Below are 72089 nucleotides of genomic sequence, written 5' to 3'. Positions count from 1 at the left end.
AATCCGACGGTTATTAAGTTTCCGTCGATATCGAATCTGTTTAGATCTAATAGTCGTAACGTAGACACTGATTCAAATCCTAGGGTTTCGGTTTCGGTTTCCGTTTCAACTTCAACCGGTGCCACGTCATCGCCGTCGTGGATGTCGAACGTTCGTCGGAGCAATAACACAACCGCCTCCGCCGGCGTTGTACGGAACCGTGGAATGTCGCCGGTGCAAACCTCCGACGACGATGAGGATGTCAGCGGCGGATCAAACGGTAAATATACGCCGGCGGTACGGTGCGGCGGCGTGGATGGAGGATATTCCGGCGATGTTAGGGTTCCGGCGGCGGCGGTGGTGCCACATCTGTCGTATGCTAAGTCGTTTTCCGGCAATAGGTCACGGAAGCTTGCCGACTTTGGGAGGTCTGATCCAAACCGTTTATTTTGACTTTGAGCATTGACTTGGTGCAATGTACGATTTTACCCTTGGTATTAGGTGTGTGTGTATATTTTTTCCAAATTAATAAACGAAGGCAAGATAAAAATGAATTCAAGTATAGTTTTTTCGTCATATTTTAATAAATCAGAAAGTTTTTTCAGCTAACTGTCGAATGTACTCACATGCCGATCATGATTTTTACACTACAATACTGTTTAAAAAGATATTTTTTACATGGGATGGTTGATCTCGTACCACAAGGGTAGGTATGTCCCTATATTTTAATCAAACTTGCTAGAGGTGTTAATCCGAATACGACTCGTTTAGTTACACGTCAACACTCATGTATTTTATTATTATGTCGTGTAAGATTTCAACACCCAAAATTATTGATTGATAATTAATACTTTTCCTATTTTAAATACGAGAAATTATGCCTGTCATGATTACAACCGTGTTGTTGACGATATTGAAATCCATATGTTATTAAATAATTATGAGTCACATCCCTTTTATGGAATGTTCCGAGTATTTTTTTCGAAAAAACAAATTCCTAGTTAAAGAAAAATAAAATAAAAGAAAGAATTTTGGTTGGCCGGCTTTTATTCAATTCAATAATTTACATATTGATTGTAAATTTGTAACGATAAATCTTCTAGGCACTTGTAGCATACTTTTTGCTAACTAACACAAAAAGGATCCAGATACAATCAATTAATAGACAAATTGGGGAAACGAATCTTAACATAATACACTGAATTGCAACAAAAATGTGGCCATGTGCTAGCCGATTGAATCGTATGTGAACTTGTAATGGAGGAATCGTGACCTAAGTTAAAGATTGAAAGAAATGGAATAAAGAGAAAGCTTATACAAATGCCGGAAATGAAGACACGTAAGTAAAACTTGGCAAAATAAATACGCAATAGAAGGAAGTACGTTTTGAGGTGGGATGAAAATGGAAGAACCTCAAGAGCCATGTAGCAGAGAAAGCATCGTAAAATGTGTAGGATGATAATATTCAACATTTATTATATTATACATGTTCTCAGCTAATCTATTTGTTACAAAATATGATATATTTTTTTTTCATCTGACTGAGCCGTCATGAGAGGAGATGTCAACTATTCACACTAATATAAAATAAAAGAGTTTAATTCTAAAAATTTAACTGACTTTTTATTTTTATTTTTTTATTAATATGATACTAATATAAAGAAGAGTTTAATTAAAAATCATAAATATATAAAAAAATTCCAAGAATTAACCTGTGCTTGGAAGGGGGTATCAACTCGTGGCACACATGTAAACGTTTTAAAACATAAGAATACTAGCTTTTAAACCCGTGTATTACACGGGATTTGTCAAATGACAAAAATAAATAAGTTTTGTTATTTAAAAAAAATAAACAAATTGAAAGGTAAAAATAAATTAAATAAATCATGTATGATATTTAATTATGATTCTTAATATACTTCTCATGATTGAAATTAAGTGTAGCTTAGTATACCATATAATAAATCTAAAAGATTCATTGATGATGATAAATAAGTTGCTTTAAATGCAAGGTCTTACACAAGCCTTTGAGGCTATATTAGTTTTTATTGAAGTTGTTTGGAAATGAACCAAAGTCACCATTTTTTAAAATGACTCATACGTATTTGATTATTGACTCATGTCAAATCAAAACGAAACATGTGAAACAATTGTAGTCTGAAATGCGACAAACACAATTTGGTAATAGGATTGCATGTCCGAAAGGTGTCTTCATATTAAACGCAACACATGATACAAATTTTGTATACAAAGAAGTATTTTCGAATTTGTAATCACTTTAAGGTCTCATTTACCATGTAATTAATGTATTAGACAAAGTAAACGATTTATGAATTATAAAATTTTCACACTTCATGACTTATAAAATGTATCTTCTTCATGTTTCACTACGTGTACTACACATGGTGGATAATATGAACTTAATGTAATTTTTTGTGTAACAATGTTTAAAAGATGATGATCAATGTGCATATAGACAATTATCTTGAGTATAATGTCATCAGATTACATAGATAATATGAACTTAATGTAATTTTTTGTGTAACAATGTTTAAAAGATGATGATCAATGTACATATAGACAATTATCTTGAGTATAATGTCATCAGATTACATATATGCACACCTAAATATATACTTTATGCGATGTTGAAAAACCACAACCAACTCAATAATTGATTATATTTAGCATTAATTCTTCTTGAATGGTAATTATAAATGTGACTTTTATACACATTTAAATAGTTAATAAAATCCATCTAACTATGTTATAACTCAAGTGATAAAATGGTTTTGACTATGGATAATTGGGATAAATGAGATGAGATATTAGAAATTATGATGAAAAATTAGGCTATGAGTGAATGTAGGATTGACACCTAAGCATCAACACTTTTTTTTTATCAGTAGAGTAACATAAGATTTGTTTTGTTGAAATTGATTATGTAGTAAATGTTTATTTAATATTCTAAACGAAATTTTACAGTTTCCAAAAACAAAGAATTTTGTTTTATAACTTTTTAGAAAAAATCCAAATTACAATTACAGGACTCCAAATTTCTTTATGTATAACTGATCATTGTTTCAATGCTTTAAATTTTTTTTAGTATGACTACGTTTAGAATATTAAATTAAAGATACAAAATTAATAATCACATTAATTGGAAATTTAAATTAAATAGAATAATTAAAAATTTATTTATATGAAGAGAGAAGTCTCGCATAATACAAACTGAATTCACGAGTCCTTATTGTTAAAACATGTGTTGACATTTTTAACAAAAAGTAATGTATACATTGAGCAAAATTATATTTTAAGTTTTATATTATTGTAAATAGTTATTAATGTATGCATTATATCTTGAGATGTAACTCATGGGTCAAACCATTTTCACTAATGATCGATGGATAACATGTATCAAGAAGAAGAGAGATTAGAATATTAGTATAGAATTTTAATCTAGGAATAAATGTGGTTAGGACACCTAGGCATCATTATTTTTATTTATTAGTATTGTAAGATTCTGAAAACCGAGTTATAAACGATTTTATATAACTTTTTAAATGATAGATCTTCTCGAACACCGATTTTCATAACAAACAACCTTATTATGTCGTCAATAAACACGATCGAGGAAGTCACAAATGATTTTGGTCCATTAAAGTCACATGCATGCACATCAAGTTTTACTTTGAATCTTGGTCAACAAGAACATGCAAAAGATCGATTAAGACCCCAAATAACTCTTTTAGCCACTGGTTGAGGGACCAAACTCCCAAACACATCCACTCGTTGTGTGACTTATTTACAATACAAACAAAAATGTATTTTCTGAAGTTTTAGTATTAAGTTATAAATTATTTTTTATAACGAAAATCTATACTTTTTTAGTACGTATTGTAATTCAGTAATTTGAACTTCCGAATCCTACTAATTCAGTAATTTGAACTTCCGAATCCTACTAAACGGCTAAACAAGTACACGTACATCAATAAATCTTAAGAAAATCTTGAGAATAATGCTTTATGAATACATGTAGACGTATCTATTTCATATCCACGTATTATTTATAAATGTAGTTAAATTGATAATGTGGTAATTAAAAGCTATAGTTAAAATTTTACAAATATAACTTTTGACTATTTTCTTGATACATCAAAACATAAAACAAAGAAAGAAAGAAAGACATAATAATACAAACTGGCATAAAAACTATACGGTTTTAACAACTCGTAGCACATAACTCTTATCATAAACGCTATTTTTGTCCTCTTGTATTCTAGTTCTAGTTAAGGGTACAAATACAACTATTGATGAAATTAATGCGTATGATCTAATCTACAAAGTTTGTAAAGAGGAATAACTTAATCATTTAGAGGCCTAAAACTAAAGGTATTCATCGGATCAGATAACGGATTATTCGGTTTATTTGGTTCGGGTTATTCGGATTTGAAAATTTTGGACCCTATTCAAAATCCGATCCGATCCTAATTAGGAATATTCATATCCTATCCGAATAATCCGAAATAAACCAAAAAATTTTCCTAATTTTTTGTTCATAACATTTAATAGTTTAGAATCACAATAAACATACAAACCGAAAAATACGAATTACTCTTAACACAAATTTAAAGTTCAAACTTCAAATAGTCTATAAATATACTAAACTGGAAAATACCACTAAAAATATGTTTTTTATTCAGATTAAACGGATATCCGAATAATCCGAACAATCTGATTTTTTTAAAATTCCATATCCGAATCCGATTCAAATACAAATTAGTTATTCGGATTGATCCGATCCGAATATCCGAACAAGAATTCGGATATATTATTTGGGTTTCGGTTTCGGTTCGGATTTCGGTTTTCAGCTTTCTTGAACACTCCTACCTAAAATGAAGTTAAACATGAAGGACCCTATTTTGAAATGCGTCAGGTCAAATAAAAAACGGTTACAGTAAAAAAAACAAATTTTAAAAATAGTTAAAAATAAGGGTTAAATTATTCTATTAAGGGAAACAAAAATGAGAAAATGAGAAAGATATGTAGCAACACAACAAAAAAACCTCTAAAAAGTTATAAAAATTTAATAAAACACTCATAATTCAAATTTAAATAAAAAAACAAAAAAATTAAAAACATAAAAATGTTTCCACCGTCTATCTCGTTCAAAAAAAAAACACACTGGTGAGTGAAAAAATCATTATGTCTTTTTATTTATTATTGTGTTTTTTGTTTAATTTCGTCATTAATTGTGTCTTTTTTTCTTGATATTGTGTTATATTACTTAAATTGTGTTATATTTTGTGATCTATTATATCTTTTTTTAGTTATAGTTGTGTCTTTGTTCATTTTCGTCATTGTTTCTTTGATCTCGACATTGTGTCTTTTCGTCAATTTTTTTAACAGGAATGACAGAGGAAACATTTTAGTTTTTTAAATTTTTTGTTTTTTATTTATATATTAAGTTACGACTTTTTTATATGATTACAAATCCTTCTCATTTTTGTCTCTCTTTATATTTTAAGTTTTGAAAATAATCAAGATAATATTGATATTTACAATTCTACATGACTACATTCTTTTTTTGGTACATAAATGTATCATGTGACAATTATGTATTCAAACTTCACTTTTATACTGGGCCCAATACATGGTTGTCCAATATATAACAAAGAAAAAAACAGAGAAAAAAGAAAATAGCATAAAAGGATGAAAACGATGGCTGCATGGATTCGAAAAGGGATCTCCAAAAAATATTGAAACAATTTTTTTAGACTGTCCGTTGTGGCCCGTCACCACCGCCGCAAGCGGGCTAGAGTGAGCCACGTTGGCCACGAAAACCACTAACCCACCGCCGTGACCACCTTGCGAGAGTGTGCTAAAGTAACAGTAAGTAACTGCTTCACTTGGTTACATATTGGGCCGACCCTAGTTGTAAAGAACTCGAGCCCGATCTGTATAGCTATAAAGAACATGAAGTTGTGCATAGGAACCGGTTTTTTTATACCCGGGTTTTTAATACCCCGAACCTGTATCGACCCTACTTATAGGGTACGGATAGGGTATGCATTTCGGTACTAAAAGCTGAACCCGAACCGGACCCGATCTGTACCCGGTAATACCCGAAAACCCGAACCGGTTCCATACCCGGAACCAGGTTTTTTCAATACCCGAAACCGGGTTTTTCTAATACCCGAAAAATACCTTAAAATACCCAAAAAATACCCCTAAAAGTGCAACCTTTTAAAAAATCCAATCTACACCCGAAAAATATCTGGAAAAAAGCCCAAAAAAACCCGAAAATTGAGTTTTTTCAATACCCGAAAATAGGGTATTCAAATACCCGGTTTTAGAATACCCTGTTATATACACGACCCGAACCCGATGTATAGGGTATGGTTTTTAGAGACAATACCCGGACCCGAGTATTACCATACCCGATTTTCCAATACCCGGTCATACCCGAACCCGGGTATTTGAAAAACCCGATTTGTGCATCTCTAGTTGTGCATAATCCATTGAGATTCTATATTTCTATGCATAATCTATTATGTAACTCTGTAAGTTGTATTTTTGTGTTTTAAGTAAACCAAGATATTGTTGCCTTGTTGGGAGTGTTTGTTTGGATGCTCATGTAAGATGGAACTCTATGTTCTTGATTTTGGAATTGATTTTGAATTTTAATTATGCTGACATTTTTACGAATGAAAGAGGATTCACGATATCTTGAATGCTTAATAAGCGATTCAAGGTTTGAACATGAAGAAGATATTCAACGTAACGGACCAACATATAGTCGAGACTCGAGACATTGACATGAGTACAAACTTATGATGTTTTTGAAGTTATTTTACAGGGTGACGAATAGTTTTTGGGACCGCTATATGTTACTTCAAATTTTATATTTCCATGATCTTTAACTACTCTCATTCAAAACTTTAGCCTTATCATTTATGGCTTTGGATATAGGTGATCAAATCGGGTTGGTCAAAGGAACCGGAACCGGTTCAGAACCGGTTCCATTAGTCAACATCACTGTTTAAACCGATTCCATGTTCGAACCGGTTAGGGAACCGAACCGGTTCCCCAACCCTCGGACCCGGAACCGGTGGAACCGGTTCTGACCGGTTCCTAAACCGGTTCTTACACTGTAACCGGTTCCAACCGGTTACAGTGTAAAAAATAATTTTTTTTTTCGTTTTTCGTTTCCGCTGCTCGTATTTGTATAACATGTTAAATAAAAAAAACAATTAACATAAAATTCATTTTATTTACTTTAAGAAGTTCAAAAAAAAAAGGTTACATGTTTTAAAATATTCAAAAACAAACTAACAAAACATTAAACTTATAAATATAAAGTTGTGACATATTATTTCTATAAAAGCCTTCTTGTTCGTCGTAATTATTGAGTGGCGACTTATTCATCAGAATTACTTGTAGAAACGCCTTCTTGTTCGTCGTGCACTCGAACATCAAGTGGTGTTTCGTCTTCCAGAGTGGTTACGTGTTGAACACGATCGATTGAGTCCAAGTGATCCTTCAAGCAAATGCACATCTCCACCGACTCCGAATTCAGTCTTGTTCTTCTCACCGATATTACCCTGCCACTAAGAGAAAAAGCAGATTCCGAAGCTACCGTAGAAGCTTGGGCGGTTAGTAAATCACGGGCCATGGTGGCAAGAATCGGAAACTCGGTTTCCTTTACCTTCCACCAAGCCAAAACATCAAAAGTGCCATATTCCTCTTCGGATAAACCGGTAGAGAAATCATATGCACTATACCTTCCTAGTTCGCTTGAAGGGGTGTTACCCCTTTGTTTTTTAGCCGTTACGTTGCGAACGGTGTTCATAAGGCTAATCATGGGGTCTCGTACTCTAGGAGCACTTGAACTTGATGAAGACCCCCCCGGCGTAGGCATGTGTATGTTTGACCCATATTTATTTATATAAAAGTCATACATAAATTTAAAATTCAAGTTAAAATCATTTTGTGCCTCTGTTGAAAAGTTTGGGTCAACTTCATGCATATCTAAGGCTGAAAAAATTTCGTCTATCACACATTCAACCCCCGTAACATTTAACATTGGGTTTAAAGCGGCGGCGCAAGTAAAAATCGGTGGCAATTCAAGAAAGTATTTTTTTAATTTAAACTTCATTGGTAATATGATGTTTGAAAACATTGGACTTTTATTTTCAAATTCTTTAAGATTGTTAACGATTAAAAATAACTCCGAAAGAACCAAGGGACTTGTCGGATAATACGTTCCCGATAGTTTCGTAGTTGATGTTTTAAAAACTTCAAGAAAAGTCGATAAGTCATTGATAATTTCCCATTTCTCATTTGAAAAGGGGATTGCCAAATCATTCTCGGCAAGACTAGAATGAAACATTTGTAAAGTGTCTCTTTGTTTCAAAGCACTTTGAAACATTATGCAAGTGGAATTCCATCGATGAGGTACATCCCAATTAGCTCCCAAAGCTTTTCTTCCCGTATCTTTACAAAATTTTCTATAATCCATTTGTCTTTTTTTACTTTTCTTAAAAACTTCATGTAGCATTACTCTAAAATCGTTTATAACCGATGTAACCTCATCCGAAGCAAGTCCGTCTTGCACGATTAAATTAATGATATGTGCAACACACCTTGAGTGAAAAAATACACCATTGCAAATCGGCGTATATTTTAATTTTAATTTATCAACCGCCGATGTATTATTCGACGCGTTATCAAATGCAATTGAAAATATTTTATTTTCTAGTTTATAAGTTTTTATAACATAATCTAAAATTTCAAACAAATTATCTCCCGTATGTGGATACTCAAAGAGTTCGAAAGCAATGGTGCGTTTCATCATTTCCCACGATGACGGGTCTACCCAATGAGCGGTGACACAAAGATAAGATTCGGGTAGACCATGTGGAGCCGACCAAACATCAGTAGTTAAGTTTATTCCCGTATTTATATTTTCAAAATATGCAATTAGTACCTCTTTGGCCTTCTTCCACAATTTTAAACAATAACGTTTAAGAGTATGACGACTTACGTGAGTGTATTGTGGTTGAAGCGTATCTCGAATCATGGCGGTTAAGCGAGGGTTGTCGAAGTGGCTAAACGGCAAAGCTTCTTGAATCACAAACTTCGCCATACGATCTTGAACTCGATCAATTTGGTATGTAAATATTCCGCCTTCACTATCCATTTGCGTTTGTTGCGACTCGACGTTCTGTTTCAACGCCCTGCAATACGGTCTTTCGATGTGTTTCTTCAAATTTGAATTCGAAAGTGGGTTTAAATAAATCCCACAAAACTTGCACCGAGCCTTCAATGAATGGTCACTCAATTCAACCAAATCCCAATTGCACCAAATCTCTTGATTACGATTATGAGGTACAATACGAACGAAACTTGGTCCGGCGGTGGAACCTTGACCAACCGATGATTGTGAGGCAGCCATAACAACAAATATGAATATAGAAGAAGAGAAAACAAGAGATTAGAGAACTCAGAACGTTGTAATAGCGTTTTTTTGTATTTTTTTGCGTTCGGGTTTGCGTTTTGAGTGTTGTGATGAACCCATTACACCAAATACCTATTTATACTAGTAGTGGGGTGTTTGGGGAGCCAAAAAACGGCCATTTTTGACCCCAACGGTCAAAAAACGGCCATAAAACCGTTTCCCAACGGCTAGAACCACTCCAACGGCTATAACCGGTTCCGAACCGGTTCCGGTCGAACCGGTTCCAGAACCGGTTCCGGTTCGGTTCCGGTTCCTACCCGGTCCACCTCCAAACATGTCAAACCGGTTCCGGATCGTCGGGTTGAAACGGAACCGAACCGGTTCCTACGAAAAACGGGTAGGAACCGGTTCGGTTCCGGTTCGGTTCCGTCGAACCGGTTCCAGGAACCGGTTTTGTTGTCCACCTCTAGCTTTGGATATGAAAGAAGAAATTGAAAAAAATGAGATTTGAAAGATAGTTAATAATTATTTGATCATTGTCGTGGTTCTGTACCCTCATTACAACCAAACATATGTTGATTGGAAATGCACCGTAGAAAGAAGCTCTTAAGTATATGAGTAATAACTAGTTTGAAAATTGTCTTGTCTCTTAATCACGAGTTAGTTTTTAAACAAGACAACTTGAAATTCTCTATTTAAACCATTAAATCGAAACCATCTTTTACCAGTTTGGTTGTTTAACCGATCCAATCACATGTGGCCTGTGGGTATGCCATGAAACGGAAAAGCCGACCATTAACTGAAAAAAAAAAACTGAATCGTAACAAAAACCTACGGGTTGGTTTTATGTTTTTGTGAACACCAAACTCATAATTCGGTTTTAGTTTTGCATGTAATATAAACCAAACCGAACCAATTTTTCTAGATTTTCACCTTTTAAAGTAATTCAATAAACTCGAGCCGGGGGTCTCACCGGAAGCAATATTTCTATTCCTAAAGGGTAGATGTAATGCTGTCTACATCTTACCCTTCTCAGTCCCTACCATAGCTTTGCTATTGGTGGGATATACAGAGTACGATGATGATGAAAGTAATTCACTAAACAAATTGATTTAGTTATAAATCAACAAATTGATTTAGGCCTAAATGAATTGCTTTGGGTCAACTTTTTTTTTCCGGCTTAACATTCTCAAGCTCAGTTATCAAAACCAAAAAAACCGAAACCTAATGATACACGTTCCTAGTTATAGGTAGAGGTGAAAAAAAAACCCATACCCGGAACCGGTTTTTTTTATACCTAGGTATTCTATACCCGAAACCGGAACCGACCTACCCGTAGGGTATGGATAGGGTATGCATTTTGAGGTCAATACCTGTACCCGGAACCGTACCCGATTTACACCCGTAATTACCGGGACCTGGTCATACCCTATACCCATACCCGGTTATACCCAATACCCGATACCAATTTTCTAATACCCGAAATAATACATGAGTTTTTATAATATATTTTTATGTTTACTTTATAACTTTTATGTTTAAGTTTTTGTAAAATGTATATTACTAAGTAAATAATTTGTAATTAAGTGGATTTATAGTTTTTGTAATATAGTTTAATTATTTTTTTAAATTACAAAGCAAATTTAATTTTTAAGCAACATAAAAAATGTATAAAAAATTACAAATTCAAAACCGGGTATTAATACCCGGACACATACCCGGTTCCAATACCCGAACCCGATCATACCCTACCAGGGTACATAGGGTTGAGTTTTTCTCCTCAATACCCTACCCGAACCCTACCCGATTTCTCTCAATACCCGATTTTCCAATACACGATCATACCCGAAACCGGTTCATACCCGAACCCGGGTATTAGAAAAAACCCGATTTGTGCACCTCTAGTTAGAGGTGCTCAAACCGGGTATTTTGAGGAACCGGGTAGGAACCGGTTCCGGGTATGGTCAACAAAAGTTAAAACTGGGTTGGGTAGGAACTGGTTCCAGGTATAGTCGGGTATTTAATCGTGTTTTCTGGGTTTCGGGTAGCGTAGGGTCGGGTTTTGACTGAGTAACGGGGCATTGGTGAAACCGGTTCCAGCGGGTACAAGACGGTTCCGGTTTCAGATACAGTTCCGTGGAGAGATCAAAGGCCCGTTCGTACCCATGGATAGAACAAGGCCGGGTCCGATTCCGAGTGCCTCTATCCCTTGTTTTGATTTACCTTTATGTAAAACCACCCAACCAAAAATCCCAAAAAAAAAACCGATCAGTAATTTTATTACTTTTTTTTTTTGAAAATTGACTTTCATTAAAAACAAACATAACCAACGACTATCACCAAGACGGAGAAAGACGCTGAAATCCAAAAACCAAAACCAACAATCACGTTACATCAAATAAACACCAACTTTTCCAATCCACTACCCCTATCTTAGATCTATTTTTGTACCAAAGAAAACCCAAAGATTTTATATCCGCAACCATTTCTGCCACCTTAGTGTTCTTGCCCGAAAAAATCTTTTCATTCCTAGCCCGCCAAATCCTCCAACAAGTAATGATGACAATTCCATGAATAATCAATCTCTTATTCCCCGACGCACCACAAACCTTATGCACTTCCACCAAATCATTGACATGAAAAAAAAAAGATCTAGGGATGTTGCACCATGAACCAATCGCATTCCAAACGGCCATAGAAATGAAACACCCGGTTAACAAGTGCTCGAGCGATTCCTCATTACTCTCACATAAAGCGCAACTATGATCATCACAATGCAAATGACGTCTAGCTAAAGCCTGCTTGGTTGGAAGACTATCCAGAACGGCCCTCCACATAAAAATATTACATTTTTTCGGGACCCAATCGCTCCATTGGAAACTGGAACTCCCAGCATCCACCACGGACCGCACCATCCATCTTTTAATCGCCGAAACCTCGAACTCTTTGCAGCTACCAACCGCCCAAGACCATGAATCTTCACGGTCAACCATCACCACCCCTTGATGGAGATCTTCCAACTCCTGCTTCTCGATCACCTCCTGTTGGGAGCAAGGAGCTCTAAGCCAATCCCACACAATGCGACGAGAAGATCCAGTGACCACCAACCGATCTGCTAACAAGACATTTTTATGTTTTTCTACCGCATATAAGGACGGATACTTGTCCATAATCGGCGCCGAACCCAACCACAAATCCGTCCAAAACCGAACTTGGCGACCATTCCCAACTGTGGCCCGGATCACTCTATTAAAACCCACACCATCAACCTTAAATTTGTTCCAAAACATAACACAATTCCTCCAAACCCCGGGAACTCCATTATTAACCGGAGCAAGCCCCCAACAGCGCGAGGACCCGTGAATAGACAACACTACTCTTCTCCACATCGCGTGATGATCATTTAGAAATCTCCCAAGCCATTTAGTAATCAGCGCTTGATTATTAACCTCTAAACGAGCGATACCTAAACCCCCTTCTTTTATAGGTTTGGTGACTACCTCCCAAGCCACCCATGACATCTTCCTCACTTCATCCGAACCACCCCATAAGAACCTTCTCATCAAAGCTTCTAAATCATTGGTAACCTTCTTGGGAGCCTTAAAAAGCGAAAAATAATAAGTGGGAAGACTATCCAGCACCGATTTAATAAGGGTTACCCGACCGGCAATAGATAACGAATTAACTTTCCATTTAGATAGCCTCTTCTTGAACTTGGACACAACCGGTTCCCAATTAACCACCCTATTCATGTTAGCGCCAACCATAATCCCTAGATAAGAAAACGGGATTCTACCCGGCTTACAACCCATGAAACCAGCTTGGATATCGATCTCACCATCTTCTACCCCTACTCCAAATAACACTGATTTATGGAGATTAATCTTTAGCCCCGAACACAAGTAAAATATGCGAAGAATACGTTTCAAGTTATCAAAATTAAAAGAAGACCACTCTCCCATAATCATAGCATCATCCGCATAAAAAAGATGGGATAAAGTAGGACCTTCATTAGGAAGAGTAATACCATGAAACGCACCTATATCACAGGCTTGTTTCAACATACCTGAAAAAGCCTCCATCAGAATAATAAAAAGAAAAGGCGATAGCGGGTCACCTTGACGAATGCCTTTATGACATCCAAATTCGAATGTAGGAGATCCATTAACAAGAACAGACGATCTGCTCGCCAACAAGATACCACTAATCCAATCGCACCAGACCGAAGGAAAACCCATCTGAGAAAGAACCGACAACAAGAACTCCCAATTCACATTATCAAAGGCTTTATCGAAGTCAATCTTGAACATAAAAATTCTTCTCTCCCTCTTCTTAGCCCAAACAATAACCTCATTAGCCACCAAAGGGCCATCAAGAATATATCTCCCGGATAAGAAGGCCGACTGATGCTCTGAGACAATCTTATTCATAACCGTTTTGAGTCGATTCACTAACACCTTCGACACAGTCTTTAAAATACAACCAATGAGACTTATTGGTCTAAAATCCCCCAAAGAAGACGGATTGTTTACCTTAGGAATTAAGGTGATAAAAGACGAACCAACCCCCGAGCAAAAACTTTTAACCTTATGAAAATGATCAAGAATATCCACAAAATCCTTCTCGAACAACTCCCAATAAAACCGAATGAACCTAAAATTAAAACCATCCGGCCCAGGAGCTTTGTCACCACAGCAATCAAAAACCGCCTTCTTGATCTCATGCACAGAAAAATCACTGATCAAAAAAACCGCCTCCACCGAAGACAAGACCGAAAACCCATATCCAATCAACCGAGGCCGATGTGTAATAGATTCTTTAAACTTACCAGCAAAGAATCGCAAAACTTCCTTTTTAATGAGAACCGGGTTTGTTTCCCACGCCCCATTCACTTCCAAACTCGGAAAATAATTTGAAGCTTTACGTTTATTAATAAAACCGTGAAAAAATCGAGAATTTTCGTCTCCATGAATCGCCCAATTACACCGAGCCTTTTGCTTCAAATCCCGGTAATAATGATTATCCAACTCGCCTAGCCGTCTTTTAATTTCGCTTAAAGACCATGTCTCTTCTTCAAACAAATCTCGGACCTCCAAGGTTTGGTCCAAGTCACGCAACTCTTGCTCCAATAAAACCCTCTCCTCCTTTTCTTTGGCTTTACAATCGATCGCCCATCTAGTGATGGCATCACGCAAAGCTTTAAATTTATACAACAATCTCGCGTCCGGAGAACCATGAAACGAGCTATCAACAAGCGTCTTCTTAACCAACGTCCCAAAATCCTCTCTACCAAGCCATGAATTGAAAAACCTAAACGGTTTGGGACCATAGTTCTTGGAAGAACCAATTTTCAAAACCAACGGACTATGATCCGGCTTATTCCTTTCGAGAGCAATATACTCCGCACACGGCCATTCCATAAAGAAATCCCAATTAACGAAGATTCTGTCAATACGGCTTAATTTATTTCCTGCAACAAAAGTAAAACGCCTCCCTTTCAAGGAGTACTCGTGAAGATTCGAATCATCAATGAAATCGTTAAACTCATTGGCCTCACCCACATTAAACAAAGAATTCCGCCTATCCTCAGCACACCGAACCGAGTTAAAATCTCTTGCCACAATCCACCTCCCATTACCCTCCTCGATCAAATCACGAATTTCCCCCCAAAGAGCTCGTTTAGTAACTAGATTTTGAGGAGAATAAACATTGAGAATATGATACGAGCTACTCTTTCCTTTCACAGTGCCCGAAACTAGAAGCCAATTATTATTCTTGACCACCCTTTCCATACGAAAGACTTGCGAATCCCAGATCGATAATAACCCACCCGACCTTCCAGACGAAGGAACCCAATCAAAAGAATACTCACCATAACCCCAAAACCGTCCCACATCCACAGAATCCAAGGAAACAAATTGCGACTCTTGTAAAACAATAAAACTAACCTCATGATGGACTCGAAGACCTCGAATCCAATCGGCTTTGCTAGAACTCCCTAACCCACGAATGTTCAGAGAAAAAACATTCATTGAACACCTTCTTGATAGCCTTCGGAAACAAGAACCTCTTTAACATTAGAAACAAAATCTTGCAAATTCTCAACACCTAACGCCTTACTCAACTCAATGGTCTTCTCCAACTCCACCTCAATCGGACCTTGGTGTTGCACCGGATCTATACCTCTACCAATCATCGAGGGCTCCGCAGTCTCTCTCTCGATGTCTCGAACCACCTCCGTATTAGTAGACATCCCTTTGTTAAGATCCGGTGTTAAGAACACTCCTTCAACACCTGTCTCGATACCCCTAGTAACATCCGAAGGCACGTGCATAATACCGATGAACCTATCAAGATCAAACATATCTTTATCCTCCCTTGGTCTCTTCTTAGGACGCTCCCTAGAATCACTACTTAATAAATAATTTTAACTCAAACATATCTTTATCCTCCCTTGGTCTCTTCTTATTACTTAATAAATAATTTTAACTCAAACAAATAGTGTTGTCTTGACTTGACTTGACTTGACTTGACTTCAGTTATACTTAGGCTGAGGGGTGTGGGGGGCGCGAGAGGGGGCGCGAGTGGGGGCTCCAGCCAATAATATTGTGACGTGTGGCAGAGAGAGAAACTTGATAAGATGGGTGTTGGTTGTGGTGCTCGCGCCCCGGGCTCTGGTGTGGAGGGGCGCGAGAGGGGGCGCGAGCGGTTTTTTTTTTATTTTTTTATAAATGTATTAAAAAAACGTATTATTAAAAAAACTCATAAATTATTTAAAAAAACACACATTAATTAAAAAAACACATTAATATCTAAAAAAAAAAATAAAGTACTAAAAAAAACATTATTCTTATTCTCCGGCTTGGTCTTCTTCGATCAACCTCTTCCGGATACGTTCCTTTTGTTTTTCCATCAGCATTTGGTCGACCGGATTTAGGTTACTGAAGTCTCTTGTAAGGAAGTCCAAATCTCTCATTCTTTTTTTTTCTTTTTGTCATTAGAGACCACCTCCATGGTTTTGTTGAATTTATTGAGGGATTCAACAAGATCGGTGATGTTTACGGCTTCCCCCTCAGCCGGTTTTTTCCCCCTGGCGTCCCTTCCCAATGGCCGCCTCCTCGGCGGTGAAGACGTTTCCTCCCCCGCAACGTTTAGGTCGAATCCAACCCGGCAATCCGACCCGGCGGAAGTGCTATACGCTCCAGACGAACTAGTTTTAGTCCGTTTCGGCCCTACTTCCGCATCAAGGTCCGGCGCCACCAGCTCAACCCACTTAGAACACCTTCTCAACCTCTCCCACACCTTTACATCGTCCCACGTCTTCACCGTCCCATACCTCCGCAGGCACTCCTGCTTCCACTCTTCGACAGTGAAATTATAAACCGCCAAATCGTCACTGCCACTTGGTCTCATACGACCGGCGTTCCTGTTGAACAGATTAGTAAACAAGCCGACAAATTTTCTGATTTCGGTCCACCGACCCGAAATCATATCGGCGTTCCGCTCTGTACTCCCAACGAGCGAATAGAACGTCTCCCTAACCTTTGTCCAAAAGACCTTGCTCTTTTGGTAGTCCGCTGCAAAATGCATATATAAATTTATAAGTCATTTAACTTTTTTATTTAACTTTTTTATTAAAAATCATTTTTAAAAACGTTAAAACAATTACCGCAACGCCGATCCTCAGAAATGACTATCCAAGCCCGACACAGGGCTTCCTTCTCATCCGATGACCACGGAGTGGTTTTCCGTTTCGTCTTTCCAGTCGAAGCCGAACCCGACCCGTCCGTTGCAACTTGTTTTTTCCGGTGGACGCGTCTTCTTTGTCCCGCAGCTTCACCTTCTGGTTCTTGTGTCTCCGGAACAACAAAGTTAGGAGACGGTTGTATGTTGGATGGTTGAAAGCCGGATGATTGTTGCGACCCCGAATAAAACATCGGTTGGTCCGGTGCCGACCATAAATCGTCGTAACTGTAATCTGAATCTAGGTTTGGGTACCAATTTCCAGCCATGTTTTTAAAAAAAGGTTTGGAAGATGGGGTGATTTTGGGTTTTTTTGAGGTTGTGGTAAGTATTTTATGTGATTTTGGGTGTGGTATGTGATATTGGGTTGATATTGGTTTATATAGAGAAATTTTTTTTTTTTTTTAATAAACTTAAAGAGCCAACGGCTCTATTTCTAAGCCCCAACGGTCATGCACGCATTCCCAAGCCCACTTTACGCCCATTTTCAGCCGTGACTGGCCTTGCGCCCGCCTTGGTCTGCGTGCTCGCGCCCCTTTCGCGCCCCTCTCGCGCCTCGGTGGTGTGGTGCTCGCGCCCCGGGGCGCGAGCGGATGGGCTCACGCGCCCCCTCTCGCGCTCCACACCCCTCAGCCTTATATCATCCCCTTTGGTGGTTGTGAAAGACCCAAAGGGTGTATCATCGATTAACTGTAACTTCTGGTGTATCAGATCAATCGCTGGTGTATCAGATAGATCAATAAATATCTGGTCTCTTCCACAGATCCAAAACCCACCCTAAATTCAATCACTTATTTATTTATTTTAGGGTTTTGATGGGTAATGTATTTGTAAAGAAGCCCAAGATCACTGAAGTTGATCGAGCCATTCTTTCTCTCAAAACCCAGAGGCGTAAGCTTGCTCAATATCAGCAACAGGTATCTATTAATCAATTACACTTTCACTAAACTCAATTATTATAATTGTTTATGATGGTTAGGGTTAGGTTACGAGTGTTCATTATCGAATTAGCTTTGATACCAAGTATCACTTTTAGGCGGAAAAATTTATGTGTATCACACGAGACTAAGTCGTAATCATTTTTATACATTAATAAGACAATTACTAAATGTCTGGATATAGCCTTACAATTAGGGACACGCATTAGGGAATTGGCACCTGCAACTGACGAGAACTACACCTGCTATTCTACTGCCTACTAGTTGCATGGAGATAAAGACGAAACAAAATAAATGTAAGTAGAAAATGTATGACATGGAGTACGCGTGTTTGGATGTCATGTATCTGTCTGTGGTGCCCTGTTGAAACGTCCCTACTCATGTACAAGGATGTTTCAATAGGGCAACACTGACGCGTGCCCTCAAAACGCGCCGTGGTTTATGGCTTGCATTTCTTTTGTTTTCTCTTTTTTTCCATGTTATTAGTAGGTTGTGGATTAGTGGGATTAGTTTCCTTTAGTTGCAGTAGCTAATTCTCTTATGCTTATTTCTAATTGTGAAGTTATATCCAGTCATAAAGTAATTGTCTTTTTCTTGTATGAATATAATTTAGTTTTAATCTCTCTTGTGATCGTCCTAACGTTTTCAGCCTAAATTTGGTACTCATTAAATTTGTTGTTTCTGCAGCTATAATTTGCCAAAACCTAATTAAGGTGAAATTCTAGAGCTCTTGTATCATGCAATAATTTTCTAGTAGTATATTATATTAGTGAACTATCTTTGCCCCATGATGTTGGATATGAATAAAATGTGTGTGGATAAAAATATAAGATACCATATGCATATATTGACATCTTTACTTAAGCGAGTACATGTGAGGTTGGTGCCAAAGGAGCTTAATGAAACTTTTATAAATTTAATAACTTTGGAAAGGTTTTGGGTCAAACATTGGCCCTTTCGAGTGTATCGAGTTTCACTTTCTTTCTCTAGAATTCTAGGATACTGAAAAAAGCTAAAGGCACTTACGGTCCTTATGGAGTATAGTGAGTGGGTAATTGGTAATAGGTAATAGTGAACAATAAGAAGCGGTTTTATAGGATTATTACCATGCTAACTTGTACATCTAGCTTCTAGTTGGCGTGCTCGAGGTAAAGATGATTTAACGTGGACACATTCTTGAAAAAATTGTTGCTTTGCAATTGTACATGTTACTTTTGGTGTTTTGTATACGTGTTGAGTGACCGTTAATTACCATTTTAACCTTATTCCTAGACCCTCAAATCAACTACGTAAAATTTAAGCTTGTATTTGTAGCTTGAAAAAGTAATTGAAGCTGAAAAGGAAGCTGCAAAAGAGTTGCTACGTGAAAAGAAGAAAGAAAGGGCGTTATTGGCACTAAAGAAGAAGAAAGTGCAAGAAGATTTGTTGAAACAAGTTGATGCATGGCTTGTTAATGTTGAGCAACAAGTAAGGTTTTTTTTATATTCTTAAGTTTTATATTCAAATATAAAATAGAAGTAACTAACAGTGTTGTGTGTTTAGTTGGCAGATATTGAATTAGCAAGCAAGCAGAAAGCCGTGTTTGAGAGTTTGAAAGCGGGAAATAATGCAATGAAGGCGATCCAAGGTGAAATTAACTTGGATGATGTTCAAAAACTGATGGATGATACAGCCGAAGCCAAAGCATACCAAGATGTGAGTTGTTTTTCTGTTTTTATATTAGACTTAACTTTTAGGGGCAACTTTATATAATCGTGAAAAGTTGCATTATGTTGTATTTACCCAACTAAATAATTAAACATCAAACATAATGTGAGTTGTTTTTCTGTTTTTATATTACACTTCAAATTTTGTGTTTTGCCTATTTCATTAAATACGACTTATGATATGACCATTATACCCTTCTCTTTCTTCTTACACGCCAAACTCAAGTTCTGATGCATGTTTTGAGATAAAAGGGTATAGATGTCGTAAATTTGAAAATAGGTATAGTCAAATCTGCAACAAATATATATGTTAAAATTGGTTTCTCGTCATCATTGTTTGTAAATTCTACCATATGGTTGATATTATGTTTGCTGTTTTTGGTAAATAACCTTTTTATTATAAAACTAAGGGCTTGAGTCCAAATTTTGAGATGCTTGTTTTTGGTTAGGAAATCAATGCAATCTTGGGAGAGAAGTTATCAGCCGAAGACGAAGAGGATATTTTAGCAGAATTTGAAAACCTTGAAGCTCAGGTATGTTTTAGTTCGTTGTATTAAATCCAAACTTTATCTAATTATTGCTCCTGTATGAAAAAGCAATTTGTCAAATGTATTGAAAGCTGCCTTAGAAGTGCCAAAAACACAAATGTTGCGACTATCATAGGACACTGTATAATGGAAGTTTTCAGTTTTTATTGGATGATTAGAGTATTGTTGATTGTTTTTTAATATAATATGGAATATTATTTGTAATTTAGACCGTTATTGCGTTGAACCTGAACACTAGCCATATATTTTTACGTGTCAAAGACACAACCATAACCTGAACATACTTAAAACAGTGTAATGACTGTAATCCGAACACAATTTTAACCCATTTTTCTAAACGAGTCAAATGGGCCGCAAATGTGTTAACTGGGTCATAAACGCTTCTTCTTTGATTAATATTAAAACCAGTTGACACGGTGATAGGCTTAAGTAAACGGTTGACATGTTGACAGGTTTCAATTAAAATTAAACAGGTTGACATGTTAACTGGTTTAATTGAACGGGTTAAACACTTGAGCACAACCCATTAAACTGAACAGGTTGGAAGGTTAACCCGAACATGACTTGTTTGATAAACGAGCTAGAGATGTCAACCCAAAACCTGATTACATTCGTGTCATGTCAGGAATTTCCATCCCGATAAAAAATGTTGCTTTTTTACTTAGATCAGAATGTGCTAATGCTGTATGAGTTGTGTTATCGATATCGCAAACATTTTATTAAATTTCAATACTGAATGTTGGTGTTAGTATCTTAAGTTTATTACTTTTTTTGTTGCTACAGATGACAATTCAAGATCTGCCAGAGGCTCCTGTTTCCACAAAAGATGAAGATGAGTTGGAGCTACCTGATGTTCCAACAAAAGCACCTGAAATTGTTGCTGATAAACCTCAAGCTGTGAAAACAAAAGGTCTTTTCTTTATCTTATATTATTAGTTATTTTATATATAATTTTCTATCGAACTATAAAATAGAATATCACCCAGAACCCATTTTTTTAAATACTAAAGTGTAGCTGTGCAATAATGTTTCAACGCGGTTAGCACGTTGATCTACATCTCACATTCATCATCAAGAATCTATAAATAATCTTCAAAAAATTGGTTTTATCATTGTATATATATGTATGTAGCAGCTTAGATCAAAATTAGACAAAATGATGTTTTCTGATCTTTCTTGCATGGACAAAATAACAGTTATGGAGGAGCCTCTACCTGCATAAGGCGTTGACCAACATTGACTACCAGAATACTTGATGATACGTGATAGCATTTGATGCAGCTTATCGACATTTTTCTTGTAATCACGATCTTGTCTTGTGATCATAGTCATTTCATTTGTGTTTATATGAATGGATACAAGAATTATTGCAATTGTCTTGTTGCAGGATTGCATTTTAAGTAAATTGTACAGTTTTTATTGTTTTTGTATTTGTATGAAACTGAAACTTGATACTGAATAATCTTTTTATTTGCTTAAAGAATTTCATCATAAACCCTATACACAATGTGTTCTATAATCATAAATTCTATACTAAAAAAACATAAATCAACAAGAACACTCGGGTGGCTCATCCCTGCGTTTATTCTTCGCCTCACGATCATCAAGACAATCCTGATAAACATAATTCGAAACCCCCCAAATCCCCAAAATAACCACCACAATCTTGACACCAGTCAATGAATGATGAAACGCGACAGCAGCAACCAAAGGCGATAAACATAACGCAAGAGTGCTAACCACATTTGAAAACAAAGGTGACACCACAAAGATCAAACCAACTGCACCGACCGAACATATCTGCCACGCGACAGCAGTCCAAATCAAAGTCATGGCATATGACAAACTCCCCTCATCAAAAGTCATCACTTCAACCTTCAACAACTGCCACTCACCGCTAGCAAAAAGACCCACGATTGCCACACACGACGCAACAACAGAAGTGCAGATTTGCAACTCAAGAACCACTGCAAAAGTTTCTTTCTTGATAATCTTTTGGAATGAAAGCCGTGTGAGCGAGAGTAAAAGAGCGTAAAGAGCTGATGCACCGAATGTAGCCACAAAACCAAGGGATATCTTAGCCTGACTCAAGGGTCGGCGACTTGAATGGTCACCAACACCAATTAAAGTGACGGATAATGTAAGAATAATAATGGAGTTCAAAATCAGCATTGTGCATTTTTGGGAATTTACGAAAAATGAGAAAAATGCGCAGAATATTAACTGAGTTGCACAAATGCGCGAGTAAGTAGAGGTTGATAAATATGCTAGTCCTACAGAATGCAATAAATTGTCACACGCAATAAGGAAACCGAGTCCAGCATAGACTGACAGGACAATATTCATAGGACATTTGGTTGTGGGTTCCTTAATAGAAGGAAAAAGAATAAAGGGTATGAAGAGGATAGGGAATCCCGCGTTTTGGGCAAGAGTGGCAGCCCATTTACTATGACCACCTTTTTCATAATAAAACCTTAAAAGAAGTAGCGCGACAGCTTGACCAACGAGGAGGAAACCGATATTAAGGAACACTAACAACCACCATTGCAATCGTTTGAGGGCTGTGATTGGTGGAAGGCTGGATTTAACTTCGTCTTTGGCTGCCTTTGGGTCTTCGTTATCTGTTTCAAGAAAGAAAGAATCAAAAGTTGAATACGCGTTTTTACACCATATTAAAGAAGGGATAAAGACGAAACATTCTAAGACAAACATGTTTAGATAATGCAGTAACATATGATCCCTCATACCAACCAATATTATTTGTTTTGGTTGTCAGAGTGGAAACTTCCCAAAATGTCGCCCATTTAGGACTGCTTCTACATAAGCACACTTAACTATGGATGTATTGCGTTATCCATAGTCAATATGTATGATCCGGTATCTCTCATGTGAACGGGACATGTGGGATTTTCATGAGGTACCAGGCATAATTTGAATAAATATGAAGCTTTAAGTAATAACAACCATCAATCATTACAAGTTTTGATACATCAAGATCCAAATGTTCAGAACACTACAATATATTTTTTTCATATAAAGTACTTCAATTGACTTTCAAAGTCAATATTGGCATTAATCAAAAAAATTTATCCAATTTAGTAAACCATAAACTACTCAACCAAAAAAAAAAAAAACTTATAACAGAAAAATGTAAAACAGCCAATTCTGACCCACCAAAGTAAAACTGTAACTTTAAAAAATTCAACTTCAACCCACTTTCTCATTATATTCAATATTAAAAAATTTCCAATATCCAACAAATAACCTGAATCAGTTTTACATAAAAAAAATTAATCTTTTAACTTCACTCCAATAAGTGTAAAATAAGAAGAAATCCGGGGAAAATGAATAAAAAATAACGTGCATACACAACGGTTATAAGCCTCACTAAATTGTAATAATTTTGGATTTAAATCGGTTAATATATATATACATTGGGAATTTGGGACAGATTACAAAAAATTGGTACATGTATATGGAATGAAGATCCATGAATGTAATGGATATATAGATACAGATATATACATGTATAGAGAGAAAGAGAGAGAGAGTAAAACCTGTCGTGTTTGAAAGATCCATCAAGTTTAGAGAGCGATCTTGTAAATTGTAATGGAAGTGAGAACAACGAAAACTGTATTATTATTATTATTATGTTTGGTTTGGTTGGGTGGACAATTCATATGAACTTTTGCTCTTGCATTGCATGTATCTAATTATGTTGAGGACATATTTGCCCTCAACCACTCACAACATGTATTTTGTTTCTTGTTTATTCTTTTTTTTTATGCTATATCAAACTGTATATTTCAAATATTACTTTTTCTTATTTTTTTTCGTTAGTTTCTTTCTAAGCAAGTATATAAGTTTGATATCATCATGTGTGACATAGTGATATTTTTCAGAAGTTCGATTCTCACTTGTGTCACTTTTAGTCACTTTTAATGAGTTATGATAATGAAAGATTTAAACTAGTTATTATTTATTACACATAGATATTTGCAATTTTATTTTGTTACTTATAAATCAAAACAAAATGCTTTACACTTAAAAATTTACAAAATATACAAGTATAATTTCTTATGCTTTGCATTATTACATAGTAAACTAATGCTTTCATTAATTTTAATTTTGGTTGCCTAAGTGTCTCACTCCTAGCCCTAATCGTGCATTATACTTATATCTTTTGTAGAGGTATGTTACGTCACATATATAGACTAAAGAGGCATATCACGTCACATTATATAGAGGTATATTACGTCACCAAACATATTGTTACAAACATTCGAAATGGAGGATATTAACAGAGAAGTCAATATCTTCCTTTATTCATGCATTATGTTGGAAAGTTGGAATCATAAATTCACATAATTAGTTGCGCAGTTCGAATTCCCCTGGGGCAAAATACGTAATGTTAAACAGCCCAACAACAGTGCTATTCGCGAATTGCACCGGCGCCTGTAGAGTTCCACTTGAAGGAAGTGTTGCATTACAAGCCGAAAGTGGTGTAGCAACAACTACCCTACAAGATGTTAAAAGTGTGTTTAAAGTAACAATAATTGGATTCACGATGATTCTAAATGCTCCCATTCTATTTGTTATGGCCAAGCCTCTCGGAGTTATTCCACCACATGATAGTTGGACCACAGCATCTGCATGTGAACAAGAAAATGTATAAAAATCACATACTGGTTACCATTTTACGTTTTTTTTATTTATGTTTTGATACACACATTTTAAGTCATATATTTCAACTGTTAATTAACTAATGACTTATTCAATAAATTAAAACAAATTTAGAACAAGTAACTTGGAGTGATCTATCTTTTTGTGTCACATGTAAAGGTTAATAAAGAAATAGAAGGGTTGTGAGAATGTAACTTGTTATAGAACAAGGGTTCTTTATTTGTCATTCAAAGTTAATATTTAACTCACTTGTTATAGCTTAAAGAGTTGTTTTAGAAACAATAAATATAATGCAAATGACATGATAGTAATTTGCTTACTAACTTCGGTACTATACATTTCCTATTTTAGTTTTGTTACAATTTAACACTATATAAACTTTAGGATATTAAACTTTAAAAAGCCTCATGCAAAGGTTTCATTTACCTAGCTTGTGCCTGAACTCTTAAGTAGTTTTCAAATTTAAACCTTTTTTTTTAAATGCAATGGTTTAAGGTTTATATCTTAACTAAGGATGTAAAACATTTTAACTAAGCACTTCCATCATGCTAAAAATACAGATAATCAAATTGGTTTAAGGTTTATAGAACATCTTAACTAGGATATAAAACATTTGAACTATGATAATGAATGAAGCATTTACATCATGCCAAAATAGAGAGAATCATTTGGTTAACTGGTTAAGCATGAAATAAAACTAATTGAGTTGTTTAGTTGTTTATTAGAGCTATCTTTAGGACTAACTAATATATACTATTTAAAAAAAAAAAAAACGTACCGTAACAAAAATACTCCAAGGTGTCCCGAGTTGTTTTTTCGGCCATCTTTAAATAATCGTCGTTGATGTCGGTCGTGTTTCCGTAGGCGAGCACGCATACGGCTGACGTAACCTTCTGAATAGCCGTGAACCCTAGCGTCCCTCGAGCGTCAGGCTTTTGCTTAAAGTAATCAAACTCACGCTCCAAATCATTGGTGATGCGCATAAATAAATTTTTAGACATCCGAAAACGACGCCTAAAGGTCTTCGGGTTCTTGTATCTCGGCGAGTCGCAGAAGTAATCCGCCATCAACCGGTTGTTGGCTTCGGCACGATCTCGTTCGATATATGCTCTTTTTGAAACGGGGGGTGGAGAGCTAATCGCACCCGTAACGGAATTCATATACTTTGTCGCGAGCATAATCGCACTCGTAACCGCCTGTTCCTCCTCCACGTCCTCGGCTTGTTGGTCGGGCCCGAAAAACTGTTTATATATAGATGGAGGATCCATATATAGTGAATTTTGTGTAAGGAATTTTTATAGAGTTGAAAGAGAATTTTTATAAATTTGATGAGGTTTGATTGGGGGATGAAATGGTTTAATATATAGGAAATATTATTTTTTTTTAATTCTCCAACGGTCAAAAAGCAACGGTCAAATTTTGATTAATGTGCCATTCTCCGCGTTTTGTATACAACGCACACAAAATGGAAATCAACATAACGCGGGGGGGGGGGGGGGGGGGCGGTGTACCCCCGCGTTTTGCTTCATAACGTTGGTGGCAAAGCCACCACTACGGGTGGTATTAGTTGGAATAATGATCTTACTTGGGAAGGGAGGAGTTGGGATTGTATCGTTAGCTGCCACACTGCCATTCACAGAACATGACACATTTCCATTTATGTTAAAACACATTAAGAAGAGGAAGACCAGGTAATTGCGCTTCGGCTTGTGTTGCCACAAAAACAACGACCAAAAGGGTGATTAAGACGACAAATTTCATTGCCATTGATGCAAAAGAGATAGCGTGCTTACAAACAATGGCCTGATGCAAAACTTATCATGAAAGCTAGCTATTTATTAGGGAAGCCAAAGCACACAATATCTTAACTTTCAAATGTTTGAAAATGAGAACATTAGTTATTAATGGTTATCAAAGAAATGAAGAATTTTGTGAATCGAACTGTAAATTGAAATTGACTTTACGTATGGTACCATGAAGGTTTTAGTATAAATCAACACATGTCGTACGCTTATCATGAGTTTTCTCTTCATATTATAATTACTCATGAATTCATGATAATATTGCTGAGTTTTGTCAACAAAAGCATTTATTTGTTTGTCCTCTGTTTATTTGTTCCTTCATGTTTACAATACCCTCGTATATCCTTTTAATAAGTATGATTGGTTTTATACACGTGTAAAGTGTAAATAAGCCGAGTTTGAGCCCGTTTTATACGAGTATAGCTCTTTTATCTTAAGTTCAAATTATGTATAACAAAGTAATCCAAGTATTAGTTCTCCTAGTCATCGCACAAGATGTGATTTTCTATTGAATATTTTTAATAGTAAACTTCAGGGTCGTCCAAACTGTCTGTCGCCCGCTCATAAATTGTTTGAAAATGCTCGCTCGTTTTTTAATTTGATTGTAAACAAGTCGATTTGCTTGGTTCGGTTCGAGCTTATATATTTTTAATTTATATTATGTATATGTATATATGAATAAATATATAAATACATAGACACATACCCATAGATATAAGTATATACAAATTTTAAACCCTTTTAATTTTCTCTATCCTGTTCATTTCATAGTTTCACTTGTTCACTTCAAGTTTTTAGGTTACTAAAAGTTTGTTTACATATTCATGATATCTCACTTCAAACTTCTTTCTTATAGAAAGTTACAATTTATTACATGCTTGTCTAATGACCACTAATTATTTTACAAAATATTTTATTTAGAGCTTCAAACTTGTTTCTTATTGTAAACTTTAAAGTAAAAAAGAAATAAATAATGCTTGAAAATCACTCAACGTTCGATAAAAAATGCTCTGTTTGATTTTAGCACGGTCGATTTTCAATCAGTTTGAAAATGAGTCGTTTGGTTGTCAAACGAGCCAAGCAACATGCACTCCCTTGCTTTGTTCGGCTCGGCTCGTGAAGACTTACTAATAACAAGTAGAGGTGCAAAAAAAACCCTAACCCAGAACCAGACCGAAAAAAAAACCTGAAATCGACTTTTTATACACGAGTTTTTACCACCTGAACTCGTACCTGGCCATACCCGTAGGGTACGAATATAACATGCATTTCAGTACCAAACTCCGTACCCGGAACCAGACCCGATATTTTCCTGGTGATACCCGAAAACCGGAACTTATTTTGTACCCGAAACTGGGTATTAAAAAAAACCCGATTTGAAAATGTAATAATATTTAGTGGGCTTTGGGCCGAAGATGTAGCCCAATAACACATATAATAATAAGTTCCAATATTATTCATTCAGGCAAAAGCAAGACTGCAAGTGAGAGAAGATCAAAAATGGCGTCGGCGTTGAGATCAGCAATCTTAGGGCACCTACGAGTCCCCGTGGTGGCAGCAGCTGCTAACGGATCCAACCTCCTCGCACCTCTATGGACCACTCACCGGACCACCGTCCGCTCAATGTCCTCTCACGACGACCATCTGGAGAAGACTCAAGTCATTGATCGAATACTAGATATCGTCAAGAGCTTCCCTAAAGTCGATCCTTCTAAGGTATTGTCATTCTGATTGTTTTCTGTTTTTGTTTAATTCAGTTTTTAGTTTTAAATTAGGTTAGAATATGAGCTGAATCTGTTTAGTTATAGTTTGACCTAGTTTTATAAGATCGGAGAAATGATTCGAGTTATTGCATAGTGTTGTTTGAATTAGTGATAGGCTTTTGACTTATGCGGCCGAATGTGAGTGTGCTGTTGTTTGGATTCAAACTCGATGTCTTGCGCCTCAAGGTGAGGCGGTAACAAAGTGAGTTTGAGGTGACACCTCAGGGGGTAAAATTGTATGTACGTCTCTTCATGGCCGATGCGATAAGACCTGTGAGCTGGGAGAATAGTGGGGGATTTAGCCATTTAGGTTGATATGTTGATATTGCAATAAGATTGAGGCGGTTACAGAAATTTGAATTTAAAATGTTAAGAGAAAATAGAGAGAATAAGAGGAGATTTAGGACTGAATTCATAATTTCATCTGCTACAGTTACAACATTATAATTATTTGTGAATTTTTTTCTTTGATTTTTCTTTCATATTTTGTGTTGAAGTTTTTCACCTCTTTTTTAAATCAATGCCACCTTTTTTAGCATTCGTTACTCGTTTTTCTGTCATCAATACCTGAAGTCGGAGTCGTTGAGGAAATAACACCCACAAGCTAATCAACATTTTCGAATAGTTTCTTGATTGGCTTCTTTTACCTTCATCGTGATTCTTACAACCAATAGTTCAGGTGTTTGTTTTAGTGAGATTTTTTAATCAAATATGTAGTTATCAACCTGATCACTCATTTCTAGTTGTTGGATTCTACTTCTTGTTGTTAAGAAGATTCAATGGCATTCTTATTTGTGTTATGAAGCTTTTTGATGACCAATTAGAGAACACTTTCTTTTCGTCTACCTTGCGTTTGGTTGAACGATGATATTAACTCCAGCAACATCTTTGTTCACAATCTGAAAGTCCTCATCAATGAAGAATGTATATTATTCTTCATGGCTGGTTTTTGGTTATGGAAGATTGGAGATCATCTAGGAGGGTGAGAAGAAGGGTTGCTGAAGACATAGAAGGTTGGTTAGTATGGCGTGGAAGCTGGAGTTAACACATGACTTGTATCGTGCCCAAGTGTCTTGTTGTTTCATCTAGGCTTTGTACACCTTCGGGCGGAACTTGACATTGATTATGCTACAATCGTCAGTGGAGAGGCGCGATGAACCAAGTTTCATGTCATGATGGAAGTCTCATATCAACACCACCTTTTAAGCCATACTAACAAAGTTTCAATCTCTCCAGGCATTCCCCTCACCCACCCACTCACCTAGATAAACACTGTTGACCGCTCCGTCTACACCACCAGCAGTTCTTGCAGCCACACTACATCCTCATTGGGTGTAACATTCTCTCCACCACTCTCACACACTAACTTGAATATGCTGGTCAAATGGACCGCCTTCAGAGTTGGCGTAACTCCTCATTGTTGCTTGTTTTCCACTTTTCCTTATTAGTTGATTCTAGATTAGTGGGTTTAGTGGCATCATGTTTGTTTGCCTTTAGAAAGGTGTCACGGGTTGTTTAATAAATGAATGAATTTGATGAATTAAATTGTAAGTTTGTTGAAGAAACGCTGGTTGTCATTTCTCGAAACCATAGTTAGTTGTCCGGCCCTTAGGTTTTCTAAACTGGATATCCAAATCATATACACCTGTAAACTTTTGTCCTTGGGTTTTTAACAACATAAGGAAAACATTGTTGGAATCAGCATAGAAATCTTTTAGAGTTGTGATTCTTAGTTTTTGAATTGTGTTGTCTACTTATTGCTTCAATGTGGGTGCTCTTTATTCTTAGAGCAATTTCTCTCCTACGGTCATTCGACTTGTGTGCCACGGGTTTTGACGAATTGCTTCCTAAGATAAAATGAAGCAACGTGTGTAGGATTGTTAAACATCTCTTCCACAAAAGAGAGATTAACCCAGACGGACTAGTGAACGCAACAAGGATTTCTTGTATGCAAATGGGGTTTCGTGAGCAACCAATTATTTGTATTGATGGTAAAATAAAGTAGAGATTGGATTATAAAAATATGTGTAAATTTGGTCATCGGATGATTTTGTGGATATTGGTTTTATAAAACCAAGTGAGTTTTATTTATGAGCTACAAGATACCCCTGTATCATAATTGTAACTTGTTTGAAAAGTGGCTGACGTTTTGTAAATAAAGTACTTGTGTCGTTTACCAAAATGGAGTGTCGCTTCATGATTTAATGTGATAAATGTTATTATAAAAGTTACTCAATTTCCTGTTGGTTCCCTTAATTTGCATGGGCGCATTAATTCAGTTAAGAAACTAAGTTGGCATTGCACAATATTGTTACCATTATTAAATTATGTATCAAATAATAATTATGGGAACAGATCTTACTGCCACATATCTTTTTCCATGCATGCATTTCAAATATGTATGAATCATATTTTTCATTAAATCATAATACACAATATATAATTTCATAAGATCATCTGATGATCAAATTTACACAACGAATATTTTCCAATCTCTCCTTTATTTACCAAATATACAATTGGTTTGTTGCTCGAGAAACAAACATTTGTGTACAAGATATTCTTGTCGCACTCTCTACGTCGTTAGGATTAATCATTCTTTCGTGCAAGAGACGTTTAACAATCTTACACACGTTGCTTCGTTGTATCTTGGGAGGCAATTTGTCAAAACCTGTGGCACGCAAGTCAAACGACCAAAGGAGGTGACGTTGCCTTTAAGGATAGAGAGCACTCGCCTTAAAGCAATAAGTAGACAACACAATTCAGAAACCATTAACCAATACAAAGTATAATAATCTGGTACTGAAAAAACTACATCATAAAGAATCGACTCGCAAGCTCTTGAAAATCACTCAGATATGCAAGTATATAATCGTGTTATTGTTTACTGTCATCATATGCAGGTGACTCCTGAAGTTCATTTCCAGAAAGATCTGGGGTTGGACAGTTTGGATAATGTGGAGATCATAATGGCCATTGAAGAGGAGTTCAAACTGGAGATCCCTGACAAAGAAGCTGATAAGATCGACTCTTGCGCCCTTGCGATTGAGTATGTATACAATCATCCCATGGCTAGCTAAAACGTATCTGTTTTCGGTTTTGGCCTGTTTGCTTTTGCTGTATACGAGTTGAAGTCAATCCTGAAAATAATTAGAAGCATTTGTGACTTCATCATCATCCTTGCATGTTTGTTAAAACTAAAGTATGCTCAAACATGATTTACCAATGTTTTTGGTTGTTCTAGAATCATTGTTGCAAGACCCTTGTTTGTTTTATGAGTTGGGTATGGATATCAGTTTTTAATTATGAGCCATATAGCTAAATGTGTCTTGTGGAAACTGGAAACCATAAACCAAACCGGATATGGCCTGTTTGGCGGTTATAACTTATTATATATATTTTTTTATAAAATCTATAGATTGTATAAATAGTTTTAAAATGATATAGATGCTTATGAATATAGCACATAGACGTAACTGCAAATTTTAAAAATGAAAAATAAATAAATAACAATGGTTGCACCGTTGGCTGGGTTTATGCTGTCGGTTGAAATTGTCAAAACTGAACCTTACAGATCTCAAACCGGTGGATAATTCGGTTTGTTTTAGCGGTCTGTGAACGCTCTGTTGTGTCGTCATCTTCCTTTGTCTTTACTACAAGACGAAGGTTAAATATAGCCAATTACGAACCTAAACACAACAAAAAATTCTTATCCGCTATTGCTAGTTCTGCTAATCAACATCCAAAACGCATTACGAGTTTGTCGATAACTAAATACATTTGTGTCGCCAAAGATTTTGATTCCGAATCCATAAACCAAACTACGTATGTTACTGAGGTATAAGATTAGTGGATAATATCATGTTTTAAATGATTTGAAAAGATGCTTAAATGTTTGAAAGCCTACTCGAAGAGGGCAGTTGTAGTTTATTTATTCTTTGGAATAATTAAAAAAGAAATTCTGAGGTATATTTTATGAAATGCAAGCGAATCAATTTTAACGCAATGGGCATCGGAGTGAGACAGTATTTAGAATAGGGTTTCTAAGGATTTGTCAGATCGATAAAATCAAATTATTATGATTAGTTCGCTCAACCAATCAGCCGACCAACTTAGCTGGTTCGGTTTGTTGTATACTAACTGTGGTTAGCTGTAATTGCGATTGATTTGATTTGGTTTGGTTGAAAGAATGCCTGAAGATAAACAATTGAAGTAGTTAAACCAGAAAAGGTAACATATGGCCAGAAAACAGCCTTGCTCTGATGATAGACTAAAAACCATAAAGTGAATAAAGGTATGCGGATTGCACAAATGTGGTATGACCAATTGGTCTAGTGGTATGATGTTTACCCTCCCACGGGTGTTATGGTGGTAGGTTCAAATACTTGCAAGGGTAAGCCGTAAGGTATGGTACAATTGTGGTGTTAAAAAATTGAGGCAATTTATGTCCCTACAAAGTTCTAAAATAACATATTTATATATTCCTATTTAATAACCATAATATCATATATGTCCATTTTCATTTATTTTGTTTAAACCAATCTAGAGCATTACTATTCTAGCCTTAATTTAATTTCTGTTGTCATTCCCTCCCGTTAACAAAGTGGCCTGCCATGAACAAATCAACGATAAATTCATTTCTTCTTTTCTCTTTCCCGCTCTCGATCTCAGTCTCCTCGATCCTTCTTCACCACAACTCTATGGCTCTCTCTATTAACCTACCGGGCTCTTGTGCCATTTTATTATTTTAATAAAAGAGGGTTAACGAAAGAATATATATTTGAAAAGGGTATATTTGTCATATTGATAATTATAGACCCAAAGTTACTATAATTTTCAGGTCAACTTTTGAGAAATTACAGATAATTCAAATTTTTGTAATATTCTGTCTTGAATGAAAATGAAATATGAAAGCCCAAAGTAAACCTCGATTACAGAAAAAACTTGTCAAGTCGGAAAAAAAAACGCCAAGAAAACTTTTATGAAATAACGAACAGTGGCTATGATAGCTATGTGTTGTATGATAAAAGTGATTACTCAACCACAGCCAGCAAGTCAGACGCCTTGCAGAAGCAGTGCCTTCCTTCTGCTCCAAGATCCACCTGTTGCAAGTCACACAATGTCACAAAGGGTATTTTGGTGGTCACTTTAACTACCTCTCGAGATTAATCCACAGTCAAAAGTCCAATAGTATATCACGGGATTGACGTATGTTAATTAACTCATGAGCCAAGAGTTGGTGGTTTAATGTGAGTACATACCTCATAGGCATTAACATCAGAGAAAAGAACCTGCAAACAAAGTAAACCCCATTGTCAGTTCATAAACGACACTGCCACGACAAGGTGCCATGGATGATGGCAATGAGCCAGGTAATGGTAACCCCGATCCCATACCCGTCTGGTACCCGTTACCTTTTGTTAGGGTTCACCTAATCCCATACCCGAATACCTATCCAGAATGTTACTTGGTTCACGTTTTTTGCCATCCATATTTCTAATTGCTATATATATACCTTTATATTGTAGAAAGTATTATGCATACCTTTTTCCCAGCCTCTAAGTCCCCTACCTCGGTACCAACAGCAAGAATCTGGAACAGATACAGAAGACGCCATAAAATATTTTGTTTTAAACAAAACATAGGAGAAACAAAGTGACTACTCACCTCTCCCATAAGATAACGTTCGAACTTGACAGCTGATTTCGGCAACAAAACTCCACCAGCAGATTGCTGATTATGAAGGGAAATTTTTCAATCGAACACAATTTAGGACGTTAATGAGTTAAATCTAGTTAAGAGTTTTTTCGCAGATATGCCTACAAGACTCATAATATTAGGAAGTTCCATACGCAGAATAAAATCATTATACGGAACAAAATGTCATATGCCCATCTGTTTGATATGAAATGTCATGAAACATATGTGTTGCTTTGGTGCCAAATTGATCTTAAAATAGTAGTTCTAGGGGAGGCAATCGTGTCAGATTAGCAGGTTGACGGGTTTCGACCTAGTTCATAATCAACCCCACGTGGCTAAAAGGCATACTTTAGTACTGTATTTGAGGGTTTGACTATCAACCAAGTACCTAAATACAGCTTATTAAGATAAAGTTGAGAAGACTTGCGATCTACAATAAATCTAATCGATATCTCAAAACGGTTGCTAGTGAGTAAAAAGATGAAATATCGAAGAATTTTTAAAATAAAAACTAAAAGCACCGACTGTTTTCTAGAACCCAAAATAAAAAGGTTATCGTTTGGGGATAGTGGGATTAGATAGTTTTCAATAACATCAAGTAATTATTATGTTGATTCAGACAAAAATTATCAAAAATACATAGAGCATAAAATCAAGATTACTCAAAAAAAAAAACAGATTACATATGTGAATTGCACAAAGCCACAAAGGGTAATTGTATATTACTGTGTGTATAATAGGATTAAATATGGGCTATATATACAAATTTGTTAATTAAAGTTAAATAAATAAAAAGTCTAATGTGAGTCTGCAAGCTAAGGACGGAGAACAAACTGTGACTTTGATTGTAAATAGAAAAATCTAGGAGTAGGTCAGGGATTTGTAAAGTTACGGTCGTGAGAGGGGTTTAAATGTCACTAGAACTAGCCTAATAGCATAGGATATACGAAGTTAATAAGTAATATTAAGCTTTGAAAAATGCCACTAGACTCCAACAGTAATATAATGATCAAATATTCAGATAATATAAAGTCACTAAATGTTGCTGGAAGGTTATCCATAAACAGAACTTGACTGATCCTCAATCGATCCAAACATCAAGAAGTAACGTGACCGCAAATTATGAGCTATCTGAAATATGAGCTTGCAAGTTTAAGATGTTTTTTGCATTAATGTCCACGAATTTAAACACAAGATATCTTACCTGAGGTAGCTCCTCCAGACGAATTAATACTCTGTCAGCTTGTGGCTTAACCTGTGAGCACACAGTAATTACAACCCAATGAATATAAAAAAAACTTAATCGATTATCATACTGTATAGGGGATGTTTATAAACGAAATCAAATCGGCAGGTTTGAGATTTATATTTTCCAGTTCACGGTTTAGAACCTGGAATCATCTTCTAACAAGAACATGTCGTTTAACTTTACTATTTAGTTTTTTTTATATGCAATTATGCATTTGTTTAAGTATCATATCCATGAAAAAACCAGTCCTGGCTACAAATTCAAATTTGGTCTTCAAACCGATTATGTTTTCTTGATTTCCAACCCGATTGGACCAGAATATTTGTATTCGAATTATAAATTTTAATCATTATATACAGCATTTAATCATTCTCATAATACTGCCTATTCAACTCAACCAGAATTCCAACAAAATTCTAATTCCCAAATTCGAACTAGTTTTCAATAATCAAAATTCAAAAAAAAAAAACCCAAAAACCGATTAGTCGAACACCTCTAGTGGCCGGGGCCTTAAACACCCCTAAATTATTGTAAATTAGAAAACTTTCACCTCTTTCAACTGGAACTTAAAGTTAAAGTGCCCTATAAAGTTTGTAAATTTATTAAAATTCTTAAACTTTCTTCAATAAATACAATAAACATTTTGAATATCTATCTGAATTCAAACATTCAGAAACTAAAGAAACCAAAAAATCAAAATGATATTAATATTCACAAACAATTACCTTGGAGGGTTCATACTTGGCTGCAATTGCATTAGCCTTGAATGAATTCCTTCTTAAACCTATTCAATCAATTAAAACGAAGATTGGGGTTATTAATTAATAATAAATTGGTGGAAATGATAGAAAGAAAGAGTAGAATAATTCAATAATAATATACATAAAGAAGTAGTGGGTTTAGTAGAAACTGAAGGAGAATGAAGGTCTGTAGTGAAAGATAATAAGGGTTTAGTTGATGTTAGGAAACTGGCCATGGATAGATAAGATCAAAGCTTCTGTCTTCTTCAGAGAGAAAGAGGAGAGGTTTAGTTTAAAAGGGTGTGTTTGGGATTGCTTAAATAAAACAAATAATTTTAAAGGGTGTGTTTACGAATTTAAAAAACAAATAAGATTTTAAAAAACTTCGGATTAGCTCAAATCATTAAAATTACTGAAATGTAAACTTTTTCTTTAAAAAACGGGTGTATAGGTTTTTAGGGTTAGAGGGGTGTAATAAGTAAATTAAACTCATTAAGATATTTTCGTAACTTTTTAAAACCCCTGCTTCCATAAGGACTTATGGTTTGCCAAACACCTTATTAATTTTTCAAAAAGTTTATAAGTTATAAATTGATGAAAATAACGAATCCCAAAGTCTTTAAGATAAGTGTTGGAAAATTTTAGTTAAAATATAAATTAATTAATTTTTTAATGTATTTGATTTGTAGACTCGGGAATTTAATTAAGAAGTTATTATTAACGTGTTTGGGTGGCAAGTGTATTAAAATTACCATCTAAAGAAACTTAACCATGCTTTCAATATATGAAAGAGATTGAATTAAAGTAAATAAAATATTATTCTCCATTACCACTGCGACGGTAGTGCAACTGATGAGTGATAGAATCCAATTCTTTTGGATTTGTTTTGTCATCGAAATATTTAAAGAAGAAACCAAAGATTGACGCTAATGGGGTGGTGATAAATAAGGGGAGAATCAAGGCTAGGAAATCCTTGTTCATCTTAAAGACAACTAGAAGCCGATTCGGTTTGATCATCAAAAGTCAAAATGGTTCATGATATGTTTCGGTTCGACCTGAAACCAACTGGTTTACGATTGGTTTCGGTTCGGTGGTTTTTGGCTGATTTCGGTTCGATTAATCTGGTTGAAACAAGTTTAGGTCGAGAGAGAATTACAACCCGATTCTGAACTGACGATTTCAGTGAGTAACAAACCAATTCATTTTCGGTTAAATTTTCGGGTCGATTCGGTTAACATGTTTTTTTCTCACCTCTAAAGACACTTATTACTCCAATTATAAAACTTTAAAAAATATACATGTAAGATTTAAATTGTGAAGTATTTAAGATACAATAAATATAAAACGTATTATATTTTTCTAAAAATTATATCAAAAAATTTGCAAGACAACAAAATAATGAAATTATATCATTTGATAGAAACGGACTGTTTATTCCACTCTTTTGAGTAGGTATTGTATCATCTCTGCTGCATGATCTCAAATTGAAACTAAGATCATTTGCCAGATGATGAACTGCACCAGCTTCCGAATCCGTAATTACTTGAAGACATCTCTGTTCACTCAAAGAATCAAAAATGTTGATGATGCCCTCCAAGTGTTTGATGAAATGCTTCAAAGACAACCTCCACCTTCCATTATCCACTTCACTCAGTTGATAAATGTTATTATGAAGATGAACCATTATTCGACCGCGCGTACGCTCTTTAAACAAATGAAGTTGATGGGCATTCCTTCTAATATCTATACAATCAACATGTCTATTAACTGTCATTGCCACCTTAATCAAGTCGCCTATGGTTTCGCCTTGTTAGCCACCGTGTTCAAGCAAGGTCATGCGCCTGATTTAGCCACCTATATGACGCTCATTCGTGGACTTGTTATTGCTGATCGCGTTTCTGAAGCTCTTGAGTTGTTCAAGAAACTGATTAGAGACAGACTTTGCGAGCCTAATCAGATTATGTTTGGAAGCGTTATTAACGGGCTTTTTAAAGCAGGTCACACTAGCAAGGCGGTTGAATTGCTCAGGTTCATGGAAGCGGGCTCGTGTAAACCATGTGTGGAACAATATAATACGGTCATTGATAGCCTCTGCAAAGACAAAATGGTTGATCACGCACTCGAAATATTTGGCAAGTTGACTGAAAGGGTGTCCTTGCAGACGTTATGGCATACAGCTCTTTGATTCGGGGTCTTTGCAACTTTGGTCGTGAGACGGAAGCTGCAAAAATGTTGATGGATATGGAGAAGGTAGGAGTATCTCCGTCAGTCGTTACCTTTACTATCTTGGTAGATTCCTTTTGCAAGCAAGGATCCGTACAAGACGCAGAGCTTGTTGTAAAGGCAATGGTACGAAGAGGACTACATCCAAATGTAATCACGTATAATGCACTAATTGATGGATACTGTTTACGTGGTGAAACAAATGAAGCAAAGAAAGTTCTTGAAGGTATGATGGAGAGGAATATTTTGCCCGATATCGTCACGTATAGCAGCCTGATAAACGGATACTGTAAGAAGAAGAAAATTGATAAGGCTATGCATCTTTTTCAAGAAATTCAAGACAAGGGTTTGATTCCTAACGTTTTTACTTATAGTTGTATGATACAAGGTTTGTTTGCGTCAGCGCGTCCGGCAATGGCTATAGAACTCTTTAAGAAGATGCAAGCAAAGGGCCCGGCTCCCAACATATTCACCTACGGTATCTTGTTGCATGGAATGTGCAAAAACTCCCAGTGTTCTGATGCATTGGTACTTTTTCGTTCACTTGGAAGTAAAGATTTGATGGAAGATGTAGGGTTGTATACTATACTGATTGATGGTTGTAGCAAACGTCGGAAGGCTAACTTGGCTATGGATCTGTTTGATGAACTTTTATTGAAAGGATTGAAACCGAATGTTAGGACCTATACTGTTATGATACGTGTATATTGCCAACAAGGGTTGTTGGTTAAAAGTAAAGAATTGCTAAGAAAGATGGAAGAGAGTGATTGTTTGCCTAATAGTGTCACGTATAATGTCATTGTTCAAGAGTTGTTGAAGAAAAATGTAGAAGCTGAGAATTTTTTTGAAGAAATGATCAACCGAGGCTTCTTGCCTAATTCTACTACTTTTTCGATGGTGCTACGCCTAATTCCAAAAGGAGGACAAGAATCTCGTATGCGAACCATCCTTCTAAAACTAACAAGTGTAGAAAGAAATGATAAGCGAATGCCTAAGAACCCAAGTTTTAGTATTTTATGAAAGTTCAAAATAATTACGATTTGGTAACACTAAATCATAAATCATTCGTGCGTGGGTTGGGGTCGGGAGTCAGGAGAGCTAAGGGTAAAATGGACATTTAAGCGGCTTTTATGGGAATTTTAGGATTTGTTATGGGCCTTTGATCCTCCTAAATATTGTTTTTATAATTTCCGTACATCCTATGCTATAAAAGCCTTGTTCGGTCACATATTGAGTCTTTTTTAGAGTCTTGGCCTTTATTCTTTTATTTGAGCCGGTCAGGTCGTGGTCTATTATATTGATGGATGAATGAAATCGGGTCAAGATATTATCAAACGGGCACTCAGGCTATGGAGTTTATGATGATACTGCATGTATCATATGTGGTGACTAAATTATTGCAGCTGGTATATTCAAAATTGGGAAGTCAATTGTGATGATAATAGAAAAGTCAACCGCTGGTGTATTCAAAATAATGTCACATGTCACAAGTTAAATGCTTTATAATGAACCTGAATGTGGTGGATTTGGCTTATGGAAGTCCTAATTGTCAGAACATGGTTAAAAATGAAGAAAGTCAAAGGTCAACATTCAATAGCTAAGGGGTATAACTGTAAAAAAAATTGTAAGGGTGGGGGGTAACATATACTCAAGGTTTGAAATTTAATACTAAAAACTATACTTGTAATGGTTAATCCAGTTAGTAGCATGTTAGCCTTGCTAATTTATATATGTGAAGAAGTCCTAGGACCACCCGCAACGCTTAACACAAACCAGATGTGGCGGACGACATCTTGTTGTGGGGGGTACAAGTTATACAATTAGGTAAATTACATGCTGACAATTGAGCAAGCTTCAAGTCACAGATGGAGTCAAAACTGTAGTTCTTTTTTGAAGTTATCTTGTGGAAAAGTTTCCACTCATGTTTTGTTATCTATATAAATCTTCAACATATACCATAGTTATGATATAAATGGGATTTGCCTTTGATACTTATCAAACACAAAAGTTAGGATTAAATTATGCAAATTAATGTTCAAAACAAGTTGTATTTTTAAAATTTTTGGGGTTACAGAAAGTCTCATGATAATCAATCCTCGGTTGTTGCTGAAAACTTTATATAGAGTGATAGGGTAATATTTTTGTCTTGTTTTTTACATGTAATCAAACATTGTTAGTATTAGGGACATGCGAAATGAGGTCCAAGTCCTGATTTTGACTAGAGCGGAGTACTCTATGACTATGGTTTGACGCTACTCCAGTGATTCGCTACCAATGATACATGACTGTGACTAGCCGTAACCGTTGTTTAGGGTTCAAACTAATATTAAATGATGAGAAAACTTCCTTGTTAAACTATATTTATGCTAACACTTATTTAATATTGTGATTGTTCTCTTTTAATTATGTTTTACATATTTGATATCATCCTAAATAAATTACCGTCAAAAGTTTTAGTATGTGATTGGTAAGTATTATTAGTTTCAACAAATAAATACATTATTTTATTTATTTTTATTACACCAAAAGTAATATGTTTTCGACTACGTTAATAGACATAAGGGCGGGTGGAACATTTAACTCGTACCATCCGAGTTCGTCCGGATAGAACTAACACACCACCCCTAGCTCATCCAGATAGCTCAAGCACACCACCCCAGGTGTGGCGAGCAGAGGATGTGCACAGAAACGAAAAAGCGACTCGAAACCGAAAAACAAAAAAAAACTGAGTTAGAAACGACGGTTCGGTTTTGTGTTTGTGAAAAAATGAAAAAACCGAACTGAAAACAATTTGATGAATTACTTTTTCGTTGAATTGTTTATGTTTTATAAACTTGGATAATTGTTTCATTAACCGTTGTTGAGCTAATCGATTTAGATGAGATTAACTCCTTTTAAAAGCCTTTGGTTAGCTCTTAGAATTCTACACCAAAATGCACAATATTCGATTAATTATTAAATTTTAAGAAAAAAATTAGTCCCGATTTCAAAATATCACAATTCTAACTTCTTTGGCCCGGAAAATACCAGCCCAGTTTGCAAAACAAAAAAAAACAAATCCAAAAAAGAATTGAACCAAAAAACCCTAAACCAACGAATTTGATAAAAATGAAAACCGAAACTTTGGTTTTCGGTTTGCTTTTAGCATAAAACCACATCAAACAACGTCACGCACATCCCTAAGCAGAGGAAGGGGGAGTTCGGGTTCCTACCCCGCCCTAAAGTATTTGTATATCATATTTTCGAGAATACTTAATGAATTTAAAATTAGTTAATGGAGATATGGAATAGTATCCTTGTGAAGAAGAATTAATTAATTAATTAATTAATTAATTAAATGGAATTTGAAAAATACACGACTTGAACACATTGGAGGCACCCAACAAGACAAAAGATCCACCATCATAGGAGAAATAATACCTGGAATGTTTTGTAGTCGTCTCATGGAATTTTAAATATAATTATAAAAGCATATTTGAATGTCACTATGTGATATTTTTAATCACACAAAACTCTATATGATTAAGTGAATATGTCTTTCCTTTCCAATGTGGTGTAATGATAAGTAAGTTGGATTTCTCAATAGATATCCAAGTTCAAACTCAAACTAACGACACTTTGAAAGGGATATAAGTAGCTCAGTGAAAGAAGATTAAGATCTTTGTGATCTTCAGTTCAATCTTGATGGCGTTCGTGTTTTACCATCAGTGGGCCTTCGGGTGGGTGGGTTTTCACCGGAACTGGAGATAACTTGGAGGCGCTTAAGGGCTCCGTGCGGCTGGGTTGGGCCAGCTAGCGATGACCTTTTGCCATTGGGTCACCCCGTACAGGGTACCTAGGCAATTATGTTTGTTGGTCGTTTAAAAAAAAGTAAAAAGTGAATATATCTAAAATAGGAAATGCATCAAATTAAAGTGATTTTTCTATCCTAAACGTAACAAGTATTTCTGTCGTTGATTTTAGCGAAAGGGCAATAAGCATCCGGTGATGCAAACCTTTAGGCTTTAGGTATGTTTGGTTGAAATGAATGGAATGAAGGAGGAATGGAATGGACAAAGGAATGAAATGGATCATTACCATTCCTTTGTCTTGTTTGGTTAACATATAGGAATGAAATGAAAAATTACTTTATGTTTTTGGTATTCGAAAAAAATTTTAGGAATGAAATAGAAATAACAAAAATATTCCTATCCCATACATATATATATATATATATATTTAAAAAAAAAACTGAAATGGCAACGGCGGTGGTAGCTCTAGAGATGAAAATGGTGGTGGCGGTGGCGACGGTGGTGGTGGCGGTCAGGCAGCGGGGGTGGTGGTGGTGGTGGTGGTGGTCAAGCTATGGTAGCATTAGTAGTGATGGCGGTGGTAGGGTGGTGGTGGCCAGGCAGTGATAGTGGTGGTGGCGGTTATGGTCGGGTGGCGACGATGACAGTGGTTTCAGTGGTTATGGCGAAGATGGTGGCGGTGGTAGCTTTGGTGGTAAGGTGGTGGTGGTGCAGGAGGTGGTGATGGTGACTGTGGCGGTCAGGTGGTGGTCAGATGATGGTGGCGGCGGTGGTTATTGTTAGATGATGGTGTTGTTGAGAAAGTAGGTTGAAGGAGGAATGAAATGAAAAAAAATAAGGGGGTGAGAAGGAATGGTTTTGATGGAATGAGATTCCATATGTAATGGATGATTTCATTCCATTGTGCAACCAAACACCTCTTATTTCATTCTCACGTAATAAATCATTCCATTCCGTCTGTTATTACTGCATAACAAACGCTACATTATATAATTTTATTACTATATAAAATAATATTATATAAAAAACATCAAGAATTTTGTACCTTTAATTTTAGAGTTATTTGAGTTAAATACTCTCAACTTTCATAATTTGGTCGATACCATTTCTAACTAATAAAATGTTACACACCATTCATTACTTCCATCTTATTTATTTATGTCACTCCCTCGCTAACTAAACACTAACGCCGTAGGCGTTCATGCTGACGTGGACGTTTTTCTTTTTTTTTATATAAATAAGTTGGCATAGTTATATGTCATATATGGGTTCCACATAGCCACCTCGTTTTCTTCTTCATCAAATTAGCGCTAGCTACCTCCATTACCACCCACAACCTCTACCACCACCGACCTCCACCACATGTCACCACCATCATCACCGGATATGAATTGCAGTTTTCATCGGGAGTCATCATGCATCTTCATTAGGGCGTAATAATTTGTGTTGCCAGAAAGGCGACCTGTGCAGGAAACCTATTGTCGTTATCGAATCTCGTTGTCAGAGAACATTTTACCTTTAGTCCTTGACCATCGCCGGCTCGTACATCTGCTACAATACCACTATCATCTCGCATTACCTAATCACCACCATCAACATCACCAGCTACCCTTGCTATACTGAAACCTAAGGTCACCAAGCATAGCATCGGACCCTCTCCTGGTCTCATTCTCTGGCTCCCTCTCTCCCAGTTACAATATCTCTCAAACAACCCATTTCTCCCTATTGGGAGAGACTATAACTTGTGACGCTTTGGAGGATGAGTGGTGGTGGAGGTCGGTGGATGGTGATGGAGGTGGCTAGGGTTAATTTGATGAAGAAGATGATGAGGTGACTATGTGGGACCACATATGACACGTAAGCATGTCAGCTCAATTAAAAAACATTCACGTCAACATGAACACTAAGTCGTTAGTGTTCAATTAGTAAGAAAGTGACGAAAACAAATAATGTGAAAGTTGTGAGTGTTATGTAAACATTTCATTAGTTGGGAGTGATATCAGATAAAAGGTGAAAGTTTTAAATATTTAAATCCAATAACCCTTAATTTTAGTATTTAGTTATTTACACATGCACACACAAAAACATATTTAGGGACCGGTTATTCTAAAAGGAGACAATTTCATAAGCGTGTGTATGTTGAGAGCTCAAAATTTTGTACTTTTTTTTATCAAAAAGTTAAAATTTGTCCAATTACTTAACAAAATCCATGTGCACTATTATACTAGACAAATACACTATATTCCGAGTTGTTGACGAAGTTAGATACACCACTAAGGTTTACACACCTAATTGCAACACACTCTTAAAACAGTTTATTATAATTCAACAATATTATACGAAAATTAAAGATAAAAATGTTTGATTTTATGAAATGATAAGTAGGGTTTGGATCAAATACAAATGAAATTAACGTGCTAAACGTGAGAATCAAGTTATGTAATTATTCTATGATAATTACTCTATAATCTAACTACATAATTACTCTACTTGTATATATAATCACTCTACTTGATTCTCACGTTTAGCACGTTAATTTCATTTGTACGTTAACCTTCCCAATGATAAGTAATGCCATTGAATTTTCTCTTTTACATTAAAAGAAGTGAAACTAGATAAAAGTCAACGTTAACATACTTTCAAATTTCTCCATTCTAGTCTTGCGTCTTGTTGAATTGAGTTCAATTGACATCCGATTTCATCTTAGGCATTTATTACATGGGATCATTAGTCTGATCCCTTCTCACTATTCTTAAGATTTTCACATTATTATTTGATTTTACATATGCATGCATGTGAGTGCGGCGAACACACACACACACAGCACACACACACCTTAAATGTTGATGCGATATTAATTATCGCGATATGTTAAAGTAGTTATAACAATGCGTCTAAGGTTTTCAAATAAAACAGAGCATTTAAATGAATCACATTGAATTGCCTAACGGCCTAAGCTACAACGACATGCCCAAGTTGTCTAGGTCTTATACATTTTAGGAATTATGCAATTGTAGCGGTGCATCCAAGCCATTACAACCACGTATCTAAAAATCCAATATCTAAAAGCCCCATTTTAGTTTACGGACGTATGTACCCTCGCTTTGAAATATACGCAATTTAGATACTTTATATGATTTGCACATAAAATCAGTTAACGGAGAAACCGATCTATATCTATATTCACTCAGTGAGAAACAAACTATATAAGTTTTAAGTAAACTAATTTACATTTGATATGAATAATATTATATTAAGAAAAGTTTTAAAACCCAGTGTTGTTAAAGATCCGAATTGTCAAACTAAAATTATTAAAGTAAAAAGACTAAAAAGACTTGCTGATTAAAAAAGTAGAAGAAAAACCTACCAAGTTATTAACACGAGTATATTACATATAGTCTTTCACTTTAACATTTAAACAATAAAATTTAGGGTTGTTTAACAAGTAAGCTTAGCCAAACCAAATCAAATGAGACGACTATGAGCGAGCTACTTTGGCTTTTCACTCGGGTCAAACTGATTATAAGTAAGCTGATTTTAAGCGAACTTTTATCGAGCAAATTTCAAACAAGATACAAATCACAAGTTTTTTTTCCCTATAAAGCTCTACTTTCTTATCATATTTAAACATTCATTATTTTTTAGAAAAAAAAAACAAAAACTAATTTTAATATTATACTTTGGAGTCATACAAAACAATTCGGAGTAAACGCGTGAACAATTCAAAGTAAACTCATAAAGTTACAAAAGAAAAAAGATAATAATAATAATAATGAAAGTACTTATAAAGAGGGTGAATTTATGTACTGATAAATACAAAAATTCATATTAATGAATTTTGTTATTAGGTAACCAAATTTACGACCACAAAAATGAAAGTTGAACAATATATATTTTCTTGGTTCTTCCTAATTAAATGCCTCCCACGTGCCACCAAACTAGGTTTAGCCAATTTTCTAAAAGTCCACAAAACAACCTCTTTATCATTTTCTACAATTATCATTTAGTTTTCTACAAGTAAAATAATTATATACTTTCCATTTAAAACTTCCCTAACAGGTATAGCTTTTACTTAAAACTTTCTATAAAATGTCACCACAAAATAGTTTTTCTTTTTTCCTTTTCAAACAAGTAATTTCATTTTTAAAAAGTTAAGGAAACGTTTTACTGTTTTAGAGTAATTAAATATATCACTTAAAATGGATTTGATTAATTATGATATTTTATAAAAGAAAGTTAAAGACTATCTAAAAAAATTAAGAAAACCATGTATGAGAAAAGTTTTTAGAAACCATTCCTTTAATTCTTCTAAAGATGCCATTTCTTTCTCTTTTTAACAATTTTCGACTTTCATTGAGGCCGGTCTAGCAAGACGTTAGTAATCAAAAACACCATAAAACAAAGGACAAGCAAAACACCAAATAATTACAAGTTACAGTTTGAATCATTCCATTCTAAGTTTCTAATTTGTTTTTGCACGGTACTTAACGCAAAGGAAGCTTGTAGCTTTGATCTCCTTGATAACATGGTTTATAATTATTAATTAGTCTTTCTTTTATTGGAAGTTACCTAGTTTCGAGCCTCGCATATGCATCAACAAGAAGCGATGATTATGCTTAAACCATCTTTATTATAACTCACCTAGCTTCAAATTTTCATGTAACCATGATACATCCTTTACAAAGATGTTATAGCATTGACTAATAAATTGCCAAATAATAAACGCCACACCACACAAACTCACATAGTAAGGATATACTGAACAACTGTTTCTATAGTGTCATTGCGAACCGAACACCCACCCGAACCCAAAACCACTTGGACATTTGTTTTCATCTAATAAAATATAAAACTTTTATTCAAACAAACTTACAAAACAATACTCAGGGGTGGCTCGTGAGATAGCGAAAACAAGTTAGGGCTTTAGGCTCACACTTAGTTAAGGCCTTCAAATCTTAAAAAAACCATTACATATAGATATATTATAATGTGTATAGTAAACTCAAATTAATGTATTGGTCTGGTGGTAGGCTTGGTTGTTACTAAAATATAGGTTATGATTTCAAAACTTGTAATAAACGTTTTTTTTTCTTAACAATTGTTATAAAAAGACCCCAAAATCTTGTTTCGATTTAGGCTCCTACATTCATTGAGTCGGCCCTGACAATACTTTTAATAAATATTTCCCAACAAACTATTTATGTTAAATAAATTTCCCAACAATATACTCCACGTACCATAACCACACCATCATCATCTTATTAAGTAATTGACTCCACCATACATTCACCACCAAATGGATACCGGAGCCACCACAGGCACCGCCATACCTCAGGTGTACTACAACAACGCCGGTACTCCAACAAACGACGCCGTTTCAAACCATAACCATTCATCTTCTCCAATATCTTCTGTAATCATAACAATAATCATTCTCTCTTCCATTATCATCATCTCCGCCATTGTCTACTTCCTCATCCGCTTCTTCTCATCCCGTACAACCGTTTCTCCTGTTTCGGAACACCAGAACGAAAATGAAGACGCTCATCATCAAGTGCAGATAGCCCTAGACAACAAAGACCTCAACTGGCTACCCGTATTCACTTATTCTTCAATAACCGGAAACAAACTCAGCGGAGGAGACTGTGCGGTCTGTTTAACAAAATTTGAAGCTAAAGACCGTCTCAGACGGCTTCCGTTATGCTGCCATGCATTCCACGTGGAATGCATTGATCCGTGGCTCAAATCCAACCACACGTGTCCGCTTTGCCGGTCGAGTATAAACCCTACCGAAGCCGATATTATGAAGAAAACCGGTTATAACGGCAATAATAATAATAATAATAGTTTGCGTATTGAGATCGGAACTATCAGCCGGAGACGAGATCCTTCTGAATCTGAATCTGACCGTACGTCGTATTCATTAGGCTCGTATGCTTACGTCATCGACGACGGTTACGAGATTCCGGTGGAATCAGCTCACCGGAGAGATTTTTCCGGCGACAAGGATGAACCGGCGGTGGATATTGCCGGCGACGGTGGGAATCGGAATTGGTTGCATGATTACGTGGACCGTCTGTCGTCACGAACGATGTCGTTTGGTGGTTCTGGAAGGTTTTTCACCGGAAGTAGTCGCCGGAGTGAAGTTGTTGATTATGAAGTTGCTCACGGTAGGATTGGGGAGGAGATAAGTGAATATTTCCGGTGGTTATCAGGGGTATAATTGTAATTTCATCATTGCAAAATTAATTTAGATTTTAGTTTTACTATTAAAAAACCTAAATGAAATATAGTAATGCGTAAGGTACAAATTAGTATAGCACGAGCTTATTTAGTTTTACTTTTTGCATATGAATTCGACAAAATCCAACTTTTGTTATATTGCATTTGTTTGGATCGTTTATGGTGAGCTTATTAGACCACATGTTGCGGTTAAAGTTTTACTGGGCGTTTTGTGTCATGTGACATATTGTTATTTTTGAGGCTTTTGACCGAAAATAAGTGTAATGGATGAAACCTCTCTAATCATCAGATAGTTATCACTATTAAAATTAAATATAATTAAGATAAATGTGTGATTGGTTGAAGTTTATAGGGTATAAATCTGATTGGTTGAATCATTTAAAGGATTGACACTTTTTACAAAAAGTCCAGCCCAAAAACCTCTGGAGACGGTATTTGAGAGTGTTTTGGGGTCTTTTCACCCTTCAAAGCACCCCCGCTATAAGAGGTCTTATAGACTTTCTAGTCACTCACACATAATTAATAAATATTTAAATCATTTGTATAATAGTATAGACATTTTTGAAATTGACTTTCGTAAAAACTCAAGTTAAACCAGTAAACACGTTTTACTAAACAATTTAAGTTGAGTTGACGGTGAACGTTTACAAATTGACATGTATAACCTGTTTAATTATAGTTAATAAAGTATTATTATGATAATATGTTAAAAAATTTAAAGAAAGACACATTTACTTTTGAACTACGAGTTTTAGAGATAATGGATAAGTGAGTATATCATGTTTTGTTGCTTAGGGGAGGGTTATACTAAAAAGAAGTAGTTTCCTAGGAAGACTAGGAATAAATTATAGCCATTGGATCATGTCAATCAATTGTTGAGATTTAAAATTACCAAAAACCGTCATTGAAGAGGTAGGTCCCAGCAGAGCCCAGTTGGACCCGCAAGACTCACCTCAAAGAGGGACGTCTGCGCAGTTGAACCCGCAAGACTCACTTTCAAGAGGGACGTCTGCGCAAAGACTAAACTCGCAAGACTCACCTTGAAGAGAGACATCTGCGCAAAAACCAACTGGATCCGCAGGACCCACCATGCTCAGAGACGTGACGTCCTTACGCGCAGTACGCAAGCTGTTCCCGCAGGAAAAGCCTCCCAATGGTCGACGTACTCCGCCTGTTCCCGCAGCAACGGATACTAGCCATCAGGGAAGGCTACCCGCGCAGCAAGGCTACACGCACAAGGCACTAACTCTTAAATAATTCAGCAATGTCACCTGAAGAAGGAGTGAGCAAGCCGGGAATACTCCCGCCCAAAGCCGGGAAAACTCCCGCCCAAATGAGCCAGTCCGTACGCTACTGGAGGATCTTTTGTACTGTACCTGCCAAGGTATGGACAAAAGATCTGACCAAAGCTGCGACAGCTCACTGACAACAGTACGACGAGCAGCACGCTCTACTACTTAATGTCACTATCAGCCGCTGCCTACTCACCAACCTGTCATAGCACGTGAATAGCCTGCAGTTGGTGGAAAAGGAATAGTACACAGCCGGCCTGGTCACTATCAGCCGCTGCCTACCCACCAACCATCAGCATGGCACGTGCGTAGCCCACAGTTGGTAGAATAGGAATACTATTCAGCCGGCTGTACCTGCTTGGAAACCTACCTTCGGCTATAAATACTCCAACACCTTGGAACGGTATCATGATCTTATGATCTTATATCTTCATATATTATCTGATATCTGCTCTAGTCATTTCTCTTAATATACACTTATATTCAAGAGCAATCTAGTCTGATTCTCATGCCGGAGGGTGGTCACAAGGAGGTACCCCCCCTTCTCAGTGACGAGCTCACGGTGTCTGTTTTGCAGGTCATCAGAAGAATAACCATCTTGCCGGACCTAACCCTCGTGGGAAACATCTATTTAACCCCCAGATTATCCGTAATCTGCCCGGGGTCGATTAGTGTTTCTTCATTGGCGCCATCAGTGCATAAAAGCTAGAACTTATTCTTTTTCAGTTTTTTCAAACTTCTGGAAAGATGGTTAAGGTTACTCCGTTGCCAAGGCCAACGAGTGACCAAGAAACCCCGGTAACCACAACCCCAGCTACTGGGGGGAACACCGGCAAGTACACAATATTTACGAACACTACCCCGGTTACCCAAGCCGGGGCAAGTGCAGTAAATTTTACGAACACTACCCCGGTTACCCAAGCCGGGGCAAGTGCAGTAAACAATCATCCCCTGGGATTCATTGATACCCAGGTGGAAAGACAACAGACGAGGCTCCCCCGCCAAACACTTGAACAAGTTAAAGCGTGGGCGGAAGCACGTCAGAAGGAATTCCAAGCTGAGTTGGACGAACGCTTACGTTCCATCCAACAGGCTGACGAATTTGGAGGCACTCGACAACAGCTCAACATGAGCAGTGAGTGCGAGTACTCGGACAATGATCGGGAGGAATCCGACACCGACGCAAACCCTCGCCATAGGGCAAAAGGGAAACGTAAGGAAACGGACTTCCAACCGAGAAGGAATTTCGGAGACACCTTCAAACCAAGGAACGCGGGGGGAAACCCACGCGACTTCTCCAAAACCTTTAGACCAACTGCTGCAAATGCGGGAACGTCCAAGTTTGCAAGGGACATTGCGGAAGCAATCGCCCCGAGAAGTGCCAAACAGATGTCCAACATCGGCACTTATGATGGTATATCTGACCCAGACGATCATTTGAACAGATTCATAGCGGGGGCAACCGTCAGCAATTGGACGGAACCCACGTTGTGTTACATGTTCCAAATGACGCTTGTTGGGGCAGCCAGAGCGTGGTTTGACCGTCTACCGGTCCACCACATCTACGATTGGGCAGACTTCCAACAGAAGTTCAGCCAACACTTCAGTCAACAAAGAAAGTACACCGAAGAGCAATGGACGATCCTCAACTGCATCCGAGAAGAAGATGAATCTTTGCTAGACTTCATCACTCGCTTCAACTCAAAGAAGCTGAGTTTGGGCACTATTAGCGAAGATCTTGTTCGCGCTGCTTTCATCCAGGGCGCGAAAGATCCGGAGCTCATCCGGACCTTAACAGGTAAAGACGGCATGCCATCCACATGGGATGCCATCATGACAGCAGCTAAACGCTTCGCGGAAACGGAAAAGCAACTGGGTAGAGATCTTCCCCAAAGCACAAACCTCTACACCCAGAAAACAAGAGAAAACAACGTCCTTACCGCCCGACTAAACAAAAAGTGGAAGCTAGGTATTTGGCAGTCAAGGGTAAAATTTGACACCTCATCCGGCTCGCACCCTCGGTTAGGCGGAAAGGACAACATGCAGTCGTTGAACCGGAACTCCAGATGGACGCCACTCACCAAAAGCGTCACCGAGATATTCGCCACTGAGAGGCTCCCATGGCCAGAGGCTCCAATTATCCGACAGCGTCCAAACGCTGATCAAAGCAAATTCTGTGACTTCCACAGGACAAGAGGCCACACCACCGAGGAATGCTTAGACTTGAAGGACATCGTTGAAGCATTTGTCAGAGATGGGACGCTCACGCACCTCGTGGCGTAATGAACGCTGAGCAGGCTAATGCGTGTTGAACCCCAGTTGGGAAAAACACGAATGAAGCTGCAGCTTCAATGTTGGAGACTACATACTGCGTAAACAACGAGATTCCGAACCAAGTGCATATCGGCTCGAAAGGCTCGATGACACTCCCATCCCAAGAACATGGAAGGGAGCTCAATTACACAGGCTGCATGTAGATCAATTCCAAACTTGTAAAGAAAAGGCCCAGAGCCACTTCTAATGGAAATGAAACTCCTTATCACATTGACGCTGATGATCTTACATTTATACTTATGAACTTTCCACACTGATATGCCGGTTTTCACCGCATAAATAAGTGGGGAAGTCGTTGCGTATGGACGGCGGCAAAACCCGCATAAACACAAAAAACGGCAAACCTTCACGCAGGTCAGTTATAGGTGAAGATTGGTCATCCCACTAAATGAAAGTGACGGTCCTACCCGCACAATCATGATAAAGGAAACCAAACACTAACCTATTGACAACCGCGCGTCGAACGGTTAACTTATTCAAAACACTGATATGCCGGTTTTCACCGCATAAATAAGTGGGGAAGTAGTTGCGTGTGGACGGCGGCAAAACCCGCATAAACAGAAAAAACGGCAAACCTTCACGCAGGTCAGTTATAGGTGAAGATTGGTCATCCCACTAAATGAAAGTGACGGTCCTACCCGCACAATCATGATAGAGGAAACCAAACACTAACCTATTGACAACCGCGCGTCGAACGGTTGACTTATTCAAAACACTGATATGCCGGTTTTCACCGCATAAATAAGTGGGGAAGTAAGTTGTTGCGTGTGGACGGTGGCAAAACCCGCATAAGCACAAAAAACGACAAAAATTTCTAACAGATGAGGACAACCTTCACGCAGGTCAGCTATAGGTGAAGTTCGGTCATCCCACTAAATGAAAGTGACGGTCCTACCCGCACAATCATGATAGAGGAAACTGAACATTAACCTATTGACAGCCGCGCGTCGAAAGGTTTAACTTATCCAAAACACTGATATGCTGGTATTCACCGCATAGATAAGTGGGGAAGTCGTTGCGTGTGGACGGCGGCAAAACCCGCATAAACACAAAAAACGGAAAACCTTCACGCAGGTAAGTTATAGGTGAAGATTGGTCATCCCACTAAATGAAAGTGACGGTCCTACCCGCACAATCATGATAGAGGAAACTGAACACTAACCTATTAACAACCGCTCGTCGAACGGCTAACTTATTCAAAATACTTGGAAAATTGCTAAGTTAAACTAAAGTATGCACGAGCGAATCATATATTGTATATGCGGCAAAACAAGTGCCAAATTAAGCTATAATATGCATAAGCAAGTCATATAACGTTTATAAAGCAAGCCATCCAATGAAAGTGGCGGTCCTACCCGCACAAACATTTATATTTCATGAAAAATTCAAACATTACAAGGGCCGGGTGTCTACCCGCCTATAGAAATATAAATCTATCCTAACGGTGAGAAGGGCAGGACCACTGCCTCCAAACCCACTTGTACCCGCACCATCAGTTGGCTATGGCGGTTCAAGGAAAGTCTTGAGAATGGTTAGCCCATCATCAGCAGCAGCAATTTCGTTCACCTTCTCCACCACCGGATGCGAGAAGGTAGCATACTGGTTCACTGCTTGGTCATAGGCAGCTTCAGTGTCCACGTCATAAAGAAGGAAGTTGGAAGGCGGGATGCCCTTCTCAACAAACCCCAGACCAAGCAAGAAACCAGCCTTTTCCCCATCCTCATGAGAAGCGTTGAGGGCTGCGCTCATGGCATCGTCATAAGATGTGTTCGTGAAGATTCGATGCACAACCTACAACAAGAGAATATATCAAACCTTTTCTAAGTACAAAGAAAAGCGTAAAGACATTATGAAGCTATGCATACCTGCGACAACGCTTCTCGTAGAAGCCATTCCTTGGTAGTCAGAGCTTCTTGGAGGGCAACTTGAGCTTCATTGCGGGCGCGTTCGGCTTCTTTTTTGTTAAGGTTGGCAAGCAACACTTCCTTAGCAGCAGCCTCTTCAACGCCCTTCAGCTTACGCTCAGTATGGTCAAGCATACCCCTCTGATCCAAGATCTCTTGAAGCTTCTTGGCGTCTTCCATAGCCAAAGCATCATGAGCCTGCTGAAGTCTCTCTAGTTTGGCTTTAAGCTCCTCATTTTCGGCGCGCAGAGGTTCAGCAACGGCTTCAGCCTTGGTGGCCCTCTCGGTCGCGTTCCGCGCAGTTTCCTTAGCCAACCGAAGCTGTTCGTTAACAGCTTGGGCAGCCTTGGAACGGGCCTCGATTTTAGCCTGCACTTCAACCTCGAGGGCCTTGAAGGCCTTTTCCTTCTCCGCAGCAATTGCGGAAAGTCTCCTGTTCTCCTCCCGGATAGCCCGCGCCTGAGCCACTTCTTGGATACGCGCATCCTTTAACTTGTCGTTTTCACGACAAAGCAACTCGACGCGCGGCTGCATCCGGGCAAGGAGAATCCGAAGCTCATTTGTCAGCCTACCCTCCTGGTAGCTAGACATGGCTTCCCCTAACGCGCCACTTGGGGCCGCGTGACGCGCCCACTCGACGCAGTCCACAGCCGTCCGAAGGGTTGTTCCCCGGCGGATGTTCCACCGTGGAACATACACCTCATTCGAATCCGACACTGCAAAAACAAAAAGCAGTTAGGAAAAAATGATAAAAAAATAGGCCAAAATAACCCTACGCACCTGTAGGGTCGACAATAGGCCGGTAGCCGCCAAACCCATCACCCGAACCTAAAGGATATCCATCCAAGAGGTCAGGCAGATGGGAAGGAGGCAGAGATTGGCTAGAAGCCCCAACGCTGAACATACCTGCTGAACCGGGCGGGGACGAGGTAGTCGCCGGTGCCGGAGGCACGGTTGAAGCCGCCGCGGTAGAGACCATCGGAGGTGAACTCACTGGAGGTGAACTCACACCGGTGGCCGCCGCTACGGAGGAACCCGCAGAAACAATCACCGCCGGCTCAGTGAAAGAAGCAGTGAATATGGCACTGACAGCCGGCGGAGAGGACGTTACAGTTGGAACAGTTGCCTCAACGGGATGAGCAACTGAACCAATGCTGCAAACAGGCGCAGCCGCCTGGGTCATCGCCTCGGGTAGGTTGACCAAACCTACCGTCATGGGTCGAGAGACGCTCCTCTCCGCTCCACTCTGGAATGCGGTAGCATCCACGCCTACATGAAGACGAGATATTAAAAACAATGGCGGAAAGAATTGCGGGTAAGATTAATTTACACTTACGAGTTTTCTTGAGCTTGAAGGTTCTGACAGGCGGGGACGAACCCGATGGAGCCGGCCTCTTCACGCCGGTCACCCTCGTCGTACTAGGCGGATCGGAGGTGACAGCTGTCTCAACATCCGGGACAGTTGTCTCTCCACCACCAGGATTCCTCGCCACCTCCTCACTTTCGGTCTCCGAGTCAGACCGGTTCCCCTGATCGGCGGTGGAGGCAACCTTCGCCTTGCCCTTCGCGCCAGCTGCCTTCTTCCTCACGAATAAAGGACCGTCTGCGGATTCCTCATCAGAAGATGACAAAATTAGAGGAATTCCTACAGAGGTTTGAGCATGGAGAGGACGGGGGTTAAAGAAACCCTTACCTGGTCGCGTAGCGCTCAAAATCTCGTGGCCCGGCGGGTAGACCTCCACGAACCTATCCGCCGTTTGCTCCAAGATGGGCAAATCGTTCTCGTCGATAGCACGAGTACCCAGCCGAGCTGGACCACCGCTCTCACGCGGTTGTAGAAGCGACTGCAAATTGTTCCCCTCTGAAAATAAACAGAAGCAGTTAGAAGAAAAACCCTAAATCAGCAAAAAGATATGAAGCATACCGTAAGGGATAGAGTTCAAACCGTATTCGAGGACGATGGGAATCTGTGGCACCTCTGCCCCAGCATCCTTCCATACCCGGCTCATCCCAAGCATCACCATCCTAGACTCCGCAAAGCGGTAAAACCGGAGTCTGGATCTGGGAGATCTTGGCGAACCATTCCGCCTCTTGGTAATTGGAGGCGTGACGGCTAGGGAGCGCCCTCCCGTTCTTAAACGTCATCGCAATGGGGACGACGCGAGCGGAGACATAGAAAAACTCCCGCTTCCAAGAACGAAGACTGCGCTCGGTAGCGCAGATCTTCAAACCCTTGATCCGATTGACCAAGGTATACCAGCCCTGGATGCACCTCCAGGAGTAGAAGGTCATCAGGCGGTCGACGCGGGGCTCAACGCCCAGAATATGGCACACCCATTCAAAATGGCGAACCTTTGCGATCGCTATCGGGTGCACCTCCGTTAGGTGTACACCGTGTCTCTCCAAAACACGGTACACAAACTTCGTCAATGGGAACCTGAGATTCCCATAGATGAAGAATGCAGCATACACCCCTATCTTGCCCTTGGGGGCATCGTACACCGTCTGGTGAGGCTCAGGAAACTCAGGCTCGAAGGGCTCGAGCATGAACTTCCTGACGATGTACTGATAAACGTCGACGAAAAGAGCACACTGGCACTCCCCAGCAGTACTCTTATCGTCCTTGTCAGACGTCGGGTTCTCGATGTACACGTCGGACTCCTCGGCAATAGCCTCAGGATCACGAATGGAAGACATGTTTCGGAGGATGGAAAGAAGAACGATTTCAGGAGAATGCTCGACAAAAGTTAGAGTATTCGCCGGAAATCGCTTAGAAGATGAAGTGAAACTGTGAATTGAGATGCATCCTCTCCTCCCTTCATATACTCATCGCAATGAATGCGATGAATTTAATGCGGAGAGAGGAAAGCGCAGGTGCAATGAAACTATGACACGTGCAAAGAGCACGCTGGCAACAGCTGTTGACAGGACGCGTGCCGTAAATTTCTCGGCCACGCGCCCGAAAACTCGCGCCCACGCGCCTGAAAAAGCGTCTGGAATGACCATATACTGTCACGTCGCCATAACTTCCTGCACGTCCTGAAACTGTCAGAAGAAACTGTCGGACCACGCTTCAACAGTTAGGACTGTTCTTATCCTTTCACCAACTCTTCGAATTTCAAAAAAATTCAAAAAGATTCAAAAGTAAGCGGGACTATACCCCTTACCTTGGCAACCAAGTAACTATAAGACGGGTGCGGGTAGTGTCAAGGCAAAACCCTTCACATACTTAGCATCCGCAGGGAATTGAAGCCAAGAATACCTCGGCAACCAACTAAATATAAGACGGGTGCGGGTACAGTGTCAAGGCAAAACCCTTCACATACTTAGCACCCGCAGGGAATTGAAGCCAGGAATGCCTTGGAAGTAAAGTAACTATAAGGCGAGTGCGGGTACAGTGTCAAGGCGAAACCCTTCACATACTTAGCACTCCGCAGGGAATTGAAACCAAGAAGGATCTTCTGGGCCATGCTTGCGGAAAGGGATATAACACCCCCGCATAGCGGGAACGTTGAGAACTAGATTGTTGGAAGCTCCAAGATGGAATTGGTTGTTTAACATAATTGATCACTATGTTTAAAACTACCAAAACCCCGTGGAGAATCTACACAAGTGAAACTCAACGCTCCCGACTTGCGAGGAGGTTACACACATACCCGCATCATACCCAAAGATCAAGCAGAACAGTGGGAAATTCTGCACGTGACATTAGGAAACCCGCGGGAAGAATCCCCGCGGAGAACCTTAAAACTAAACCCTTTTCAAAACCCCTTGCTTAAGTCCAAAATTCACCTCACTTATTAACAATTCATGAGAAGAACATTGGACTGGGGGGACTTGAAGAGGTAGGTCCCAGCAGAGCCCAGTTGGACCCGCAAGACTCACCTCAAAGAGGGACGTCTGCGCAGTTGAACCCGCAAGACTCACCTTCAAGAGGGACGTCTGCGCAAAGACTAAACTCGCAAGACTCACCTTGAAGAGAGACATCTGCGCAAAAACCAACTGGATCCGCAGGACCCACCATGCTCAGAGACGTGACGTCCTTACGCGCAGTACGCAAGCTGTTCCCGCAGGAAAAGCCTCCCAATGGTCGACGTACTCCGCCTGTTCCCGCAGCAACAGATACTAGCCATCAGGGAAGGCTACCCGCGCAGCAAGGCTACACGCACAAGGCACTAACTCTTAAATAATTCAGCAATGTCACCTGAAGAAGGAGTGAGCAAGCCGGGAATACTCCCGCCCAAAGCCAGGAAAACTCCCGCCCAAATGAGCCAGTCCGTACGCTACTGGAGGATCTTTTGTACTGTACCTGCCAAGGTATGGACAAAAGATCTGACCAAAGCTGCGACAGCTCACTGACAACAGTACGACGAGCAGCACGCTCTACTACTTAATGTCACTATCAGCCGCTGCCTACTCACCAACCTGTCGTAGCACGTGCATAGCCTGCAGTTGGTGGAAAAGGAATAGTACACAGCCGGCGTGGTCACTATCAGCCGCTGCCTACCCACCAACCATCAGCATGGCACGTGCGTAGCCCACAGTTGGTAGAACAGGAATACTATTCAGCCGGCTGTACCTGCTTGGAAACCTACCTTCGGCTATAAATACTCCAACACCTTGGAACGGTATCATGATCTTATGATCTTATATCTTCATATATTATCTGATATCTGCTCTAGTCATTTCTCTTAATATACACTTATATTCAAGAGCAATCTAGTCTGATTCTCACGCCGGAGGGTGGTCACAAGGAGGTACCCCCCCTTCTCAGTGACGAGCTCACGGTGTCTGTTTTGCAGGTCATCAGAAGAATAACCATCTTGCCGGACCTAACCCTCGTGGGAAACATCTATTTAACCCCCAGACTATCCGTAATCTGCCCGGGGTCGATTAGTGTTTCTTCAGTCATCGTTTCCTAGAATTACTCATTTACCACTATAACTGACATAGTTTCTTAGAATTGTTCTTTCAACATATGTTGTAATGTCACTTGTCAAAAATCTATTGGTTCTTATTATTCTTAGGAAACTATTTCTTTTTATTTGAACACTTTTCCTGTTGCTTAAATATAATTCGTATGTATATGTTAGAAAATAAAATAGCATTGATGTTTGGTTTTAATATGAATTATCCGTGCCAAACAGCGAAAACTCATGTCATAAACTTTCGTAAAAATTAAAGAATTTTTTGAAAATCCTACAAGATCCGATCTTTCGTTTTCATTTTTTTTAAATGTCAAAGACGGCCAAAACTTCATCCAGGGTTTAAATTGCCAAAAGAACGACCGCCTCATGCCCTCATTGGCACCTTTCTTTAGTTAAATAAAACTTAAACTTATCACATTTATATAATACTACTTTTTATGCGTTCCACTTTGTCTTGCATATATTTATTGACTATGTTAGCTACCCGTATAACACACGGGTTATAATAATAAATTTATTTGAATAATAACACAATTTTAAATAAAAAAATAAGTTCAAAAGATATAAAGATATATTATATGGTAGAATAAATTATGATGGCCGGGCAAAAGTCGTGTATATTATTATATTATTTGTTTACTTTTAGTTTAAATGTTATATGAACCTTGGTACTTCAAGCGTGTTTATGTGTTTCAGGATACTTGACGTTAAGGACGCTTATCGGGATGAATTACGGGCTTGGAACGAAGATGTAGAAGACTCATAATGATTGGCAAGCTTTCCGATGCAAAATAAATGAAGAAAATGAAGAAAATTCTGTCAAACATCCTTAGCGCGGCGCTAAGGGAGTTTAGAGATACTCTAAAGACTCACATCAAGAAAGTATACTTTAGAGACGCGCTAAAGTCTCACCCCTGGACTTTAGCGCCGCGCTAAAGTCCTCCAGACGGGAAATTAAAACCTAGCTCTATTATATTGAGTTTTCAACCCCCATTCGAGATATCCTTCATTCCTTCAACCAAGTACAAGCCCTAGGACGATTTTCTTCCATCTCGAAGCCTCAGGTTCGTTCGTTCATCGCATGCTTTCATCCTCTCATCAGATAAGCGAATCCTTCGTGATGCCGATGTCAGCTAAACCATTGTATTCACTTTAGGCTAGTGTTTTGTGTAAACTAACTTTGATCAGATTCTATGTTTTGAATGCTTATAAACTTGATTGATTGTTTTTAATCTTGTTTTACATTAGTATTGATTGTTTAAACAGTTTATGATTTTGATTATCAAACTTTGCATCACTTTTCTGGTTGTGTTCATCACATGTAGGGTTTGCACTTATGTCATTGAACCAATAATCGTTAGTCATTGCTTATAACTGATTTTCATATTTTAAACTGGTAATTGGGTAAGCCAGAGTTTAGTTGTGTCAACAATTCGGTTACGGTATCGTTTGTCCTCACAACCCAACTGTTAGGTTTAGTAATTACTGCGCAATTAATCTTAAAGAATATGTGATTAGTCGGTTATCACTTTACCTGAACCTGAAGTGAATCTTTCTCTCATAATTGTTTACAGATTTAAAAGTAATCTTGTGTTATAATAATCATCTTTATAAACCGCTTGACATCGTTTGTCCACTTAGTTAATTAATTAATAATTATGAACTTTACTTGCACTTTCCATTGATTCCCTGTGGAGATGACCTTACTTACCAGTACTAGTTATAGGTATTTAAGTTATATAAATACTTGTTTTTTATTAGAGCACGACATCTACATCAAAATGGCGCCGTTGCCGGGGAATCAACGCGCAAAGTGCTAGTTTTAGTTTTTGTTCTTTTTTGCTTTAGTTTAGTTTTTTTGCTTTTGCATTTATTTTTATTTCTTTGATTTTACGCGGGGAATTCTAGTGTTTCATGTGTGTAGGTAACTCACAATGACAGGGATTCGGGTCTATGACCCACATGAAGGATATGAGTTCGTGGAAGATGCTGATTCGAACCATTGATTTCCATATCATGAGCCACCTTCTTACAACCCCCAAAGCTATTACGAGCCTGATAATTATAATCAAAGGAGCTTCAACCAGCAGGGTCGCAACATGTGGTACCAAAATTATTCATCGCCTCAATCAGATTATAAGGTTTATTTTGGGTCAACAATAGGTAACCATGAAAACTCGTATCAAAGCAGTTCTCAATTTCAGAAGAGAATTAATTGTTACCAGTTTGAGGATGATTCGGAGTATGATAGTGGAGGGTCCGGTACGCTAACTTTTGTAAGTTATCAAGAGGAGGATGACTACTACTACCATGAACATCCTTAACCAATATACGAGGAAGTCCCTCAATATTATAATCATGGTGGTACCTATCAAAGGAATTATCAGCAGGATCAAGAAGATTCCTTGGGTAACAAAGAAGAGTCTATTCAAGACGTGATTGAGTTACTGAAGCAAATGAATCAGAGGTTACAACTTCAGGAAACGTTTAATGCTGCTCAATATAACCTTGTGAGTCAACTATTAGAAGAAGTAACTCAAATTAAACGAGAACAAGAAAAGTTGGTTAGCTGTGCCGTGGTGGATGATGAAGTGATAGATGAGCTTCAGGGGCTTTTAGAGCACGAAGTGGAGGAAGAGGTTGTGGAGATTAATACCACACCACCTTTGTCAATCATTGAAGAGTCAAAAAGTGCAATGGTTGTGATTGAAGATGATGACATAGAGGGAGAGAGTTCAAATTTTTAGGTCATGAAGTTGAAAGTTTAGACCCGGTTGAAGACATAACAACCTTTGAAAGACCGATGATTGAAGTAAACTATGTGAATCCTAATTGTTCTCCCATACTAGTCACACTGATCAATGAAGTCGGGGGAAATAGTGCAAGTTCAAGAAAAAGAAAAGTGAGTCTAGAAGACCTTGAGCAAAATTTGATGAAATGGCCTTGTATTCAGTCTACACGAGTATTAACCATGAGAAATAAGGTGTGGGTCCGACATGTCAGTTACCGAGATTACACGGGAAACTCGGTGGGAAAATGCTCAGTTCGGCCCCGATCAATATTTGATGTTTCAAATATAAGAAAGAGCATCTTGAACATGAAGGAAGAAGGGGAGCCGAGGTGTGTCAACTACCAAGCTTTTACAGGGAATTCGTAGGGAATTGTCTGCTTAGACCACCATAAACGTCATACTAGGTAACGGTCCGGCTGAAGACCTTAACAAAAACTTAGCGCTGACCGGGAGGCAACCCGGCCTTATCAGGTACGTGTATATTATGTTGTAATTAAAACTTTGTGGGTGTAGTTTCCTATAAACCCTCACGAGACCTCACTCGTCCACCCGGGCTAACGGGGGGTTTAAAGTGCTTGTTGCATACGCTAAATGCAATCGTGATTCCTACGAAAGTGAGTTAGGTCTTTTAACAATTTTTCTAGTTTAGCAAATTTAATTATGAAATTTATATAACTTGGCTTGGTAATTAAAATTAACGGTTTTGCAAACGGTTTAAAAGACCAATCCTAATGGTTGTGAGAAGCGTGCTTCTACACGTGTGAGAGTTTGCAGAGACTGTTGAGTGAATTGAGGAGCCAGGTTCGTTGAGCGCAAGCAAGAGTATATTTGAGTGGCTTATTTTCCTTATCAGGTGATTTTGTTTTCATAATTCTTTTTGTTTTCTTAGTTTTATTGTTAAAAGTGCAATTGTATAGTTGTATAATTTTTAGGACCATCACATTAAGCCCGGTTTTAAAATTAATAAAATAAGAAATAAATTTTAATCCCGTCCTCGTTAATGTTCTTTTAAATGCTAAATTTTAAAAATTGAGGACAATATCAACCTTAAGTGTGGGGATGGGGGTAAAATTAAAATTTTTGCCTTATAGTGCCTTGATTGTGCGCAAAAACCGGAAGTGTAAATAATTTATTGCTATTATTAATGCCAAGTAGAGGTCTTTGGTCATTGTCAGTTTTTAAGCTTCTCGAAAGTCTTCCCATGCAAATGTTTTTCAAAAATAAATTTTGAAAATGGGATCGTTTAGGCGGGGATAACGAGTCATGGGGACATGTACACATGTTTATATCGTCAGCCCTATTCCTCCTGTACGTGTGTGAGTTGACCCAATATATATAATACACATATAATATATAGTACACACATGTCATTTGAGTGCTTTCATTGATGTTCATGGATTACGGGATCGTAGTTGGCAAAATGCAAAAGTGATAGAGGCAATTAGGTTAAGTCTCGTCTGGATGAGCGAGAGTGTGGGACTGGGGGGTTGGGGCCTCATACATATACATATGAGGATGGTTAATGTGAGGGGCGGGGGGTTGGGTCCCTTAGAAAACCTTTTTTGGACTTATTTTTCATTTGGTTAACCCCGACATTATGTTACGAGACGATCCGGCTTACTAGGTTTATTTGTAATTGTATTTGTTTTTGATTTTGTATCTGTATTTGTGTCACACCCCACTTTAGGGCCTAGCCGTGTGACCAATAGTTGGTACCTGTTTTGTAAATAAATCAGAGTTGCGGGTTTTAATTTAGCGGAAGTCTTTAATAAAATATTATTATCTTGAAAACTTATTAAATTCTCGGGTTAAAATACCCGTTCAACGTTTCAAGTACATTTCTTTGTAAAAACATAACTCTTTGTAATATTTTGAAATAAAATATCTGTGCCACCAAATAGTATCTAATGACTATAACTCCAATCTTCTATTCCTTCTTGCTTGTATATTCTAACCTTTCTTGTTTCCTTGTAACATGGGGAAAATACGTCAGCACAAAGCTGGTGAATAACGCTGACTCTTAAATATCTTTTCAATACCTTTGTGAAACCAACAATAATACCTTTGTGACTACTCATTAGGCACCCAACTAAATTGGGATCAAATTACCCTAAGTACCATGTACAATTAATTATATACACAATATTATTTCTCTGAACAGTCTCGTAGACCTTTAGAGGCATGTTGATGATATGCATGGCCTCGGGGAAATGCCGAGTCACCATGTATGTTTGGATCCAGACACATGTATACTCTTAATCAGAGTGTCCGTTTCTTATTAATGTACACAAAGTTTTTAAGGATTTGTAAATCCTATGCAAACATTCTGTCTCATTAAGGTTTGGGGCGTGTTCACCTTTTCTGTTTATAATCAGTTTCTGATACTGATTCCTGTTTTCTGTTCTCTTCTTCTTGTTTTGTTACCTCGGACCTATAGTACGAGAATAACATTTGTATAAATAACTAGATCATCGATCTAGCTTTAGACCTTTAGTCTATTTTGGTATAACTTTAACCTTGATAAAATCATTTGTTTATATAAAACATTTGGACCTTTAGTCCTCTTCTTTATTTTAGCAACTACATGCTACGTTTCTTCTTCAGGAAGAAACGTCTATATTGAGTTTCTTCTTCAAGAAGAAACATTAATCAAACAATATTCTTTGAATATTATATTTCTTAATAATAAAGAAATACTATTTTAACTATAACCTTTGCTTAAGAAAAGTTATATTATTCTTAATCGCAAATCGATGTTCGGCTATACCTCCGACAATGGTTTAAGCCATTTATAATAATAAAATAATAACTTAGGCAGAACCCCTACCTCGCACGGGTATTCGAAGTTAGATATTCCTAAGTTTATACGGACATCACTTCTACTCTATGCACGTCTATCGAGACGTTCTTGATCAACCTTCCTTGGCACGCAAATCGAGGCAAAGTTCGGTTGCCGGATCGTGCACGCACTTCGAGACAGAATCTCGGGTTATTTGGGTGGCACGTACTTCGAGGAAAACGTCGGGTTTTGGCACGGAAATTCGAGGTAATATTTGTCGGGTCGGTGGTATGCAAAACGATGTTCGGCACGCAAACCAAGGTAGAGAGTAATTTTCTAGAGAGAGAGTGGCTGTGGGTTGTGAGAAATGAGCCCGTAACCCCTTATTTATAGCCAATTTTGGATCCCATCGCGGTACGCGATGGGTCCTATTTCTCCCGCCGTCGCGTACCGCGACGGCTCCTTTCCTGAGGTCACGCCACGTGCCACCACGTGGCCTGACACGTCTGCCACGTGTCGCCACGTGGTCTGACACGTTCTGCCACGTGTCATGGTATGCTGCCACGTGTCGCCAGAGTGCGAAACGTGTTGATGACTCATCACGGCCCATCGCGGTACGCGATGGCCGTCTCCTTGGACTCATCGCGTAGCGCGATGGGTCCCTAGATATTATTTTTCGTTTTCAGTTGTCACACCCCGTAACCGCAGCGGAAACGTACACGGGATGCAACAGACACATCTGATATCAACAGCATTGCTTATAAAGAAAATACCACTACATTAATTTATAACATATTACATTGTTGCGAGTTTCATTACTGTCTAGGTGTTACACACATATTTTTACCGATAAGACATTAATAAATTCATTACAAAACATAGAGCAGCAAGCTTCCAACAGGTAGCACAGATAGTTAAGCACATATCAATCATTCCAACTTGGGCATACCTAGAAAACATGTAAAGAAAACGGGTCAACTACGAATAGTTGGTGAGTTTCACTAATTTAAATAAACACTGACAAATCATTTTAATAATCATTTATTAACAATATAATCATGCTGGGAACTATGTTACCCCAGAACATTTCCATTAACTTTCTGGGAACTATGTTACCCCAGAACAATAATAACCCCTGGGAACTATGTTACCCCAGAACAATAAATACTCCTGGGAACTATGTTACCCCAGAACAATAACAACCCCTGGGAACTATGTTACCCCAGAACAATAATAAACCCTGGGAACTATGTTACCCCAGAACAATAAATACCCCTGGGAACTATGTTACCCCAGAACAATAACAACCCCTGGGAACTATGTTACCCCAGAACAATAATACATGATAAACATTTTATATATTCTGTGCATCAGACCATATATATATAAATGTACAAGTATTTCCATACGATCGGTATGTACTTAAATGCTTTAAATAAGACATGTTTTCCGCCCCGGGAAAATATAATTAAAACAATTCATTAAAAGGGGCTCGTGAAAACTCACCTTTTTGTGAGTCGGTGGGTAATATAAGGAACAGCTACGTGCCTGGATCTGTAATACGTATCAATCGGTACATCTGGGAACATTGTTAACCCAGTACTGTACTCGATTCGGGGACAATGTTAACCCCGTGACACTTCTAAGGACTCAGATTGTGACATTGCTTAGAGTTTGACAGTCAATTTAATTAAGGTGATGAAATTATAGCTCGGTTTGACACCCCGTTGGGCCGCGTGGCCCGTTTCCGGTATTTCGGTGCCGGAGACGGTAAAATCGGGTAAAATTACCCAAATCATCCGAATTATTTTCGGATGATTTATTTTTACCTAATTTACTTAGATTTATGAAAATAGTCCATTTTTAAAGTTTTCGTGTACCAGTCAGCTCGCTTATGCGAACTTTGCCGGTTTACACGTTTAAGCTTTAAATATTTGTTTTTACGCTCTTTTTAGCACAAATAATTACCCGATTAGTCTCGGGTCTTGAAATTTTGCACAAAACTTAATTTGACAGTAAGAAAATTTTACAAAATTTTTCCAGATTTATTTTCTTATATTTACATTTATTTATCTATTTTTAAATCTTATTAAAACACTAAATATGTCAAAAATACCAAAACACTTTAGAAAAATCCCAAATTTTTCTGAGATGATCTCTGTCATCCTCATAACTTCCTGGAATTTTTCCAGATTTATTTTCCTATATTTACATTTATTTGTCTATTTTTAAATCTTATTAAAACACTAAATATGTCAAAAATACCAAAACACTTTAGAAAAATCCCAAATTTTTCGGGGATGATCTCTGTCATCCTCATAACTTCCTGGAATTTTTCCAGATTTATTTTCCTATATTTACATTTATTTATCTATTTTTAAATCTTATTAAAACACTAAATATGTCAAAAATACCAAAACACTTTAGAAAAATCCCAAATTTTTCTGGGATGATCTCTGTCATTCTCATAACTTCCTGGAATTTTTCCAGAATTTAAAACTCATTTTTCAAGCCATTTTCACCCAAAACCGGGCTAGAAAGCCCTAGAACTCGTTTCACCGAAAAGCCTACTTAGACTCTTCCAACTGAGCTCAAATTTTGTGGGTGACTTTTATATGTTATAAAAAGCTTATCTTAAATTTTCCGGGATTTTTCATCATGTTTTGCTATTTTTCACTATTTTTGGCCAAAACCGAGCATTAAATTCACCAAATATTCATCTTTTATCCAAAAATTACCAAAAATTCACAGATCTCATATTTTCATGTGTAGATCATCTCTGTGAAATTTCGTGACCCGACTCTAAGCACACGAAAATCTGTCCAAATTTCATAAACACACGAAAACCGAACTATTTTGTGTTTTCTAGCTTTAGATCGCAAGGATCTCGGTTTCTAGCCTTTGCTAGCCGCTAGATACAACACTTACAAGCACATCAACACCACACCAAGCAAGTTATACCCACAATCAAGCCATTTCTTTCCTAGTGTCGGTTAAAACATCAAAACAACGATTTTGACCGTAAAAATCCGTTCTCGACTCTTTTTACTCATTTCTTGGACCAAGATCCCTTGTATAACTTGTATACATCTCTTGGTCATGCAAGAGTCGGTTTCATCTCGGATTTTCACCCGTTTTTCACATGGAAAATTCATTTGACAAGATTTCAACCGTAAAAATTCATTCTAAACACTTTTAACTAATTACTTGGATCAAGATCCTTTGTATAACTTGTATACATCCCTTGATTATACGAGAACCGGTTCCATCTCGGGTTTTCACCCATATTTCACTTGGAACCTTTTGTTCTTGCAAAAACAACTCAAACTAAGTAATTAACACCAAAGATTATGTATTGTAATATGCTTATACCTTCAAAATCTTGGTTAAAATGTGATGATCTTGGAAGAAAACTTGAAAGAGTTAGAGATTTGAGAGAGTTTGAGAGAGTTTTGAGAGAGTTTGTGAAGTAAAAAAAAGAAAATGTAATGTGTAAAAGGGTGTGGGGGGGTGGCCGGCCTAATGAGGTGGTGTGGGGGGCCCCACAAGTTCAATATTAGCCACACATTTGGATTACACAATCCGGATAATGTTGTGGATAGTCTGGTTCAGTTCGTTTCTCGTTTAAACTCGTAATTCGGCTTAAAACGAGCCTAAAATGGTTGTTTTTCGGGTCAAAATGAAATTTACATAAAACTGATTTAAAAACTTTAAAAACTTAGCCCATGACATTAAAACGTCATATTATTAATAATTACGCATCTTTTTCGGCTTGATTGATCGTCTCTTGCTTGATTTGGTGTTAAAGGTGTCGTTTAGCGTACCGACGTACCATTAAATCGAAATCCTTTTTCTGTGCTATAATTTACTTATCCCGAAGCATTAATACTTCGTAAATATCACTAAACATTATATACTTCGTCTATAATGTAATTCCCGATTCGTTCGGGTTTCAATAATCGTTCATTGGTTGATTGTAATTCCAATACGATTCACTATATAATTGAGTATGATTCATACTGTGAACCATATATATTCGTATAAACGTGCTATAACTCATGTAATCAATATTAAATAACACGCAAATAGTATATACCGGCTAGGGTATACCTGGATTTGCCGGAATCGTTAAATTCTCCCCCCGTTATAAAAATTTCGTCCTCGAAATTTTACGCGTCAACTACTTCCTTTTGAGGAAATAGGTGGGGGTATTTCTTCCGAAATTCGTCCTTTCGTTCCCAAGTAAATTCTGGGCCTCGTTGCGAATTCCATCTAACTTTGACCAACGAGATCTTATTGTGTCTAAGTTGCTTGATTTTACCGTCCACTATTTCGACGGGCTCCTCTACGAAGTTGAGCCTATCACTTATTTGAACACCCTCTAAGGGTAACACCGATGTCTCATCCGCAGACATCTTTTTAAATTTGACACATGAAACACGTTGTGAACTGCACTTAGTTCTCAGGCCGTTCTAATCGGTAAGCTACCGGACCGATTTTTGCAATAATATCGAATGGTCCAATATATCTCGGGGCTAACTTCCCCGCCTTTCCAAATCTAACCACACCCTTCCACGGTGATACTTTCAAATATACCTTTTCACCCTTCTCAAATGACAACGGTTTTCGACGGGTATCGGCATAACTCTTCTGCCGATCCCGCGCGGCTTTCAGGTTGTTCTTAATTTCAAGAATCTTGCTGGTCGTCTCCTGGACCAGATCCGATCTAATGACCTGCGAGTCACCCACTTCAGACCAGCAAAGTGGTGATCGGCACTTCCGCCCATACAATGCTTCATAAGGTGCTGCCTTTATACTGCTATGGTAACTGTTATTATAGGAAAATTCAACGAGTGGGAGATGTTGATCCCAATTTCCCTTAAAGTCCAGTACGCAAGCACGAAGCAAATCCTCCAAAGTTTGAATGGTCCTCTCAGACTGACCATCGGTCTGAGGGTGGTAAGCTGTGCTTAGGTCAATACGTGTTCCCAATGCTTCTTGAACAGCTTGCCAAAGTTTGGAGGTGAAATGGCTATCCCTATCGGAGATGATCGAGATAGGGATGCCATGACGAGACACTATTTCACTTATATAAATTTGCGCAAGTCTCTCAGTGTTATAATTATTCCTAATTGGAATGAAATGTGCTGATTTGGTTAATCGATCCACGATTACCCAAATTGCATCATGACCTCGGGGCGTCTTGGGGAGGTGTGTCACGAAATCCATTGTGATTTGCTCCCATTTCCATTCGGGAATCTCCGGTTGTTGTAACATCCCCGAGGGTTTCTGGTGTTCCGCCTTAACCCTCGCACACGTCGTACACTTGCCGACGTAGATGGCTATATCCTTTTTCATTCCTGGCCACCAGTAAAATTCTTTCACATCCTTGTACATTTTATCTGATCCCGGATGTATGGAATATTTCGATTTATGCGCTTCATCCATGATCAAATCACGAAGGTCATGGAGGGTCGGAATCCAAATCCGATTTTTGAAATAGAGAATTTCGTCCACACGCTGTTCGAAATTCTTCTCATTCCCGTAAAGTCCTTCTTTATCCAATTGGCCCTCTTTCAACGCCTCGTGTTGAGCGACTCGAATCAAATCCGAAAGGCTCGACTGGACTATCATCCCCAACGCTCGCACGCGTAGTGGCTTGACTCGATCCTTTCTACTCAAGGCATCGGCTACAACGTTAGCCTTGCCAGGGTGATATCGTATGTCACAGTCATAGTCACTCAGCAACTCGACCCATCTTCGTTGCCTCATATTCAGTTCTTTCTGATCGAATATGTGTTGCAAACTTTTATGATCAGTGAATATGGTGCACTTTGTACCGTAGAGATAGTGTCTCCAGATTTTAAGTGCAAAGATGACTGCTCCCAGTTCCAAGTCATGAGTAGTGTAGTTTTTCTCATGAACTTTTAACTGTCGAGACGCATAGGCTATGACCTTTTTATTTTGCATTAACACGCATCCTAACCCTTTATGGGATGCGTCACAATATACAACAAATCCATCGTCTCCGTCGGGGAGACTTAAGATTGGCGCTTGACACAACCTTTGCTTTAGCGTTTGAAACGCCGCTTCCTGCTCTTCACCCCATTCATACTTCCGATCCTTTTGAGTCAGCAGGGTTAAAGGTTGGGCAATGCTGGAAAAATTCTCAATAAATCGACGATAGTACCCAGCTAAGCCTAAGAATTGGCGGATTTCCTTTGGAGATTTAGGCGCTTGCCAATTCTTAATAGCTTCAACCTTACTCGGATCAACGTGTATTCCTTGGTGGTTTATAACATGACCGAGGAATTGCACCTCTTGTAACCAGAAGTTACACTTGGAGAATTTTGCATATAACTTCTCCTGATCCAGGAGCTCTAAAACTAACTTTAAGTGTTGCTCGTGCTCTTCTTTACTCTTCGAGTATATCAAAATATCGTCAATAAATACAATGACGAATTTGTCGAGATAGGGTTTACAGACTCGGTTCATGAGATCCATGAACACCGCTGGCGCATTTGTTAGCCCAAAAGGCATAACTAGAAATTCATAGTGGCCGTAGCGAGTCCGAAACGCGGTTTTTGGGATATCCTCCTCCTGAATTTTAACTTGGTGGTATCCCGATCTAAGATCAATTTTTGAGAAATAGTTCGCACCTTGTAGTTGGTCGAACAAATCATCGATTCGGGGTAGAGGATACCTATTTTTGATGGTTAATTTGTTCAATTCCCTGTAGTCAATGCACATTCGAAGGCTTCCGTCCTTCTTTTTCACAAATAGTACAGGTGCACCCCACGGGGAATAACTGGGACGTATAAACCCCTTATCCAACAATTCCTGCAACTGGTTGGATAGTTCTTGCATCTCGGACGGTGCAAGTCTGTAAGGGGCCTTAGCAACAGGGCCGGCTTGAGGTAATAAGTCGATTCTGAATTCGACTTGTCGGGTTGGCGGTAATCCAGGAAGTTCCTCTGGAAAAACTTGTGGAAATTCGCGTACCACGGGAATATCGTCCACCCGTTTTTCCTCAGAATCAGCGGCCGTCAGGCTCGCTAGATACGCCACACATCCCTGACGTATATATTTCAACACCTTGAGGTGGGATACAAATGGTATCATGGTGCCGGATTTTTCTCCCTGCACTAATACCTCCTCGTCATCCGACACCCGGATCTTGACGGTTTTCTTTTCACAGTTTATTTCTACCCTATTACGTGCCAACCAATCCATTCCCACTATCACGTCAAAACTACCCAATTCTACCGGTAACAAGTCAATCAGGAAGGATTGTTCGCTTAGAATAAAAGGGCAATTCCGAACAATCCGATTAACTATCATGGTTTTACCGTTAGCGACCTCTACGGTGTAGGGTTCTATGGTTTCACCAATAGGAAGGTTTGCTATCGAAAGGAATCTAATGGAGACAAAACTTCTATCGGCGCCTGTATCAAATAATACAGAAGCGTAATGATCAGAGACGAGGAAGGTAC

The 72089-nt window shown here is 38.1% G+C and overlaps 4 protein-coding genes and 2 pseudogenes across 4 annotated transcripts; 4 read left to right on the top strand and 2 right to left on the bottom strand.

Annotated features, from left to right (window-relative positions):
- The first annotated feature begins 17913 nt into the window (after nt 1–17913).
- Nucleotides 17914–21774, top strand: LOC143564788 (vacuolar protein sorting-associated protein 20 homolog 1-like). The gene is made up of 6 exons (XM_077051962.1): nt 17914–18099; nt 19435–19587; nt 19663–19815; nt 20276–20359; nt 21158–21284; nt 21571–21774. Exons 1-6 carry the CDS (start codon nt 17998–18000, stop codon nt 21594–21596), a joined length of 645 nt encoding a protein of 214 aa, XP_076908077.1. The 5' UTR covers nt 17914–17997; the 3' UTR covers nt 21597–21774.
- A 132-nt stretch (nt 21775–21906) lies between these two features.
- On the bottom strand, nt 21907–23953 carry LOC143564787 (putative purine permease 11). The gene is made up of 2 exons (XM_077051961.1): nt 23932–23953; nt 21907–22995 (listed from the first exon to the last, which is right to left on the bottom strand). The coding sequence occupies exons 1-2, from the start codon at nt 23951–23953 to the stop codon at nt 21923–21925; spliced, it is 1095 nt and encodes a 364-aa protein (XP_076908076.1). The 3' UTR covers nt 21907–21922.
- A 4369-nt stretch (nt 23954–28322) lies between these two features.
- Nucleotides 28323–31897, top strand: LOC143564786 (acyl carrier protein 1, mitochondrial-like). Its single transcript, XM_077051960.1, has 2 exons — nt 28323–28575; nt 31526–31897. The coding sequence occupies exons 1-2, from the start codon at nt 28360–28362 to the stop codon at nt 31700–31702; spliced, it is 393 nt and encodes a 130-aa protein (XP_076908075.1). The 5' UTR covers nt 28323–28359; the 3' UTR covers nt 31703–31897.
- A 1599-nt stretch (nt 31898–33496) lies between these two features.
- LOC143564785 (10 kDa chaperonin 1, chloroplastic-like) lies at nt 33497–36553 on the bottom strand. Its single transcript, XM_077051958.1, has 7 exons — nt 36454–36553; nt 36297–36355; nt 35527–35577; nt 34290–34355; nt 34167–34214; nt 33884–33913; nt 33497–33724 (listed from the first exon to the last, which is right to left on the bottom strand). The coding sequence occupies exons 1-7, from the start codon at nt 36545–36547 to the stop codon at nt 33656–33658; spliced, it is 417 nt and encodes a 138-aa protein (XP_076908073.1). The 5' UTR covers nt 36548–36553; the 3' UTR covers nt 33497–33655.
- Nucleotides 36554–37821: 1268 nt separating this feature from the next.
- On the top strand, nt 37822–39554 carry LOC143564793 (uncharacterized; annotated as a pseudogene).
- Nucleotides 39555–47579: 8025 nt separating this feature from the next.
- LOC143564784 (E3 ubiquitin-protein ligase ATL4 pseudogene) lies at nt 47580–48552 on the top strand (annotated as a pseudogene).
- Nucleotides 48553–72089: the final 23537 nt, after the last annotated feature.

The sequence above is a fragment of the Bidens hawaiensis genome, unplaced genomic scaffold, assembly GCF_021521415.1.
Source record: "Bidens hawaiensis isolate Kalapana, Puna unplaced genomic scaffold, B.hawaiensis_p1.1 tig00022162_1, whole genome shotgun sequence".
Taxonomy (NCBI): Eukaryota; Viridiplantae; Streptophyta; class Magnoliopsida; order Asterales; family Asteraceae; genus Bidens; species Bidens hawaiensis.
This window is presented reverse-complemented; position numbering and strand designations above follow the sequence as displayed.

Bases quoted from the DNA above. Each gene is read 5' to 3' on its own strand.
- LOC143564785 (XM_077051958.1), bottom strand. From the start codon at position 36,547: ATGGCCAGTTTCCTAACATCAACTAAACCCTTATTATCTTTCACTACA. The intron at 34,356-35,526 runs GTAAGATATCTT...CTTCATAATCAG, and splicing joins GTCTGGAGGAGCTACCTCAG to CAATCTGCTGGTGGAGTTTT. The intron at 33,725-33,883 runs GTATGTACTCAC...GACTTGCAACAG, and splicing joins CTGATGTTAATGCCTATGAG to GTGGATCTTGGAGCAGAAGG.
- LOC143564787 (XM_077051961.1), bottom strand. From the start codon at position 23,953: ATGGATCTTTCAAACACGACAG. The intron at 22,996-23,931 runs GTTTTACTCTCT...TTCTTGAAACAG, and splicing joins GGATCTTTCAAACACGACAG to ATAACGAAGACCCAAAGGCA.
- LOC143564788 (XM_077051962.1), top strand. From the start codon at position 17,998: ATGGGTAATGTATTTGTAAAGAAGCCCAAGATCACTGAAGTTGATCGA. The intron at 19,588-19,662 runs GTAAGGTTTTTT...TTGTGTGTTTAG, and splicing joins TTGTTAATGTTGAGCAACAA to TTGGCAGATATTGAATTAGC. The intron at 21,285-21,570 runs GTCTTTTCTTTA...ACAAAATAACAG, and splicing joins TCAAGCTGTGAAAACAAAAG to TTATGGAGGAGCCTCTACCT.
- LOC143564786 (XM_077051960.1), top strand. From the start codon at position 28,360: ATGGCGTCGGCGTTGAGATCAGCAATCTTAGGGCACCTACGAGTCCCC. The intron at 28,576-31,525 runs GTATTGTCATTC...CATCATATGCAG, and splicing joins CTAAAGTCGATCCTTCTAAG to GTGACTCCTGAAGTTCATTT.